General features: G+C 40.7%; 2 protein-coding genes across 12 annotated transcripts; one reads left to right on the top strand and one right to left on the bottom strand.

Moving 5' to 3' along the window:
* Positions 1–17,745: 17,745 nt before the first annotated feature.
* Positions 17,746–44,970, top strand: Plat (plasminogen activator, tissue type). 3 transcript variants are annotated; one of them, XM_078031268.1, is made up of 15 exons: positions 17,746–17,966; positions 31,727–31,824; positions 32,723–32,765; positions 34,855–34,992; positions 35,354–35,464; positions 35,800–35,974; positions 36,608–36,699; positions 38,163–38,337; positions 38,877–38,962; positions 40,285–40,480; positions 40,571–40,707; positions 40,885–41,025; positions 42,367–42,533; positions 42,767–42,844; positions 44,066–44,253. In XM_078031268.1, the coding sequence occupies exons 2-14, from the start codon at positions 31,732–31,734 to the stop codon at positions 42,809–42,811; spliced, it is 1,599 nt and encodes a 532-aa protein (XP_077887394.1). In that variant the 5' UTR covers positions 17,746–17,966; positions 31,727–31,731; the 3' UTR covers positions 42,812–42,844; positions 44,066–44,253. The 3 variants fall into 3 exon arrangements, with proteins under 3 accessions (XP_077887394.1, XP_040124337.2, XP_005340367.2); XM_005340310.5 differs by lacking the exon at positions 42,767–42,844 and having other exon boundaries at positions 17,751–17,966; positions 44,066–44,970; XM_040268403.2 differs by lacking the exons at positions 35,354–35,464; positions 42,767–42,844 and having other exon boundaries at positions 17,748–17,966; positions 44,066–44,970.
* Positions 44,971–45,214: 244 nt separating this feature from the next.
* Positions 45,215–67,000, bottom strand: Ap3m2 (adaptor related protein complex 3 subunit mu 2). 9 transcript variants are annotated; one of them, XR_013430450.1, is made up of 12 exons: positions 66,885–67,000; positions 66,296–66,497; positions 65,757–65,903; positions 64,734–65,078; positions 60,273–60,444; positions 57,591–57,728; positions 54,563–54,648; positions 54,154–54,287; positions 52,615–52,822; positions 52,163–52,307; positions 50,901–51,087; positions 45,215–45,383 (listed from the first exon to the last, which is right to left on the bottom strand). XR_013430450.1 is itself a non-coding variant. In XM_078031269.1 (11 exons), the coding sequence occupies exons 4-11, from the start codon at positions 65,004–65,006 to the stop codon at positions 50,987–50,989; spliced, it is 1,257 nt and encodes a 418-aa protein (XP_077887395.1). In that variant the 5' UTR covers positions 65,007–65,078; positions 65,757–65,903; positions 66,296–66,497; positions 66,885–67,000; the 3' UTR covers positions 48,772–50,986. The 9 variants fall into 9 exon arrangements, 7 of the variants coding, with proteins under 7 accessions (XP_077887395.1, XP_077887398.1, XP_077887399.1 ...); XR_013430451.1 differs by lacking the exon at positions 45,215–45,383 and adding an exon at positions 48,772–49,320; XM_078031269.1 differs by lacking the exon at positions 45,215–45,383 and having other exon boundaries at positions 48,772–51,087.
* Positions 67,001–71,560: the final 4,560 nt, after the last annotated feature.

Raw genomic sequence — 71,560 nt, 5'->3', positions numbered from 1 at the left:
TGAAAGATGAATCAAATTATAAAACAATCTAAGCAACCAATTTATTTGAGGTACTATTGGGGCCACCTGATTATTCTGAACTCACCTTAATCCTTTCCAAGTCTAATTAAACTGTTTAACACTTACTCAAACATTCATGTTCAATAATTGAAATGGAAAAATACTGGGGATTCAGAAAAAAATAGTACTATCAGAAAATAACCATCAAGCAATTGTAAAAATTAGCAAAAACTAACACATCTTTTGCATAAAAAGTTAACAAGAAGTTGGTGCAGTAGTGCACACCTGTCATCCCAGCTACTCGGGAGGCTGAGGCAGGAGAATCACAAATTCTAGGTCAACCTGGGCAACTTTGTGAGACCCTGTATCAAAATAGAAAAAAAAATTTTAGTTTTATTGATTTTATTTTTTTAAATACACAATAGCAGAATGCATTACAATTAAAATTTTTAAAAAATTAAAGGAGCTTGGAATATAGCTCAATGATAGAACACTTGCCTAAAAATGCATGAGGTCCTGAGTTTGTACGTGGGAGAGAAAAGAAGTTAACCAAAATTGTGTACTCAAAGTTTTATCAGTTTAGAATCTCATAAAAATGAACAACTCATGAACGATTAATAGGATGAAGTCATCTATGTTACAAAATAGCAAGGAGGGTTTATTTGTGGGATAGAGATAGTTATCTAAATGGAATTTAAGTTAAACTTTAGCAATAATAACTTTAAGGTCATTTTATGATTTTTTTTTGAACTATTGATTAAACTCAGAGCCTCATGTATGGTACACATGTGCACATCCCCAGTCTCCTTTAAGCTATTTAACAGGAAAGGAAGGAATGGCTGTATTGAAATAGGAAATACTTTTGTTAATGAATTAAAAACACCCAAGAGCTGGAGATGTGGCTCAAGTGGTAGCGCGCTCGCCTGGCATGCGTGAGGCACTGGGTTCAATCTTCAGCACCACATAAAAATAAAATAAAGATGTTGTGTTCACCTAAAACTAAAAAATAAATATAAAAAAAAACCCACTCAAATCCCTCGTGGACATGAGAGAAGGAAACAATTAAGTGGCTTAATTCCTATAATTAACCATCACTCTTAACAACCCATCAGACTAATCTATTAGCTAATCCATATATTTATAAAAGAAATAATATTTACATAAGCTAGAAATAAGCAAATCAGATTTCCTACCAAACTTTCATTCAAAGAAGAAGTAGACTGAGACTGTGATTTAGAGGAGTGCTAACCTAGCATGCAGGAGGCCTTGGGTTCCATCCTCAGCATCCCCTTCAAAAGAAGAGGAGATGGAGGAGGAAGGGGAGAGGACAAAGAAGAATGAAGGCTTATGAAAGGTGGGATTGGGAGCAAATGTGGGAGACTTTGAATTCTAAGGAATTTCACATTCTCAGCTGGGAGATGCACGCACGCCTGTAATCCCAGCAACAAGGGAGGTTAAGGTAGGAAGATCTCAAGTTTGAGAACAGCCTCAGTAATCTAGCAAGGCCCTAAGTAACTTAGTGAGAACCTGTCTCAAAAAAAAAAAAAAAAATTAAAAAGGTCTGAGGATGTAGCTCAGTGGTAGAAGACTCCTGGAGTGTTACTCCCACCTGATACTCCCACCGCCCCCCCGCCCCCCTCCAAAAAAATAAAATAAAATTCACATTCTCTCCTGGAAAGCAAAGGAAATGAATGCTTTGCAGCAAGGCAGCAATGTGAAGGCATTGTTTTGGAATCCAGGGCCTCACAGGTGCAAAGAATGTGCTCTTCCACTGACTCACTTCCCTATCCCCAAGAAAGTTGGGAGCAACTCGGAGTTCATTTTTCTCCTCCCTGCAGAGCTGGAGATAGAACCAGAGCCTTGTTCTTGCTAGGCAATCGCTGTACCACTAATCTACAATCCCCAGCTCTCTCTTAGTTTGGGTTTTGTTTGTTTGTTTGTTATTGTCAGTAGTGGTGGGTGGGTGGTTTGGAGTTTTTTGTTGTTGTTGTTGTTGTTGTCTTCGTTGTTTTGTTTTGCTTTGCTTTGTTTTTGAAGGTGCCAGGGAATCTAACTTAGGGCCCAACACATGCCCAGCAAGTGCTGTGGCACTAAACTATACCCATAACCTGGGAACAACTCTCTGAGAAACCAGAACTAGTAACCTGTGAGTATCTACTATGTACCAGACACTGTACAGGCCTAGTGCATACTCTCTTTCTCATTTTCAGAGTCATTCTGCAAGGTGGTTATTGCTCCTGTTTTACAAATAAGGAAGAGACTCAGAAAGCGTGTCTTTCACCAAAAGCCACACTATCAGTAAATCATGGGACTAAGATCCAAAGCAGATGTGTTCAGCTCTGAAGTTGGCCATCTTTCATCTACCCATGAAGAAAGCACCTGCCTCAAGCCTGGAAGTGTAGTACCTCTTCAAAGGAGAATGGGGGTCAAGCCAGTGCTGTCTGGTATGAATAGGGATGTGGGGGACCAGGGGGTTGAACTGTCTTTCCAGGGGCAGTGGCACGATGCAGGGATCCTCTAGGTTTAGATGTTCCTCTCCCTCACCCCCACTTTACTAGCTGTCCCTTTACCTTTACTCTAAATCTTGAAAGGCTTGGTAAAGGAATGAAGAAGTAGGGCATAGGGTACACATAATCTGCGTAAGATGGGGATTCCAAAGGTGAGGTACTTGGCTCCCACCCTCAATGTGTCATTGAACATTTTTCCACTCTCACTTCCTTCTAACCTATTCAACTATCATTGCACTGGAAAATCTACCTGTCTAACCATGACATTGCTGGTAAAAGCAGGAATGGGGGAGGTACACTCAAGGGAGTTGGAATAGAGAAGACACCTGCAAGTACTAAACATGTTTTCTGGGTTCATAATATAGCTGGATTCAGAATATGTAAAGAATATCACTTTAGAAATTATCTAAGGAATGGAATTAAGATTAGTGACCATTTCTGGGTAAAATTGCCAAATCACATCTCCAGTGTTTTTCAAAATTTAATTTGTGTATGAACCACCTAAGTATCTTACTATGGTAAAGATTCATATCTATTAAGTCTGGGGATGGGCCTGAGACTCTGCATTTTTTGTTTTTGTTTTCTTTGGGGTTTGTTGGTTGGTTGGTTTGGTGATGCTGGGGATGGAACCCAGGGCCTCACAGGTGCAAAGCATGTGCTCTGCCACTGACTCATTTCTCCATCCCTAAGACTCTGCATTTATTTCATTGTGTTGTTTTCTTCATTTGGGGGTGGGGGGATGGCACTGGGGATTGAACCCAGGGGGATTTTACCACTGAGCTACATTCCCAGCCCTCCTTTATTTTGAGACAGGATCTCACTAAGTTGCCCATACTAGGCTTGAACTTGCAATGCTGCTGGTCCAAGTCCTCCCTTTGCATAGTAAGGATCCAGATTTCCGAAAAGGACAAATCTCTGTAAAACGATTTCAGAAGGTCTTGATGTAGAGCAAATGCAAAAAAACTAAATAAAAGACATTCATATAGACGATGTCCTTCAACATTAGTTGTTTCATCCAACAAATATTTATTGAGAACTTGCCAAATGCATGGCATATGTGATGGGGGGAAAAGAGACCTATTCTTGCAAATTTGTGCCAATTTTCAGAAGGTGGAGTTAAAGAATCATAATGTTCTGATACTAAGCAACCAAGTAAACTTGGCATGGGGAAGAGATGAGCCAGGGCTGACTCCTCAGCAGGAATCTCTGGAATTCTTCACATTTATGACCTCAGGCATAGAGTGGCCACTGCCTCTTCTCTGGGTTCCAGGTGAGCCTCAGCGGAGGTGAGCGTAACAGGACAGATACTTTGCCATAAAGGCACTCCTTTCTTCCCCCAAGGGATCCAGGTTTCCTCCTGGGCCCCAGACAACACAGCAGTGCCCATGGGGGCTGGCTCCCTCTGGCCTAGGAGGGTGACCAGCCAACATCCTTCCTTCTGGAGATACCCTCTCTGCACCACCCAGGGTTCAACTTTCGTTCTCCTAACCACAAAAGGCCACCCATTATTCAACCCTGGGAAGTCATGAGGTTCTCTAAACCCTTCCCTCTGGCAGGGGCTGACCACTGGCCCAGAGCAAGGGAGAAGAAGGATCTGCAGGGCTTGAGCGAAGCATGGGGCAAGCAGGGTGTCTGGCCTGGAGCAGTTTGGGCTTGAGTCCTGATCCGCCATTTAGGGGAAGAAGTGAATTTTGAGCAAGTGTTGTCATTAACAAACGGGGCTGATAATGCCACCCTAATGGTATCCTGTGAGAACAGAAATGAGATCATTTATGTAGACTGTCTAGAAGAGTGACTGGAGCACAATGGCACCCATGTTTATTCCTCTCCCTCCCTCCACCCGACCCCTCAGAATGGCTCAAAGAACTTCCCTGAGCTGGCCACTGCCTACTTCCCTAGCCAGATCTGGCTGATCCTTTAAACCCACTCCTTAGTCACACTAGCTACCCAAACACCCATGTGATGCTGTGCTGCATGGTCTTTGCTCTGACCATGTGCCTCCCTGTCCAATAATGCTGACCCTTCCTTCCCCCAGCCCAGCTGGCAAATTCGTACTTCTCTACTTCATCCCAATGCCTCTTCCATAAAACCTGTTCATTCTTCTTCCCAGCCTTACCATACCAGGTACTTACTTCTGTCCTGCACACTTAGATTCTAGGACAGGGATTGGCAAGCTATAGTCATGGACTAGTCCAACGCATCACCTGATTGTGCAAAAGCCCTATCAGAATGCAGCCAGATTAATTTATTTACATGTTGGCTAAGGCTGCTTTCATGTTAATGGTATATTAGCTTTCTGTTGCTCTGACAAAACACCTGGGATTAAACAATGGAAAAGTTTATTTTAGCTAATGGTTTCAGTCATTCTCACTTGGCCACATGCTTTTGGGCCTGTGATAACACAGTGGGAATGTGCAGCAGAGGAGGCTGTTCACTCATAGGGTCCCGGAAACAAATAAAAAGGGTGGCGAGGACCAGGGTCCCAATAGCACCTTAGGAGCATGCTCCCAATGACCTCACTTTCTTCTCCTGGGCTCCCCTGGTAATGGTTGCACTACCTCCTAATAGTGCCGCATGCTGGTTAACAAATCTGTAGAATATGGGCCTTGGGGGACGTTATCCAAGCCATAACAGATGGCAGAAGTATGCAGTTATGACAGAGACTATACACCTGTAAAACCTGAACTATTTACCATGTGGCTCTTAACCAGAAAATTTGCCAACCATCACTCTATTATTTCCCCTCAAAAGACAGTTGGGTACTTAGGGGCAAGGAGTAAGGTGACTAGTCTCTGTTGCACACTGCCTGGCAAGTAGCAAGAATCCAATGAATAAGGAGTTACAAGACTACATTAAGTAATTGGGAGCACAGATATTTTTCCCCTAGCTGGAGTGAGGGCTCATGTGACTTGAATTTAGTGACATAGGATCTGTTTGAGATAAGGCTTTCTGGATCCCAGTAAGTACACCAGAATGAAATAGTGAAATAAAGCAGTTATCTGGGTCATGAAAAGCCCAACTGCATACAAGAGATTCACCTTTTTGCAAAATGCTCCTGAGGGTGGCACCTAGGACACCCGCCAAACTTCAGGAGAGTGGACAAGGGAAGAAAAGGGAACCTGGAAAAGTTGTGTGAACCTACTTCTATTTGGAGAAGAGTTATGTGGTCAGGTGTTGTAAAGAACATATTTTAACAAATGACCAAATAAGTTTGTTATGGAATGATAATGACATCAAATTGGATGAGAGTTTTTATACCTATGTTTGTGGAGGGTAATAACTTAACGTTTCTTTAGATGGTCAAGATCTCTGACCCTGTAGCTGCAATGAACTTCATCTGGTTTGATTTCCTTGAAGCAGTAATGTTTGTTTCACATTGTTCTAGAGAGAGCCTAGAATCTAGTCCTAGTTCCAACACTGTCTGGTAGAACTAGGGGTCTAGAGAAGTGGAAAGGTACAATAATAAGCTGGATCAGGTGAAAGCTTAGGTATCTTCTAGTTCTACAATTCTGCAAACCTGATTTCTTTTACTTTTGGCTTTGATAATATGATGTTTCCTCCTCTTCATGGGAATGAAGAACAAGGTTCTCAGGGCAGAGAGAAACTGCTTTGTATTTTCCTGAGGTGGCATTCTTTGTCAATTATTTGTCTTTATCCATCTTGCTATAGTTTGAATCTTAAATATCCCCCAAAGACCCATGTGCTAAAAATTTGGTCCCTGGGGTGGTACTATTGGAAGGTGGTAGAACCTATAGTAGGTGGGGCCAATTGGGAGATCTTTTAGGTCATTTGGAGCATGCTCTCAACGGAATTGGTGTTTCCTGGTCCCTTATGCTTTCTTCTTTGTTTCCCAGTTTGTGATATAAGCAGTTTTGTACACCATGCTCTCCTGCCATGATGTACTGCTTAGCCACAGGCCTAAAGGAATGGATCCAACCAACTGGAAGGTCTAAAACTAAACCTTTTCTCTTTATAGGTTGATTCTCTCAGGTATTTTGCTATAATATTGAAAAGTTGAGTAGTATACCTTTCCTGTGCCTTCTGAGAATGAACCTTGATCCTCAAATCATGACAGTAGACACATGACCCAGACTGGGCTGATCCTCAGGATATTTCAGCAGTCATAGGCTATAGAATTGGAGACTGGAGCTATACTGTATATGTCTCCATGGCGGAACACCAGACTGAGAGAGCAGCTGTCATGAAGAGAGAAGCAGAGAGATGGGGGAGAAAAGACTCAGAGTCTGCTACTCATTAGATCAGTTTACTGGTTTCTCATCCACTCTGCTCGAGGTAGCCCATGTGGCTTCCATCCTAGGCTTTTCCCAGCACATCAGGCAGCTGCCCACTTACAGCCTAGAGTCCTGCCCTTTCAATACCCTCTCAGTTCTCTCTGGGAGAATCTTCACTGCAAGCTCAGATCTGTACCAGGTGGTGTTGCATTAAGGTGACACAGGTAGTCTCTGGGGTCAGGCTGGATTAAAGCCTGGTTCCATTTAGTAGCTGTATAACATTGGGCAAGTGACTTCCCCTCTCGGTGCCTATTTTCTCATCTGCAAAATGGGGATAGTCATAGCACCTATCTTATAAGAATGAATGTATTTGAAGTGCCTGTGCATAGAAAGTTCTACATCAGAGGTGGCTATTAATACTCTCTAAGGTAGCCCAGTCCTTCTTTGAATAAAACTATAAAAAACACGTTTTCACTTAGAGTCAGGTCAAGGGAGCCCGCAGTGGGAAAAGGTGTGAAATTTTGGCAACAGGAGTGGCAGCACCACTCTGTTGGTTCCTGCAAGAAGCAAGACCCCAGAGGAAGCCCTCCTACTCTGGATCATCTTGTGGGGACACAGGGGAGCCACACAGGACCATAGAACTGTATGTTTGCCAGTGACAGCCACTCCCGGGAACACAGCCTCACCCATGGACCTGACACCTCTGGGAAATACAAGTGCAGTTCCTGGGTCCTCGAAATGTCCTCTCTTGTGGGGCGTGCCAGTGTGTGCTGATAGAGGGAGTCACAGTCCTTTGACGTCTCCTGTTGCAATTGAGGAAGTTTGGACCATTGATTGAAACGTTCTCCTTTCAGCACGGGAATGCAGCAACTTGAGCACATTGATAAACAATTGTCGTTCCTTTTTGGCCAACTTCTAGCCGGATAGAACAACTTCAGATATATTTTTGTTTATGGCTTTACCTTGAATCATTTATAGGAATTCAGTACTCAGGCCACCATTTCCTGTTTGGGGAGGCAGGAGTGCTTCAGGGAAATGGTGCAGTGTATCCTTTTAGCACTTTGTTCCCTGGACTGTCAATCCCCAGTACTGTTAAACCCCCCTAGGACAGCTGGGTGACCTCAGAGTGACCCAAACAAAATCTAATTAGTCTGGGTTGCCAGTGGAGTATTCAGAGGTAGCTAAACTTTTTTCCCCAACTTTTCTGCTCCCTACCCTCATTTCTGGTCTGTTCTCTTAATAGGGAATGCTAGTTACTGTTATTTTAATTATCTTTCTATCTATTTGGTTTGTTTGTTTGTTTGTTTTACATGGCTAGGGATTGAACCCAGGGTCTTGTGCATGCTAGGCAAAGGCCACATGCCCAACTAGGGAATAATAATTTGATGTATGCTTACATACCCATGTTACACAAATTATCATTTGATTCTTCAAAACCCCTCTGAAAATAGGTTACATTCTCATTTTAAAGATGAAGCTCTGAGAAGTGAGGTGGCTTGCTCAGTGGCCCTCAGCAAATGACCTCAGGCATGGTCTGACTTCTGGATCATGTCTCTATTAATAGAGGAAGTCAGAACCTTTGGGAAGATGTGTCCCAGAGGTGGGCCTGCTCCTCTCGCCAGCCTCCTCCTGCCTCTCTCAGCTGCAAAGCAGCTTCCCGCACCTGGCCCTGCAGCAGAAGGCAGGGCGGTTCTCCAGTGGACATAACTTCCTCCTTTTCTGACATTCTGACAGCTATATGCCAGCCAGCAGGACCGGCTACCACCACTGCAGGACTCCAGGTGCCTGCAGGGACAATTTTAAAGATTCTGACCATGGATGGCTTTTGGCATTTCTGGGGATGAAAATAGTGATCTATCCCAGGTCCCAAAGAGTAGAGCCTTCCCAAAGGCTCTAACTTTCTCTGTTAATTTGCTGAGGGCCACTGAGGTAAAGTGCCACTGCAGCTGCAGCTTCCCGTCGTCAGTGCCCTCTCCACAACAGGAGGCTGTGGCCACTGACGCCAATGGACCCTGTGGCTAGATGGGGGCTCCTGATTGGGGTGGGTGTGGGAGCAGAGAGATAGGGGCAGGAGGAGCCTTCTATTCCATCAGTGAGTGAAGTAAGCAAGAGGAAATACTACTCAAAGTCTCAAGAGCCCACTTGCCTGCTCTGCCTCAAGCGTGTGAAGCTGTGGACAGCACAGAGGTGGCGTGAGCTCCAGGAAGCCACTTGGCTTGCAAATCTACCACAACAGAATCCCTTTAGGCCAACACACCATCAGTATTTCTAATGTGGTGTGGGCTCTGTGGGTAGCAAGACAGACAAAACCATAACAAATTCAATTATTGGAGTTGTCTCCTAGGAGAGGCCGATATTGGTCTTTCTATGTGTTCACTGATGGGTGACCAGCAGAAGTGGAGCTCCTTTGCAATATGGTGTCCCAGAAGGAGCCCAGATCTGATTTAGGTTGATCTTTTGGGTTTCCTTTATATCCTGGCAAGTCTTAAGTACTTGGCCATTAACAAGTTAGCTGACCTCTCCAAGCCTCTGCTTCCTGTTCTGTAGATTGGGTATGACACTGTTAAAGCTTGGATGCTGAATGCCCCCAAAGATGCATGTGTAAAAGGTTTGATCCCCTGGATTGTGCTATTGGGGTTCCTGTGGACCTATAGGAAGTGAGACCGATTGGAAAGTTCTTAGGTCATTGAGGTCATACCCTTGAAGGGGATTGTGGGACCTCAACCCATCTTCTTTGCTCTTTGCTTCCTGGATCATAAGGTCAGTAGTTTGCTCTGTCACGTACTCCTGCTATAATGTGCTACTTTACCAGCAGCCCAAAGCCATGGAGCCACTCAGTCTTGGACTGGAATCTCCAAAACTGAGAGCTACAATAAACCTTTTTTTTTTTTAATTGTTGATGGACCTTTATTTTATTTATTAATTTATTTATATGTGGTGCTGAGAATCGAACCTAGTGCCTCACACTTGCTAGGCAAGTGCTCTACCACTGAGCCACAACTCCAGTCCTAAACCTTTTTTCTTTATAAGTTAGTTACCTTAGTGCTTTGATATAGTTACAGAAAGTTGACTAATACAGACATGTTCTCTGTACCTCTTCCAGCATATGAGATGTGAAGAACAGATAGGATAGTGTATATGAAAGAGCCTTCTGAAAAACAAAGCACTATAGAGTTTGTCATTAGCAACAACCATATGGAATCTGTAAAGCATTCAATGTGGGAAGGTTTTTGCTTCTCTTTGTTAGAAGTCTCCTTCCTGTCTCTCTCTTCTCTCCAAATAGTAATTAAAACCAAGCCTTTATGGATGGGTCACAATCATATACTGAGCATTTAATAAAGGAAGACCTTACAATATCTTTTATAGCTCAGAAGCCTCTCTCAAGGGCCTGAGAGCTATTCTCAAGAGTGTAATCATCAAAAGAAAAGGAAACCTGCCTCCAAGACTTCCTGGAAGGGTAGAAAGCTCACTTTAATAATTACCAGCCCACAAACACAGCTGGCCCAGTCTCATTCACACTAGCCAGTCCTTTGTACTTTTCACTTCTCTGACTTTGAGCCTTTGTGCTCCCCCTTAGTTACTTGCTTTTAGTTGACTTTAAACATCTCTGATTCTGGAAGTCACACAGCTTGAGCTATATATTATTACTCTCCCACTAGCTTTAATGTAGGTAAAACTGCTGATGTGTGGGGTTATGATGATTACTGTTGCCTTGGTTACCTTTCATGGACTTGAAGGCTGTTTTTGTTAAATGTACTGGCTCTTCATTTGGACCTGTGCAGGTGTCTGATGGGTGGCCTTTTGACATCAGGAGACTGAAAACTCCACTCTCAGCTCAGGCTGATGCTGCCATTTTCTGAATACACATCCCAAGAAGATCCATAAACATTAATGACCCGTGTACAGATAGATCACTGATTACTTCACCTCCAATCACCTTTCCCCATTCCTTAAATTGCCCACCTTCCTTACCCCATAGGTATCCTCAAACCCTATCCTTAGGGAGGTGGATTTGAGACTAGGGTCTTCCACCTCTAGGCTTGGCCACATTGCAAATATAGTCTCTCTTTTGCAAAACTCAACATTTCAGTTATCAGCATACCATAGGCCAGCAAAATTGGCTTGATTTAGTAATATCACCATCCTCTGGATGTCATAATTGTGGTATAGTGACCTACATCATCAAGAATTGTGGTATAGTGGCCCACATCATCAAGAATTAGGAAAGATTTTCATCTTCCTTGATAAACCCAGATACCTTTCACTTCCCCTCAGTTGCATCCTTTTCCATCTTCATGGTACCCAGCAGCCTTCCAAGTTCTCCTCTTCCTGTTTCTTGAATCTCCACTGATCTTCAAAGTACCTCCCACCTAAACCCTATCATGAAATCCTCTGCCAACATAAACTCATTGACCCTTTACCACAGTGGCCATGAACATGCTAGAAACCTTGACCTCCTAGTCTAACTCTAAGGCCCTATTGACACACTCCACTCAGAGCACTCACCTGCTCCCTTAGGTTCACATACTAATTCAGAGCAATCACATTTCAAATCTTCAGCCATAGCTTCTATGTTGTTAACTTTTCAAGGTAGTATGAATTTTGCTGGATTTTTGTTCTCACAACTAAAAGGCTCAGAGGTCACTCCAGGTAAACTGGGCTAACTGGGATGTGCAAAATAACCACACAAGAGACACAAATACCTTTTTCTTTGGAGTAGCTGTTACAGCTCCTCTGACCTTAAGGGTCCAGAGGAAAAGAGAGAGAGAGAGCACACACACAGGCACACGCGGACCCCTTTTTTTGAGGAGAAGCTATTCAAATGAGGCAAGGGGTCAGGTTTCAGGGGCTGAGTCTATCTTCATGATGTCCACTGTCAGCAGGTTGACTGACACCTGGGTAGGCCACACCCAAGGGCACAGTAAGAGGAGGGGACACACAAAGGCACTTCCATGAAAGAGTCTATCCTAAACAGGACAAGGGGTTATATTACAAAGGAACAGGTGAGCATAGCTTCACCCATGGGGCTGTAGCAAGACACACCCATGCACCAGACACCAACCCTGGAACCCAGAAGGGTGGGGAGAGCTCTGCCACATTTCTGTGACTAGCACCTCAGCACCCAGCTGGGGAGTATGACTCAATCACGTGCAAGTTTGGTCTCCCACACATTTTTTAAGGATTGGCATGAAAGTGTCTTATAACTGATTTATCTTTACACATCGCAAATGAGTTTCTATATAAGCCCCTGTTGCAGTTTGGATTTCCTAAAACCATTTGAATGTTTAGCCCCCAGCTAGTAGACTATGAGCAGGTGGTAGAAACTTCTTCAGGAGGTAGGCCCTACTAGGAAGAGGTGGGTCATGGGGGGCATGCCCCAGAAGGGTATGTTGTCCCTAGACATGTTCTCTCTCTTGCTGTACTTCTGGGCTGTCATGAACTCAGCAACTTTGTTCTACTATGCCCCTCTGCCATGGTGTTGTTACTCACCTCAGGCCCAAAGCAATGAAGTCAACCAACCATGGACTGAAATCTCTGAAACTGTGAACCAAAATAAATCTTTCCTCCTTCATGTTACTTTTCTCAGATATTTTGTACCAATGATGAAAAGCTGACTAATATAGTCCCGACACTTTAGTGTGAGTGGGTCTTGTGCTGGTCATGCCAGGTAAATGCTGACAAAACATCTTTTCTACATTATAGTTTAGCTAAGATTATTCAGATCCACAAGAGTTCATTCAGTGCTCTGAGCTCTAGTGGCTCCCTTAATAATAATAATAATTATTATTCTCCTCCTCCTCCTCCTCCTCCTCCTCCTCCTCCTCCTCCTCCTCCTCCTCCTCCTCCATCTTCATGCTAGGGATCAAATCCAGTGCATCACATGTTAGGCAAGCACTTTACAACTGAGCTATATCCCCAGCCTACTTTCCCTAATTCCTAATAAAAGCAGTGAACTGGCCACTCCTGCATACATAGTGAGATAGATTAAAGAACATTTGACATGTCATCAATCCAGTCTGGACTAAGATCAGACAGGAAGCCCTGTGGCCCACAGATAAAAGAAGACTGGAAGGAAAAATGAGCTCAGTTTTTTTTTGGATTAGGGCAAATCCTTCATAAGGGAAAAGTACAATTTAGCTAGAATGAGGCTTAAAAAAAAAAAAAAAGCATCTCTACAAATCATGCATCACTTCCCTGGGGTGGAGGAGAGGGAGGGTATGGAAAGGACACAAGCTGTATTCACAGGGCAAAAATGCTTGACTCAGGAAGAAGGGCAGAGCAGGGAGTTCTGTGATGCCGCACAGGGAAGGTGGATCCAGTGTAAACAGTAATGTTCCTGTCACCCTGAACATGTGCAGTCCCCCGGCTGGTGACCAGAACTGATGCAAGAGCCGCCCCTGCATAAGTCACCAAGGTCACTAGGACTCTGCCTTCCTCTGGAATGAGATGGGGATGATCTCATGGCTGAGGTGAGAAGGGCTTCGGAAATTCTCTCCATAATGCCTGTCCCAGACACAGCAGCCACGTGTGACACTTTGGGGTCACCATGGAGTCATGTGTTTGGGTTATCTGTGTCCACTTTGGTTTTGGTCGTTGCTATTATCAATCTTTAAAAGGAAGAAAGAGAAAGAAAGAGAAAGGGAGGGAGGGAAAGAAAAAGGAAAGAAAAGAAAAGACAAACCAGGAAGGAAACAAAGTACACCACGTCTCCACAGTAGACGACAAGTTCTGGCGGCACTAAGCCTAGGGCCTAGGTAAGCAGAGGAAACCAGCATCTGACAGTGACTCAAGGTGATCACTTCTCAATTTCCTCAAATTTAAAATCAAGGATTAGGGCTGGGGGTGTAGCTTGGTAAAGCTCAGTGGTAGAGTGCTTGTCTACCATGCAAGAGGGCCTAGGCCAGCACCAGAACAAAACCAAAAATAACTTGGATTAGAATACTTGATTTTCCTAAACTTATTGACCACAAACACCTTTAAAGTTATGAGGTAATGATAGAAAACCTATAAATATTCATTAGATACAATATGCTTGGAAATAAGTAGATGGCAGTGAATAGTCCCATTGACCAATTTATCTCAGCAAAATAATTAAATTCTACATATAATCTGTATACATAAGTATGACACTATAGGTACAAATTTATAATATCAGAAATGGTGATAGTTTGCATTTTCAAGTAAATTTTTTTAAATTAATAGACATTTTTTAATAGAGCAGTTTTAGGCTTACAAAAAAAACCTTGAGGGACTGGGGCTATAGCTCCGTGGCAGCATGCTTTGTCCAGCATGTGTTCAATATTTAGCACCAGATAAAAATTAAAAAAAAAAGGCATTCTGTCCATCTATAACTACAAATTTTTTTTTAAAAAAACCTGAGAAGAAAGTAGAGTTCTCATGTACCTTGCTCTTTCCCTCCAACCTCATTACCTTGCATTGAGTGAGGTAATATTGCTTTTTGCATTTTTTAAAAATATTTTTTTAGTTGTTGATAGACATGATAACTTTATTTATTTGTTTTTTTTTTTTTTATATGATGCTGAGGATGGAATCCAGTGCCTCATACATACTAGGCAAGTGCTCTAGGGATTGGGGCTGTAACTCAGCCCCACAATCCCAGTCCTGGTAATATATTTTTTTTTAATATTATGAGTCCTGAATTTTTGTTCACATGTGACACTAATAATGCTTAAAAGACAGTTGGAAGTAATTTGAGAGGCAGAAGCTCTTTAAATTCTCTTTCAGCATTTTTGAGAAATGAGTAAGGGGCTTTCCCTTGCAAAGGGCTTTCCACCTGAGGATAGATATAGGAAAGGGACAAAGGTGAAAAAATTTTCTTTCTTTCTTTCTTCCTTCCTCCCTCCCACTCTCCCACCCGCCCTCTCTCTCAGCACTGGGGATAGAACCCAGAGTCTCATGAATTCTAGGCAAACACTCTACTACTGAGCTATACCTCCAGCCCCCCAAAAATGTTTATAAGACAATTTATTAAATAGGTGAAAGCATACATTTGTCTCAAAGCATTTTCTTTCCCATGGTATACTATTGAGTCAAATAACAATTCTATGAGTGTATTGCTCTGATCTGAAACACAAGGAAGTGAAAGTTAAGCACAAGGCAAGCAGACTTTCCCGTAGTCATGCAATTAATGACTGAGAGAAAAAGAGCAAACTTCCTGATATGCAGTTCCAGTCTCTCTGGACCTCACAGCTCCACATGGGGGTTATGTCCAGGTAGAGTGTTTCTTTACTGAGTCCTGGAAGATTGAAACCAGCTCAAATGAGACTTAGGACTAGAGAAAGGAAGTTCTGTTCTAGAGATTCAGGAAAACAACCTAAGAAACTTAATTCCATCCACCAAGGAATTGATGGAAGAAGAGATATGTTCAAGAAGAGTTTGATTAAATTCGTGTAGAATTCCATAATAAGTTATTAAGGAAAATTCCTATCGTGGCAAGCTCTCATAGCCAACTGTGCCATTTTAGTGCTTTGTGGGGGAAGACCACTGGGCTGGACCCACCAGAACCTGCCTAGACCCAGAATGGAGTCCGTAAGTCTCTTTATCAATAAAGCAATGGAAAAGTATCACTGAAGGAATGAAAAAATTCACCAATAATTACAGCACCTAATTTTCCAACACTTAATTTTCTCTTTAAAATCTTTATCCATATATCCATATAGGTCTTCCATTGTTTATATTACAGTTTGTATACAAATTTGTTTTCTATTTCTTGTGGGCAAGATAATTTTTCATTGATTTTATCTGTTTACATAATTATGTTATTAATCATCATAATGGCTACACAGTAGTGCACTATACTGACGTATCGTTTTGTACTATTCCTCTATTTTTGGACATTGAAATTATTTTTGGTTTTCAGATCATCAAAACAATGTTTTGGACCTATCATTACCTTGTATGGGAATTTTAAAAATTTTATTTAATGGAGCTGAATAGTCAAAGGAATTACAGCTCTAAGAGAATAACCCAATTTTCAATATTTTAGAATAATTTTTTTCAAATTGTTGGAATAATTTCAGACTTACCAGAGAGTTACAAGAATAGTACAAAGACCTTCCCTACAGTCTGGTGAACAATGTTTTGGGAGTGTGCTGGGGACTGAATCCAGGGCCTCTCACTTGCTAGGCCAGCCCTCTATTGCCACATCCCCAGCCCCATGGTGAGCACTTCTTAACAGGAATAACAATTCCTAAGTGCTCCTCCTATGCCTTCAGCTTGTCCTATTTGTAATTTCTCAGTGTATGTGTGTAATTCACACAACCATACTAGCAGCGTGTGTCTGGTTTAGATGAAGGCTACAGCAACACTGATTTCAAATCCACTGTCACATTTATCCCATTCCTGAAAAACTAGATGACTTCCAAAATCAAAAACTCTTAGTTTAAGCAGAATTTCCATCTTTAGGTTCAGAACTACATTGTCATAAGCTCCCTGTCCACTTCTCTTTTCTCTGGGTTTCCGCAGACATCACATCATTTCTTAATCAGCCTTTTTGGGGTCTCAGTATGGTCTTTGTTCTGGTGTCCCATCCTGCCACCCACTGCTGTGTTAAGGGGTCCAAGAAGCCCCTGTTCTCGGCCCCCGCAGGTGACGCACACATTCTGCGGGGGTGGTGCCCCACTGCACAAAGTAGTGCCTGCCGGGGAAAGGCTCTGGGGAATTCTTCCTTCAGTTTCTCTGTGCCACTTTGTCTTGGTGTTATCTGGGCCTGGATTTTATTTCTTTTTCTTGAAAGCAAAGGGCTTTGATGCAAGTTTCCCAGGATGTGATGTCACCAAGATTTATTTTCATTTTTCTCCCCCCCAACCCTGCCCAGCTCCCTGCAGCGATTTCTTGATTAAAATCAAAGTGCCCATTGTCACCATATCAGCCTCCCCACACCCACCTCCTCGAATTCTCAGGCTTCCCTGGAGCCTGCCAGAAGGAAAACAATCTTATTTATAATGGGAACACAAAAGCCCCAGTTTCTAGATCTACAGGTATTAGCTGGTCTGAATCATTGGGGTATATTTCAGCAAAGCACAGGGGTCACTCTGCCCCACAAACTCTCATCTCAGCTACACATCAATCAAGAATAATAGACGCCAACGCTTGAACCCCTCTCATGTACTTAATATGCATGTTGTCCCCTTCTAAGCCTCACATGACCTACTGATGAAAAGTTCCAGTGCAGCACAGTTAAAAAGCCTGACTGAGATCATATCCCTAATGACTGGTGCAGTCATGTTCAAAACTAAGACTTTCTCCTGTACTAGGCTACATCTCTTTGTTAGTCATCTGAAAAGGCATCAACCCATCAAACAGGTTGTCTTTCTCCAGGAGAATTTCCATTTGCTTGCAAATTCTAGAACACTGAAAGTCTTCTTTCAGCTGCCCAAGGTTTTAGGCAGAGCACCTGCTCAAAGCCCTGCCTTTATTCCACAGCCCTGCTCAGGGACTGCTGGAGCTGAAAACACTTCTGAGACCACCTAGTCCTGATCCTTCACTTTACAAAGAAGTGAAATAACTCTCCAGAAAATTCTAGAGCTGGGGAGTGGTAGGGCAGAAACTCAAACCCAGGACCTAAGGAAGCCAGATTCCAGGCTGGGGCACTTTCCACTGCAGGTAAGTGGGAGAGGATTGCCCTGCTCTTTCACTTTTATTGCTGAGTTTCCCACCGTGGCGCTTCCTATGCCTTGAAACAGCTGGTCCATCTGTCCTTGAAACAGCAGTTATTGTTTGGATTCTAAAAGACACCCCCACTCTCAGCCCCCTGCTAGTGTGTTTGTTTAGAATTGTAAATACTTCTTGCTGGGACACAGGAGCTGAGAACCTCATCTTGAGAGTTTCTTTAAGGCCTTTGAGACCAGGATTCTAAAGGAAGATGATTCTTAAGGTCCTGTCCAACTCCCAAATTCCTGTGATTCGATGACATCAAGACTGTGAATAATCAGGCAGGCATCGAGCCAGGACTGACTGCTGCTTCCACAGCGAACTTCCTCCCCTGCCTTATAAACACAGTCCCGCCCTGTTTGGCTCCCGCACAGCCCTGTCCACTGGGCATCCTCCACCACGGAGAAATCCACCCACCCAGTCCACTGACCCCACCCACTGCCCTGAACCTTAAAGGAGGCTGGAGCTGTTCATCGAGATTGGAGCTGAGATCCTGCAAGAGCCCAGAGCCAAAAAAGAAGGCCTGTGAGGAGAAAAGTCGCAAGAAGTCGTGGTAAGTTGAACTGCTGTGCCCAGCTCCTCCTCTTCTGTCTCCCTGAAGTCTTTCAGGCAAACTGAGCCAGTGAAGGCATGCTTCATTGAAGGGGCTGACTTCTAATTCAGGCATAAAGAGAATCGCTCCAAAGGGAAATCTTCTTTCTGCATCTGCAATTGCTCGAGAAAGGCTGGAGTGATTTGGAGGAAGGTGGGGGGTCACAGGAAGGGAGAGAATAGGCAAGATACATTTCTTGCAGAAATGTCTGCTTTTGCACAGTAAAGGAGAAAATGGAAAGAATTACATAGAAAAATCTTAGAATAGACAATGAGCCGACCACATGAGTAATGGGCAGTAAAAGTAAAATCAGCTGCACTCAGGACACGTGGCTGGGAGAGCCGGGAGGGCTGGGGAATGTCCAGAAGTGTTGTCTGTCTGGCTGCCTCCCTCCCTCAAGGAGCCCATGAAGAAACTGACGTTGGTTTGCAGCAGACTCCTGAGCATGATTATTAGGTGAGAAGTGCTGGGAAAGAGAAGCAGGTGACTTCTAGGGATCTCTGACGTTTTCACTTGGGAGTTAGGGTAGAAAAAAATGCCTTTGATCTCCTCTCTCCCATCACCCTGCTATAATCCCCACCAGTTTTGTCCCCCAGCTTTTTTCCAAGTATGCATTAATCAAATGTGCAGTCCTCTTAAAGGACCTTTCAATTACAGAGGGGGAAAATAACAATATTTTTTATTCCTAACACTCTCTTCAGGAAGCATAGTAAGTCTCTTTAGGTTCTTCCTATTATTATCTTTATTTTCTTAACCTCAAAGCTGAGGGAGGGAGGGTGGGAAGGAGGGAAGTGGGAAGATATGCTAAGCTCCCAAGTAACTAAAGGCAAACTCAAGCACAAAGAAGTGTCGTAGCAATGACTTATTTGGTGGCCAATATGGAATAATATAGAGATCTCCTGCAGTTGATTGATGACAGGAGCCAGTGGGGTGGTGGGATATGTGTGTGCAACCCCTGTGAAGAAATCCTCCAAATACGACTCTAAGTGGAATTTCCTGAAAGGTGACTTCCTAGCAATTCTGTGTGGGGGCAGGAAGGCTCAAACTGAGATCTAAACCCTGGCTTGTCCAGAATCAATATATGCTGACAGGCAGGAGTGCGGGGTACGTTCCTCATGGCAGGATGAAGGAGTCAGACTGCGGGCACCAGCAGGGGCGCCGTAAATATTGAAACATAAATAGCTCCATCCTACCCATCAATTTATTCTGTCTAAAATGTTCTCAGAGACGCCAGCCTTGAGACTCTGAGTCTTGTCAGGATCGATGATAGCTGCCCCTTTCCCCAAAGGGCTCAGTCTCTGCCCAGACTTCCCAGAACCATCTCAGTTTATTTTGTGATGCCACCTATCATATTCTCCCAGTGTCTGCACTGTTCTCTGCTGTTTCATCAAGGGCCCAGGAGAGTTCATCAGCCAGGGAGGAGCTTAGGAATAGCCATGACCCTGCGGTTCATTTGAAAGCTTATTAAGACAGGGCTCTGGCCTTTGTTTTCCCAGGGCTAAAGAGTTGACAAGCAGAGCTGGAAAACCAGTGAATTTCCCACTCTTAGAATAGGCAACCCAGGCACACTTCTATACTTTAATTTGAAGTGACCATAGCCATCTATCAATTTTGGGGGTGAGTGAGTAGGAGGATCACAGCACAACTGGGAAAGTTTCCTGTTCAGAGGAGGCCTGTTATTCATCTGCCAACAGGAATTTTTTCAGTCATGGGGTTTTATAGCAGCTTACAGAGGTCTTGGCTGGATTCATCAATTTGGAAGGACTAATGCTAGTTTTAGGACTTCTAAAGCTTCTAGAGTGTATGTAGGTTATTTTCATTTTGACAGCTGAGGAAACAACCTGGGTCATAGGCAAGAGCAGCAGACTTAACTCCATTCAAAATACAAAATCAGCATGCTTTTCTGGAATACTGAGTATCTGGTAATGAGGAAGATTTTGAGTCTTTTGTGAAATTATTCAGTTGTCATTTGATTATTTGGCACTGCACATCTTCAGTCTTAGAATAAAATTTTTCTGGGAGTGATTTTCAGCTCTGTTTTGCTAAGATGATTAAGATAGGCAATGAGGTACTGGAATATTCTTTTCATCCCATCTTTGGGACATTTGTTTTGTATATTCAGGAGAAAAGTTCTGTCCACAGTTTCAGACTATAAGCCTCAGCCTAATCAAGTAGCTCACAAAACTCATGTAGCAGGTCTCAAACAAAACCTGGTGTTTTAGTCAGCTTTTTGTTTCTGTGACTAAAAGACCTGACAAAAAACAATTTTAAACAGGAAAAGTTTATCTGAGAGCTAATGGTTTCATGGCTCTCAATCCATAGACGGCCAGCTCCATCCCTCTGGGCTCAGGTGAGGCTGAACACCATAGCAGAAGAGTGTAGTGGAGGGAAGAGGCTCACCTGAGGATCATAAAGCAGAGTGAGAAACTAAGCTCAGCTCACCAAATATATACCTCAAATATATACCTAATGACCCACCTCTTCCAGCCACATCCTACCCTTCAGTTACTACTCAGTTAATCCCTGATAGGGATTAATTCACTGATTGGGGTAAGGCTCTCATAACCCAATCATTTCACCTCTGAATGTTCTTATATTGTTTGACATATGAGATTTTGGGGTATACCTCACATCCTCAACAGTTCAAGATTGCCCAGAATTTCAAGTCCAAAGTCTCCTCTGAGACTCAGGGCAAGCTCACATTGTAAGCTCTTGTAAAAATCAAAAGCGATTTCCAAGTATTCAATACATAGAGGTACAGAGTAAACATTTTCATTCAGAAAAATAGGGACCAAAGCAAGACTGAAATCCAGCTGGACAAACAAGTCCTGTGGCTCCATGTCCAGCATCTGGAGCACATGGCATGATGTTCTCTTCAAAGGGCCTGGGTAGCTCTGCCTCTCTGGCCTTGTTGGTGGCAGCGCAAGTGGCCTTTCTGTTAACTTGTCTCAGCTTTCCTGCAACTTTCCTTGGCAGACCATGGAACTGGCATTTCTTAATCTTGGGGTTTTCCACTGTAGCTTCAGCTTCCCCCTCACATATATATTCATGGCCCTCTTAGGGGCTGCCCACAGGGATCCTTCCTGAGGGCACTTTGCCTGGCCTCCCAGACCTTCCTTTGAAATCTTGGTGGAAGCCTTCATGACTTTATTACTCCAGCATCCTGCAATCCTGCAAATTCAGCACCATGTGGTTGACGCCAAGGTCTATCACCATCTTGAGCAGTAACCAAGTCTCCAGGAACCCTGGCTGTAGGAGCCTCTGAGTGCCTGGGTAGCTAGGGCCCCTTGTGCAAGAAGTGTGCCCACTGGTCTCTTCTCAAAGGAAGTTTTATTTTCACTCCCTTGATCCTGAAATGGGTATGGTCTTGTCAACTCCTTGAGATGCCTTCAAGCCATCTTTCTTTTTGTCTCTGGACAAAATCTTTAGCGTTTCTTTTGTGGCAATTGAATCTTCCTTAGCCCTCATTTTACTCCCACCCTTCAAGTCCAAAGTTTTTCAGATCTTTCTGCTCTGCTTTCTGTGCCTAATTATAACAATAAAATTGTCTAAAAGTCACCAGCAATATCCAGGCCACTGCCTGAATGCCATATTGCTAGAAATTTCTTCTACCAGATTAAGATCCCTGTGGGCACACTTAAGAGAGGGCAATGAGTATATTTGTGAGGGGGAAGCTAAAGCTACAGTGGAAAGCCCCAAGATTAAGAAATGCCAGTGCCATGGAACATCTGCCATTGCTTTTAAAATTAGCCTCACAGAAGTTCTCAGGACGTGGGCAAAATGCAGACAATTTCGCAGCCAGACCATAACACAAATGGCCTCTAGTCCAATTTCCAATAAAATCCTCCTTCTCTGAACTCTCTTGAACCCTGACTTCATTGTCCACTGTCCTGTTGACATTCTGGACTTCTGAGCTCTCATCAGAATTACCCATTAATCTCCATTTACAACAATCTAAAGCATTCCCAGTTTGCACTACGAAGTATCTCAAAATTCCTCCCACCAATTCTAAAATGTTTCAAAGCTTATGAACCACATGGGCAGGTTAGTCACAGCAATGAACTCCCTTCTTGGTAACAATTTCTGTTTTAGTTAGTCTTTTCACTGCTGTAACTAAAAGACCCGATAAAGACAATTTTAAGCAGGAAAAGTTTATCTGAGGGTTAATGGTTTCAGAGGTCTCAGTCCATAGACAGCCAGCTCATCCCTCTGGGGTCAGGTGAGGCTGAACACCATGGCAGAAGAGTGTGGTAGAGGGAAGAGGCTCACAAAATGATCAGAAAGCAGAGAAACTAAGCTCAGATCACCAAATATATACCCCAAAGGCACACCTTCAATGACCTACCTCTTCCAGCCATACTCTACCCACCTTCAGTTACTACTCAGTTAATTCCTGATAGGGATTAATTCACTGATTGGGTTAAGGCTCTCATAACCCAATCATTTAACTTCTGAATATTCTTGCTTTGGGGGACACCTCTTATCCAAACTGGTAAGAGTGAGGAGGTCTTAGATTTATAGAAAATCAGCTCTAGGAGGAGTTTAAAGATAATCCACCTTGATCCAACCCCAATCAAGCCACATGGTCTTCTGATACCAGTTCCTACCTGAGAAACAGACTTCAGTAGAAGGATACAGAAGGAAAAATAAACTCAATTTTTAATTACCCAAAATAGCTCCAGGGTCGGAAGGGAAAATAAAACCAGTGCTGGGTACACAGCATGAATTTCACAAACATATCTGAAGGGACAGCTCAGGAGAGCTCTGGTTCTGATCATGATTGCCCAGGGAATGCTAGCCTGATGCACGCCTCCTGCATGGTTGGAGCTCTATAGACATTTGATAGTGAATATATATTGTGAGTAAATCATCACCTGTGAATGCCAGGAAAGTGGAATCTTATCTGAGCTAGGGCTTGAGGTCTCAGTGTATGGTGAGGGGTCCCATAGGCACTGGGTAGATGGGACCCTGGGAGGTTCTTAGGCCCCTTTGTTCCAGCTCTTTAATAAGCAGTTTGATGTCAGCTGGGTTTCATGAAGGCTGAGGACAGAGGGCTGAGTGAGGAAGCTGAGTCCAGTAACCCAGTGCACGTAATCTAAAAGAAAGTCTACCAGTCAACTCCATCTCCTCTGGCTATTCACATTGTGTTATGCTCACAGCAAAGAGAAACTTGTTTTATTCTGCCCAGTTGTAGCAAGAGCCAGTCTATACCACAAGGGCTGTAAAGAGAAAGAAGGGTGTGTGTGTGTGTGTGTGTGTGTGTGTGTGTGTGTGTGTGTGTTCTGGGAAGCTCCAGTGTCCTTATTTTTCCTCACAAAATATACCTGGCTTTCAGACATCCATACCCTCTACATCAGGCAGGAATTATCAATAGAGACACCTGATATCCCATAGGTCTCAGTTGCTAATTCTGACTTCCTTCAAAAGTCCACAGAGTCCCTGGCATGTGTGATGTAAATGGGCTTGGGAAAGACAAATAAAAAAAACAGATTAAAAATAGGATGTAAGACACCACCCTGTCTGTATTCAGGAAATAATGGTTCCCATTCAAACCTTTCTGTGACCATAAAAACAAAGCATGAAATTTTTTTTCAATTGTAGAGAATTCAAACACAGATTATCAAGAGATATCCAGATGAGTTAGGAAATAGGATTTGATATTAACACTTGAACACATTGAGGACCCTAGAGCTTGGTATCTCTTCTACGTCTCTAGTTTCAAGCAGTTGTTCCAGGAAGACCCTGTTGATATTGGTGCTCCTATTGCTGAAGGGAGTATAGCTCATGATATTAAATACAGCTAATACCTGTGCATAAGGCATTGAGCAGGGCCTTCACCTGCTGCTTCTCTAGTTATCAGAATAATTAAGCAAAATGAAAAATGAGGAGCCTATTGGAAAGACCCAGGAAACAGGCTCAGAGAGCCTGTAAGTGGTAGTTGGGGTTCTAGGTTGAAGGTCTAGAGTCCTTCTCCATACCTGATGACGTGCTGCTCTAATATCAACTTTGAACTCGTTAAGAATGTCACAAGATGGCAGTATAACTTAGCAGGAGAGCATTTGCCTAGCATGATCAAGATCCTGTGTTCAAATCCCTAGCACCACCAAAAAGAAAAAAGAAAAAAAATTTTACAAGTGAGGGTGGGAGGAGTGTGGCTCAGTGGTAAAGCACATGGTTAGCATCCAAAAAACCCTGAGTTTGACTCCTTGCACCAAAAAGAAAGACTGTCACAAGCGAGTGTCATGGAGACAAGTGAAAAGTATCAGGTTTGGGCTAGAGAAACTCAGTATCCTGGGTTTGAAATTTGATGCCGCCTCTTACAAGGCTTGTCATCTTAGGGTAAGTCCCTTATGCTTTCTTTGAAGTTCAGTTCTCTTATTGGTAGAAATGAGTTAAAATTGTCTTAAGTGATTTAGTAGATATAAAGGAGTTTTGTAAACTCAAATACCTGCTAAGCATTAATCCACACATATTTCTCAAACACTATAATGTTAGTTTCACAAAATGCCAGTAAAATTTGGATAAATTGATATAATGATACAATGAAAGCTTCTGGTCATTATTTTCTGATTCAAGTCTGATAAGATACGGAGATAGATGGAAGAAGCATATTACTGCATCTCTAATTACTGTGTAGTGCCATTTGCTTTAAGAAGCAGAAGGAACCTGAGAAAGCACCTTCATCGCTTACTTAACAACACATTCTTTTTGCTTATCATTGAATTTCAGGGTTTGTTTAGATTCGGGGGTTAATATTTTATTGCACTAATTGAGTTAGCTCTTGCCAGTTGAACTGTGTCTTTATTACTTTTTTTTTTTTTTTTTAAATATGTGTGGTGCTGGGGATTGAACCCAGGCCCTTGTGCATGCAGGGCAAGCACTCTATAAGCTGAGCTATATCCCCGGCCCACAAGAAAGTATTGCTTTTGCTTTTATCATGAGAAGAGGCAAGGAGAGACATCTCTTTTCCTAGACTCACAATTTATACTTTCTTAGCTCCTGCAAATAACCATATTACCTGGCTGAAGGTAAAAGTGGAGGAGATAACACCCAAAGTAATGGGTATAGATTTTTCTGAGGTTAATTTCATGTAGCTTAGGCATAGGACATACCTATATTTTGAAGATGCTTTGGAGAGAATTCTTCCCTGATGGGTTGGGGTGGGAGATGCCAGGAGAGAATTCTGCTCTACTCATCCCATTACAATTGATCAAATTATATTAAAAAGCAGACTCTTCTTCTCTTCTCCCTTCTTGTAAAAGACTTCATGTTCAAGAAGAGAGAAAAATGAACATTTGGCCTACAGAAAATTACCTATTTGAAAAGTTAAGAATTGATTATATGATGGTAGTTTCTAAAAGTAGTTTATGTTCTGAGAGCACGGCCTCTAAAGTGAACAGGACTTGTAGAGGTAGAATTAGAACTGCCAGGCTAAAAGCCTCTGACCTTTAGAAGAGCTGTTGTGGGAAACTTCTACCATTTCTGAGGCCCAGCCTTCCTCCCAGCCTCTCACCACACCTCTCTCTTTTGCTATTCCAAGGAGTTCTGACCATTTCTTTTCTAATTTGTTGGCACCTGTTCTGAGCTGTAGTGGTTGGAGTGGGTGAAGAGTGTGTGTTATTTCAAAACTAGGAATCATTTTAGGGCACTGGTATTCTTAAAGACTGACTCCCTCTCTCTCACTCCGATTTCCAGAGAAAACTTTTGCAAGGCAATAATAACATAAGGCTCTCCTTTACCAACGAAAAAATAGACCAAATATTGTACATGTTGCAAAACTTGATAACAGTATCCACTCATTTTTATGTTACCTAGCTATTTCCATCCTCCTTTAGCTTGCTCACATTTCTGTCTTCTCTTGATGGCAAGAGTACAAACTAGAAATCCTCCAGTTCAATATCATCTCACGAAATTGCAATGTTTCCACCTAGACTTTGACTGACTGGTTGACTGCTGTTGTATAGTTCCTTTATTGCAAATAATTTTCCTATATAATTGCAGACAGCAGATTGAGTGTTTAAATAAAAGTACTTATCCCCATTTATAAGAGTTTCATTATTTACACAGCATGTGAACACTCAGTTTCGATACAATGTAGAAATCACAGTTCTGGAGGAAGACTTAGAGCGTCCAGCTTGCTTGGTTTTATATTGCTAGGAGCACATTTTATGTTTCAAATTATAAAAGCTTCTTGGAGGGGCAGGACATTGACTTTAGTTAATGTTCAGTAATGTTCAATAATTTCTACCTTGTGTGAGTGAGTGTATCAGTTCCTTTCCTGAAAGATTTTTATGAAGAAGTAGGAGGAAAATAGAGGGGAGACAGGCAATGCAAAGTCACTGAGGACAACACTTGGCCTACTTCTTCTCAGGTCCCTCTGTTATCTAACTGCCATTTGGCAGTGAGTAAGCTATGCCATTAACATAGACCAAACATGTGTGTGCCTTTCCATAATGTCAGAATTTATTGAATAAAAATAAATTTGAGGATATACCACTTTCATTGATGGCATTTCTTCGAATACTTGTGGGTCACCTGATAGTCATAGGCTGAGCAAATATAAGTTCTTTTATTCCAATCTTAATTTCTAATATCTACAACACTCATGTCACATATCACACTTGACACAAAAATGTTTGTGTGTGTGTGTGTTATAGAAAGGTTAAGAAAGGGTTAAGGCAGCCACAGGAGTTCACCAGTTAATGATTGATTGATTCTGGATTGGCCAAAGTCATTGAAATATATGGAGAGGACATCATACCCTGATCAAGTTACTCCATAAACCTGAGTTACTCTATTTTGTAACAGCAGTTTCTTAATTTCTAGTATCTACAACATTCCTGTCACATATCACACTTGACACAAAAATGTGTGTGTGTGTGTGTGTGTGTGTTATAGAAAGGTTAAGAAAAGATTCAGGCAGCCACAGGAGTTTACCATGTGCTTCTGATTAATTTGATAAGTCCACAGAAGTGATTTTTATTAGTATAGAAGAGAGCAAAGACAGAGAGCAGATAGAAAGCAGAGTCACTACAGGTGGTCAGATAAGATCAAGAACCAGTTGAAGGGAACAGAGCTGTCAAAGACCAGGAACTTATTCTAGGCCAAGGTCCAGACAGTCAGTAGTTTCAGAGTGTCAGCTCGGAGTGAGCCATGGCTACATGATCATCAAGGGCAGGAGAAACTGTACCCTGCTGAAGCCTGAGGCAAGAAATTCTAAAGTTTGTCACTGTGGTGATTTTCCTGGGCAAGCCTGGTGATCAGGAGTGACAAGGATGGGGTCAGGGTGCCACTGTGTCCAGTCTCAGGTGTTCTTTCTTTTATGAGTCTTGAGTGAGGGGTAGCTTCATTTGGTGGTCTGGTGTGTTCCATAAGCTCATGGGCCTGGTTTTCCCAATGAGTTTGATAACACCAATGCATCCATGTGCTTCTGATTAATTTGACAAGTCCACAGATGCCACAGTCTGGCTGGGCACAAAATCATGAGCCACTCAAACAGGAACAAACTTTATTTTTGAAACTCCCGCCAATGCCCTGTATGCTCCCGGGAAATATGCCGACCCACACACGTGGCGTTCTCCCGGACACACAACCCAACAGGAAATCTCTCCCCCGGAATTTCCTCCTACCGCACTTTCCCAACCAATGGGAACTCTTTGGGAGTCCGGCTAGAGCTCCAAAGTAGCAGGCCCAGGTGGACAGCAGGGGTCTAATATCCATTTGAATGCAGATCTTAACATAATCATATCATCTCAATGGCTTGTTGGTAGCACCTTACAACCAAAAATGCCATGCATCATTTTTACTTGGCTATGGCTCTCAGCACACAGAAGTGATTTTATTAGTATAATTAACTGATTTCTCAATTTGTGCTTTATAGTTGTGCCTGGCAGATAGTGGCTGTTTACTTGTACAAAGAAGGTGTACAGTCATTCCACCTCAGCACTTAAACTTAAAATGGAGTAACTTATGAAAAACTACTGTTACAAAATAGAGTAACTCAGGTTTATGGAGTAACTCTGATCAGGGCAAGATGTCCTCTCCATATATTTCAATGACTTTGGCCAATCCAGAATCAATCAATTATTAACTAGTGCCCATTAATCGTTATTCTGCCATGTTACTACTGCACAAATGAATATGTTTCCGGCATTTCTCAAAATGATACCCATCTTTGGACCTGGGAAACAGTACCTCTCCCAGGAGAATTAGCTTCTAGCCAGCTTTCCTGTCCCTGGTTACTAGACTATCATTCCCTTTCCCCTAGAGTGGTCATCATTTGCAAGTTACTCCAAGGGTCAAGTGAACAGTCACTGTTGCTGCAGCCAAGAGGATGGCATACAGCTTCCAGGCAGGAAGGTCAGAGTTGCTCTGGAGACACACATGCATGTGGGAAGCAGACAAGGCCAGCTGAATGCAGATGTGCCTGCTCACACATCAGTGAAATCCAGGCTGTGGTCTATTTCCTGCACCATGTGACCCGCATTTTCTAATTTACAGAGTGTTAACTTGCTTAACTCCTCCCACTAGAGAGGATGCCTCTTGCAAATGTATAAAAATCAACTTTGTGTGTAGGTTAGGCCTGCTGGGTCTGGGGCTTTGCAACCTTGGAGACCACAGGCCTTACAGCCATTCTACCACTCCTCTCATGCAGTACTCAGGGATTCCAGACTGACTAAAGTCAGGCGTCCTCCTGGTTGACCAGTCTGCCTTCCTCCTTCCCTCTCTTTTTCTCCTTTCCTCCTTTCCTGCAGTCCTTCTTCCTGTTACCTGCTTGCTTGCTTTTTTTCCTTTTAAGTTCATTAATAATACTGGGAAACTCTTAAATACAGCGAAAGGAAAAAAACCAGGAAAAAAATAACAATTTTCTTTGAATTCATAAAACGAGTTTCTGAAAGACTTCTTAGACTTCTCCATCTTGCACCCTGGCCTCCCTAGCACTACTTGTGAATCTCCCTTTGGTGGGAGCAGAGTCATAGTCTGGCCTGGCCTAACCTGTTCCCATGGGTGCTGAGTAAGTCCACATTTCTGGTGTTCACTTTGTTCTTTGTTCAGGCACTGCCCCTCAGATCTCTACACCCACATCTGCACCAAAGGAGAAATAAGGACACATTTTTCTTCCGTCTCTCCTTTCTTCCTAGTCTTCAGACTGCACTTTTTTTCTGATGGCAGGATGACTAATTCCTTTGTCATGTTCTTATTCCATACAGCCTATCCAGCTGCTCTGATTGCCTCTGTCTAGTGTGAGGGAGCTGCTGTGTTGCTAATATGAGACATCTACACTGGGCCTGAGGCCAAGGAAGGCCAAAAGCAGCCAAAGAAGATAAGAAACAAGACTAATTTTCCCAAGAGCACAAGACACAAACATTCTCCTATCCCCTTATGTTGATTCTCTAGTTGTTAAAGGGCTTAACATGATGCAGCTGTTGGGAGTCTTCACATCCAGCCCAGTCATGCTTCTCCTCCCTACTTGGTGTTCCCAGCCACCCCCACTTGTCCAAGAAGAGAGCAGATCCCTTAAAGAGGGGCAGGGAGTGCAAATATGTTGTTACTCCACTTTTGGTTTTGTAAGTGTTCAACATCTAGAATTGGGTTCCATTTTGAAGGATCTTAAATTCTTGAAATAAAATAGTACCTTGGTTGGCAGGGAAAATAAATAGATAGATAGATAGTCAGCCAATCCCTTGGGACTTAGTTGAATGAGTGAATTGAAATGGCTGGTCAGTTTGATCTGCAAGATATAGAAAAGAGGTTTCTTCTGTTGGTGGTTCATTTACTCAGTCATCTAATTCTGGACTTCATTTAGGATTCTTTAAAAAGTTCTGAGTGTGTAGAGCTCTCCCTATCCTCTAAGCTAGTGTAGCATCATAAAAGATAGGACAACCCAGAGGACCATCAGGAAGAAAGAAGGGGAATCAGTTTAGGAAGATCTGTTTTCCAAAGCCTATAAGTAATGGGATAAAAATTAAGAAACAAAATTTAAGTGAAATTTTGGGAAAAGATTGAGAAAGTGGAAATTCAAGGAAAAGAAAAGCTGAGAAAGATAATCTTGAAAAATGCAAGATTTCACCCTCAACTGCATGGTTCCTTTCTTCTGGAACTGTCTGAAACCAATGGATTAGTAGCTCAGCTGAGCCCTCTGAATAAGAAAAGGACCTCCAGAGTACTCAGTCTACTTTGCCTAGGAGGCTTTGGGTGTGCCAAAGGAGAACAAAGGCCCAGAGAGAGCCCTTCTGTTCCCTCACATTGGGGAATGGGCAGAGGAGGGGAAGCCAGAGACAAGATTCCTTGGGAGCCTACATTTTTCTCCTTGGAACCACTGTTGCTCAGCTCCTCCTGCCAGGCTTTCTCACCCTCTCCAGCAGCTCTGTGCTCCCTCCTCTGCCTGTCCCCAGCAGCCCAGGGAGAATCAGTCAGGCGTGAAGAGACTTCCACCTTATCCTCCCTTTCTATTTTCATCCTGACCCTGTAGGGAACTTATGGCCATGTGAGGAGGCTGGATGGCACTTTCATAGAGGAGTTCTTTTCAAAGAAAGAAAGAGCCAGAGCCACAGACAGGCAAAATGTAAATCCCAGAAGGCTCTGAATTAATAGACCTTGGGGTCCTGAGGAAGGGGGGAAGGGTGGGAAGAAAAGTTGTTGTGACTGAAGGGAAATGAGTCAGGGGAACAAAGGTCGGTTTTAATTCTTGTGGATAAAGGAGAGGGCTTGCCAGACCACAAAATAACACCCGACCAACTAACCTACTTTCAGTCACTAAGGGAAAGAAAGATCAGTGGGGAAAGGCAAATGGAAACTGGGAATTGGGGGTTCAGGAAGATCTGAGTCTAATGACCATAAACCAGATGTCTCTTCTGTTTTTGCAAATCTGCATTTTGCCAGATCTGTCATCGTCTATAAAAACGGAGACAGACATTCCAATGGAGCAGTGGGGCATAGAGGGAGCCTTCTTTTTGGTGAGCTAGACCATGGAACATGGAAGCAGCTCTGTCCATTTTAAGTGTAAGAGCAGAGGCAATCTGAGATGGGTAGACTGGCTCTGAGATGTGTCAGCAATAAAATCCCTACATATTCCTCTGGAAAAAATCAGAGAGGAGGGCTGGGGATATAGCTGAATTGTTAGTGCTTTCCCAGCATTGTTTAAGACCCTGAGAGACCCTGAGTTTAATCCTTAGCACCAAAAAAAAAAAAAAAAAACAAAAACAAAAACAAAAACCCAAAGAGGACATTACTGTGGCTTCATTTAGTCAACCCCAAGTCAGGAATTCCCCTCCAGGAAACCAAGTAGGGCACTATAGTCTCCTGGAGTCCACTGGCTACCAAGAAGTGCCAGAGATTGTTTTGCCCTTCAACCCTTGGAAATCTCTGGGCAAGATCATCTTCCAGCCACTGAAGTGTCTATCAAAGATGAATGGATAAATGAAATATGGTATCCAACAATGGAACATCATTTGGCCTTAAAAAGAGAGAAAATTCTGACAGATGCTACAATATGGATAAACTTTTGTGGTGTGTGCAAAGTAGTCAGATTCAGAGAGAGAGAGAGAGAGAGAGAGAGAGAGAGAGAGAGAGAGAGAGAGAGAGAGAAATCATCTTCCAGACACTTGTCCATGGGAGCTGTAGCTCGAGGAAGAATCCAGCTATAATACTCAAGTTCTTGAACTTTACTGTACTTTGCCCTCCTGTATCACATGTTTAAGATCTTTTTCCTCTTCTTTCAGAATTTATGGGACACTCTGAAGAAATGATGAATACAATGAAAAAAGGGCTTCTGTGTGTACTGCTGCTTTGTGAATTAGTCTTCACTTTGCCCCGCCAGGTGAGTGTCCAATCCATCTTGGCATGCCCCTCCTGGAGGCTGCTATACTTGCAGATGCTCCTCAGTACAATCAAGAGTCTGCATCCTCCCAAGGATCCCAAGGGTGAGAAAAATGCCCAAGAATAGGAAGGCTAAGGGACAAAATGTCAGTAAAGCCACAGACATGCATGTGCCCTTTCTTTCTGGATCAGATACTTGGGATTTAAGTCTCTGAAGTGGAACGTAGACATTTATTCCAACTTGAGCCAACAGTTCTTAATTTTGCTCCTCGGCCTCTGCCTGCCTTCTTTGGAGTTACATTAACGAATGTGTTTGAATTAATCCACAAAGTATTTATAGAAGACAACACAAGTTCTTTGAGCCATAGAATCAGGTAAATTGCCCTTATGCTGTTCATTACCTGATCAGGATGGAAGCTAAACACACACTCTTTGAAAATGATTGGCAACAAAAAATAACAGTAATACTCTGTAGCAGGATCTCAAAGAACAGAGTGCCCCAGACAGCTACTTGGAGGACACAGGGAGCTATGACTCCACTGTTCAGTATTGTAACCACTAACTACATGGAGCTATTTATATTTAAAATTAAAATTAAATGAGATTGAAAATTCAGTTTATGAATCATGCTAGCCACATTTCAAGCTCTCCCTGGCTACAAGGGATCAGTGACTACCATTTTGGACCACATAAATAGGAAACATTTCCATTGTACATAAAGTTATTTTGGCTAGTATAAAAGGAGAGGAAGGATTAGACAAGGCAGCCAGAAATGGATGTTCCACCTGGGCCAGTTACCCAAGGGAGAGCTTCTGAGTAGATGGCTTCTAATTGGCAGACTCATGTGTGGTCATCTCCCAGCTTGTGCTGATCTTTACCTACTCATGGTCTCTTTGCAGGAAATCTACACCCGATTTAGAAGAGGAGCCAGATCCTACAGAGGTGAGAAGGAGCTGAGATGGAAGAGGGTCAGTGGAGACAGGGTCAAGGCTTAGGGTAGTAGGACATTAGGGTACCTTAGACTTGCTGGAGATTCACTTCTACCCATGACCTGCTTACTATGCTAAGGTGAATTTTTCAGGGGGATTCTAAAAGATGCTGTTAATTCATCCTTCACCCAATCTGCTGATGCCAGACAGACAGGTTCTGAGAGGAACAGAGTCAGGATGTCAGGGGATTACAAAGCTGGTGAGAGCCTACCAGTTCAAATTCCTTGTTATACAGATGAGAGAACAGAGCCCTGGAGAGACTGAGTTTCTTGCCTGAGGCCACCTAAATGCTAACAGCAGAACAAGGACAGCCATTGCTGTCCAGGTCCTCTGGGGTCTTTCCTGGGCTGTGAACCTTCCAGAGTCCACTCAGCACCTTTGTTAGCATCTCTGTTTCCGTTTCTTCCTGTTAATCATATCAGAATAATAACCTGGGCTACTTCACAGAAGTAGTGAGGAAATAATTTTTTTCATAAGTCCATGTCTAGAGTTGACTTTAGAAAGCAGAGAAACACTTCCATCAGGATTTCAAAAAAGAATAAAAAATGCTAACAGCCTCTTGTCTTTGATTTGAAGAACTCTAGGCCCCACTTCAGGTTGAGAACTACCAACCTAGAGCCCTCATCTTTCCTCCTTCATGACCTGGTTTTTTTCAGTACTCCATTTTAAAGTGGAAGTCTCCTCAGACCAAATCACACTTAACTCTTAATAATTTTGTTGTTGGATAGCAAAGTATTTCCTACAAGGATATTCTAGCCTTGACAGAATTTTGAAAGAAACAAGAACATTATCTTCAGTGAGCATATGTTACTTCTTTAATTAACTAAAAATACAATAGGGATTTTGTTGCTTTTTTGTTTTTGTGGTGCTGGGGATGAAACTTGGTGCTTTGCACATGCTAGGCAAGTGCTCTACAACTGAGCTGTAGTCTCAGCCCCATGTTTTCTTTTTATTTTTTAAAGTTGGCATTCTAGTTTGAAAACAGAAAAAGATGAAAAGAAAACATTAGTGGGAGTACTTCAACTATTTTAATTATATAAAAAATACTAATGGAGCCAGGTGTGGTGGAGTACACACATAATCCCAGCTACTCAGGAGGCTGATGCAGGAGGATCGAAAGTTTGAACGAGCCTAGGAAACTTAGTGAGACCCTGTCTTAAAATAAAATAAAAAGGGTTGGGAGTTTAGCTCATTGTTACAGCTGCTTGTCTAGCCTAGCATGCTTGAGGCCCTTGATTCAATCCCCAGAACCACACAGAAAGGAAGGGAAGGAGGGAGGGAAAAATTCATGGAAACAGCACTTTCCTACGCAGCCTAAAATGCCAATTTTCTTTGTATTGGTCCAAAAGTGCATCATTTTCTGTGTGGTAGTACTCATATAGATAAAAAACGGTAGGCAATTATACAATATATTTTTTTGGTGAATTAAAATGAAAAATTGAATATTACTTAATAAGTGTATTTTGATAGATAAATTATTTCAAAAAAAGGACTCATCAGAGGAAAAACAATAACAGGAATGTTATCTTTAGTGACAAAATATTAGGTATTTGTATTTGTTTTCCACTTGTATTCCTAAGGAATTTACAATAGATTATAGTCATCCCTCTGAGGGGCATTGATTTGTTCAAGTACCTCTCACAAGATACCAAAATCTACACATGCTCAAATACTTTATATAAAAATGACATATTTGCATAGAACCTATGAATGTCTTTAAATATATACTTAAATAATCTCAGGAGTCCCTATTATATGTAATAAAGCATTAATTATATATTCCATAACATGAATGTAAATACTTGTTTTACAGTATTATTTAGGAAATAACAAAAAAGATCTGTACATGTTCAATACAGATACAAGCTTTGTAGGCCTAACTGTATTTTCAACCCTCAGTGAGTGAATCAGTGGATGTAGAACCAGCAGTTATAGTGGGCTGATATTTCTCAGTAGGTCCACAGGTGATAAATCTTTGTTGTTGTTGTTGTTTTGTTTTATTTGAATCTTATTCTAAGAAGCCAGCCTGTCTTTTCTTATAGTGATGTGCAGGGATGAAAAAACACAGATGATTTACCAGCAACATGAGTCCTGGCTGCGCCCCATGCTCAGAAGCAACCGAGTGGAGTACTGCTGGTGCAATAGCGGCAGGTCACAGTGCCACTCGGTGCCCATCAAAAGTAAGTATGAACTTCATGTTGAGGCTTCAATTCAGAGGTTCAATCTTATGGGCCCAAACCCCGTCTTTCATGGTTCCCAGCATGTTCAAATCTTCAAAAGGAGATTTTAGGCATGTTCTGTGTTAGGAAAAGTAAAGATACACAACAAAAAGGAGCAATACTATGTAGCAAATGCCTTCACTTACTGATCCTTAGTTTCCTCATATGTAAATTGGGAGAATACCAATATATACTTACTTTATGGTTGTGGGGTTTAGATTTTGTGAACAGCAGCTGGCATATAGGAACACTCTTGAATTTTTAATTCATGTTATTCTTGAAGCTGAAGGTAATTAGGGGTTTCCTTGTTTACGCTTGACAGGTTGCAGTGAGTCGAGGTGCTTCAATGGGGGGACATGTTGGCAGGCTATATATTTCTCAGATTTTGTCTGCCAGTGCCCTGAAGGATTTGCTGGGAAACGCTGTGAAATAGGTGAGTGTGTGTGTATGTTGTAAAAGAGAGAGGCACAAAAATCCCAGTTCCCAAATCAAAAACCAGGAAAGGAAAGGAAATGTGTGGTAGAAGGATGAAGGTAGAATCCAGTATCAGCTGAGGGTGGCTGAGGAAACCAAAGTGTTGTGTCCAATGGGCAGAGCCTTGAGTCCAGCTCAGCCATCATCTGCTGGGTTACCTAGCTCCCAGCTTACTCTGGCAATTCCAGCAGTAGCCTGCCCCAGTGATGAAGGTGACTGCAGAAACCCATGTGAGAGTCTTTTGAACAAAGGGAGATTCACATGTGAAGGGTCACATATCCTGCTCTCAATCAGATACCAGTGCCACATGCTACAAGGATCAGGGCATCACCTACAGGGGCACGTGGAGCACTGTGGAAAGCGGAGCTGAATGTGTCAACTGGAACAGCAGTGTGTTGGCCCTGAAGTCCTACAATGGGCGGAGACCAGATGCCATCAAGCTGGGCCTTGGGAATCACAACTACTGCAGGTGAGGCGGCCATCTTCCTCAGTAGGTTCTTCTCTGGTGAAAAGCACTATGGTTGGGGAAAAGAACCTGCTAGGCCCTAGTACTATCTATACAGAAATAGAAATAAATTGATTTTAGGGAACTGGCTCACAGCTCTGTGGGGGCTAGTGAGTCTGAAATCTATAGGCAACTCATCAGGCTGGAACCTTAAGAGTTGATGTTGTAGTCTTCTCATATTTTGTTCTTGAGGCTGTCAACGGATTGGATGAGGCCCACCCACAACATCTAGGATAAGGTACTTAAGATCAAGTGATTACAAGTGCTAATGACATACCTTTGCAGCAATGCCCGGATTAATATTTGATTAAATACCTGGGGACTTTAACCTAGCCATATTGACACATTAAGACTAACAATTATTGCCCATCCCTTGTCAACTTGGCAACCATATGCATTTCCTTAAACTATACTTAATTTCCAAATAAAAACAATATTATTAAGTCATGTTTCTGCCTAACATAATACAACTATCCAGTATTCAACTATGCAAAAAATACACTCACCCTTTCCCCAGAAGAGTATGCCAAGTCCTTGGGTATGAGAGGAAAGTTTGCACTTTTAACCTTCCCTGGTCCTCCCTGGATGATTTTTCAGGAACCCCGACCGAGACTCAAAGCCCTGGTGCTATGTCTTTAAGGCAGGGAAGTATACCTCAGAGTTTTGCAGCACACCAGCCTGCTCCAAGGGTAAGTGACAGTCACCACACCTTCTCAGTGTCACTAGGGGAGAAACATCTGAAAGAATAGGGCTGATAGTACCACAACTGAGGAGAGAAAAGAGTGGGTGGAGAGTTAGTGATGGCCACAGAGGGAAGAGTCCTGCCCAGACATTGCCTCCAGCTGTCTGACCATCGGTCTCCCTATCTATAGAGGAAAGAATGGGGATGAATCAGTAGTTTCTAGTCCTTTTTGAGTGAATAGAAATTCTCCCTTTTTGAATTCATGGTCTCTCTTTCTCAAAACTTTTAATATAAAATAATTCCCCAGAAAGGAAAAAAAACTGTTACAAAAAAGGCACTATGAATTCAGTGGTGTTTTCAAAAATAATTATATTAGTAACCACAATAGTATGAAAGATACTTTTAAAGTTCTAAATATATACATGGAAAAACAATGAGCATTTGGTTCACAGGTCTACAGGTAATGCTGGTTTACCTGTGAATGTGAAAACTCCTTTTACAATAATTCTGAAGTTATCCTCTCTATCCCAAGGATTTTGTCTAAATTAATATTCACAAATATAAATGATCTTACAGATGTCTTCTAATTACAGTATTTATATGAAGAGGTATACTTCATCAGTTTTAAATGGGGAGAAAAGAGGGTAGGGTGGCGCAAATTGATGAAAATAGGTAGCACTCTTGGGCTCATATGTTCTCTTCTAAGCCTAGCAAAGCCCTCAGAGAACTGGTGGACAAAGTAGGACCTAACATCACAACCCCTGTTGAAGCACATTGGTTCAATGCAACCATCAAGTAGAAACAAGGAAATCCCTAAATACTTTCAAAGCAGCTCTAAGAATAATCACCACTAAGGGAACACAGCACTCTTTTTCACTAAACCTGAACAGACCCTCAGAATCAGCTTCCACACAGCAATCTAGGAGATCACATCCAGTTGATGAAAGTGGAACATGAGATGAAATCTGTGTTAGTCAGTTCCATATAACTATAACAAATACCTGAGAAATTCAACTTATAAAGAAAAAGGTCTATTTTGGTTCACAGCTCGAGAGATTTCAGTCCATGATCTATTGGCCCTGTTGCTTTGGGCCTGTGGTGACACATGGTGGGAGCATGTGGTGGAACAAGACTGCTCCCTGCATGGCCAGGAAGTGAAAGAGAAAGAGACTGACCTGAAGACCGCCCACCAGGCCCCACCTCTTAAGGATTTCACCACTTCCAACAGTGTCATGCTGCAGATTAAGCTTTTAACATATGGGCCCTTGGGAGACATTCCCAGTCCAAACTACAGTGAAACCCACTTGCCATTTCTATGTAAAAGGCCTTAAAGAAAAAATGAAAAGTTGGAGATACCACACTCTTCTCCATGCTAGACTAGCTCTCACCTCCACTTCAAACCCCAATTTGCCTGCCTCACCATTTAATTGGTTTTGTTTCAGCTTGGGATTTTTTTTGTTGTTGTTCCAGGAAAAAATGAGGACTGCTACTTTGGAAAAGGGTTAGCATACCGTGGCACCCAAAGCCTCACCACATCTGGTGCCTCCTGCCTTCCGTGGAATTCCATGATCCTGATAGGCAAGAGTTATACAGCGTGGAAGACCAACTCCCAGGCTCTTGGACTGGGAAAACATAATTATTGCCGGTAAGTAGATCAGAACCCAAGGGATTCAGGTTTTGGCAGAGAAGAGTCAAGAGTGTGGGATGGGAGAAGAATTAATGCCAAAAGTTATATGAAAGATCCAAAGTGTGGGAAGGAACTCTGGATATGATCTAGTACAACCTATTCACTTGATAGAACAATGCTTATTTCTGAAACTCAAGGTATAACAGTTTTCCAACCCAAAACCCAAGTTAGCGGTCCTGTCCCCTCACCTAATTTAAGCCTTATTCATTCCGTTCTCAATGCACTTTTATTATAATACTTTTGTAAGAGTTTCTTCTCAAAACATCTCCCAGTTCCTTCCAACATCCCTGTGAGATTAGAATATTATATTACTGAGAGTAAAAAAATTAAAGGGAAAATTTTCCACTATCATTGGGCCTGCCACTTTGGCAAGTTGAACTTGAGCTCTTCCTTTCTAGCTCAGTGTTTTTACCACTGATTTACCTCTTTCCACTCTTATGTGGCCTTTGATATAATTGAAAATGTGACTTAAAACCTTAAACTCCCTTATCATTCAGGAATCCAGATGGAGATGCCAAGCCCTGGTGCCATGTGCTGAAGGACCGCAAGTTGACGTGGGAATACTGTGACATGCCCCAATGCTGTAAGGGCTGGCCCTCTACTACCTGCTTTTGCCTACTTTCACTTCCCCACTATTTCCTTTGCTTCCCTGTGTGTCCTCACAGCTGCTGGTTCAGACTTCTAGAAGGGCTAGGCCTTGGTGGGTAGGAGGCTTGTGTAACTGAAGCAATGGTCTTGGCAGGTGTGCACTTCCCATGCATGGGAGTGATGGGGAGGAACCAAAAGAAAGCAAAGACCACTCTGGTTTCTCTTAGAATTCAGAGGGCTCTAATTTTTCTCTCTGGATGCCTCTATTAATAGTGGTGTTGATAGTAGTGGTGAGTATAAGGAAGAAGAGAGGAGCTCACGTTTGTGACTCCTCAGAAAGTAAGGTGCTTCCATTGTGCTCTCCCAACAGTGGTGTTGGGAGAGTCTTCCTCTTGGATGGAGTCTTCCTCTTCCCATTACTGAGGAGGAAACACTCTCAGAAGTCCTATGGCCTGCTCTAATTCCCTGGGCTCCCAGTAGTAAAAATAGGGCTCGCTCCCATGTCCTCTGACTCTAAGGCTTATACTGTGAACTCTTCCACGTTATCCACAGAACCCATTTAACATGGGGAAGCTGCATTAATGATAAGGGATGAGAGGCAGAGAAAATTCAAATTGGCACATGTTGCTAAGAAAATAAAACTTTATTTTGGAAATAGTCTGAGAATATATTATAACTCGGCTCCTGTGAATACACAGTTGTACCAGAATGTTCTTCAAGTAATATAGAGTCTAACTAGGAAGGTAAGACATAAACTCTCAGTTAACTCATGACCGAGGGCATTTATGGTGGGTCCTCTGTCAGCCACAGAGCCTTGTCAGCTGGGGTGTTGACAAAAGCTCTGAGAGGTCAGCTTTCACTTACCTTGAAGAATGGCTATGGTTGAGTAAAGGAAAGAAATGGGTAGACAGTCCTCAGAAGGAAACTTACAATACACTACTTCTTAAGCCAGGAAATGGATACAATTAGAAGGAATGAAGCATAGCAGAAACATCCCCAGTTTTGGAGTCAAACAGATATGGGTTCTAATCTAGATACCATTGTGAACTTGGGCCAAAATTTTTTAGCCTCCCTGAAACTTAGGAAGGGATAAAGACACTGTACACATAATATTTAGCATGTTGGGAATGCACTCAACAGAGGAAAGTTGTGGTTCTTATCACGGTGGGAAAAGTTACATCACCCTCAACCCACCTTTCAAAGAGCAGTCAGCCTATAGCACTCAGAGATCCAAGAGAAGAAACCTAGATGGGTGCTCCCGGGTCTTGCCCCAGCAACTCAGATCTCATCTCCCTTCTCTCTCCTTTCTTCTCCCAGCCACCTGTGGCCTGAGACAGTACAAGCAGCCTCAGTTTCGCATTAAAGGAGGACTCTTCGCAGACATCACATCTCATCCTTGGCAGGCTGCCATATTTGCCAAGAATAGGAGGTCACCAGGAGAGAGGTTTTTGTGTGGGGGAGTGCTGATCAGTTCCTGCTGGGTCCTATCTGCTGCTCACTGCTTCCTAGAGAGGTAGGGGCTTTTCTACTAAGGTCTTAAAACCAGAATCAATGGAGTAAAGTTTACAGTAAAAATAGCATTCTAAAGCTGTTTTTCCATTAGGTTTCCTCCCCACCACCTTAAGGTGGTCTTGGGCAGAACATACCGGGTGGTCCCTGGTGAAGAGGAACAGAAATTTGAAGTAGAAAAATACATCGTCCATAACGAATTTGATGATGACACTTACGACAATGATATTGGTAAGATGTTATTATTCTCTGCTACAGTTGACAGTCTGGAACAGACAGCATACCCCCACATGAATATGTTTATACACACACACTTCCTCCTTCCTAAGCCTGGCTCCCTCCTGCTAGTTCCTCCCCTAAAACTGGAAGTGGCTCTCTTTCACACAGGTCTTATTCTCTCTTTTTCAGCATTGCTGCAGCTGAAATCAGACTCATTACAGTGTGCCCAGGACAGCAACTCTGTCCGCACTGTCTGCCTCCCTGACGCCAACCTGCAGCTGGCTGACTGGACGGAATGTGAACTGTCTGGCTATGGCAAGCACGAGGCATGTAAGTGGAAGGAAGTCTTGGCCCCATCCTGTCTGTCTGCAGGACAGCAGGGGATGTGGTAGTTGAGCAGATGGAGGAAAAAGTGGTCAGTAAAGCAGCAGGGTCTAGCCCCAGTTCTGGTACTGCTGCTGACTATATGTGAGAGAGGCCCCTGCCTCCCTGAGTGGTGAGACCCATCATCTGATTTCCCTACCTCACAGGGTCACTGTATAGGTGAGGGAAAGTCTGAATAGTGCAAATACTTTGAAGAACTTAAGATTCTAAGAAGGTGCTATGTAGGAAGTCAACGAAGGAAGTAGGTTCTCGGATGCTGGAGTTGTGTAGGCCTGATTTAAAATCTCAGTTCTACATCTTGCTTAGCTTTAGGACCTTTGATGTCTTAGTTTTCCATTAACGTAGCAAATACTTGGAATCAAGTCAACTTAAAAAGAGGAATGGTTTCTCTTGACTCACAATTTCAAAGGTTTTAGTCTATAGTCATGTGGCACATTGCCTGTGGTAAGTAGCACTTTGTGGTGGGACTCACAGCAGAGGCAGCTGCTTGCCTCACGGTGGCCAGGAAACAAAGGGAAAGGAGAGGCTGGGGTCTCAATATCCCCTTCTAGGTCTTGCGCCCAATGGCCTAACTTCCTCCACTAGGCCCTACCTCTTAAACGTTCTACCTCCCAACAGCACCACTGGCTGAGGACCAAGCCATGGGCCTTCGGGTGACAATCAAGATCTAATCTATAGCACTGGACATAATTTTTTGTTTTGCTTTGAGATGGGGTCTTACCAAATTGTCCAACCTGGCCTTGAACTCACAATAATCTTCCCTTAACCTCCCAGGCAGCTGGGATTACAGGCTTGTGCCACCATGTCTGGCTACTCCAAATCTGTTTCCTCATGCTAAAGTGGACCTAGATCTAATTCTCTAGTTGGATTAAAAATATTAAATATTATTCAAGTTAATCTTGATGGTTCTCAACTGGAGTGAGTCTGCCACCCTGGAAACATTTTTCAATGTTTGGAGACATTTCAAGGTCTCAAGCTGAAGGTTGATATTGACAGTGAGTAGAAAGAGAGATGCTACTAAACATCCGTAGTGCACAGGACAGTCCTCTCAGCAGATCTCATCCAAAATGTTAGTAGGGTCACTATCAAGAAATCCTAGATCAAACCCTATAAAACTGCTGCTTTTGTAAGTCAAAATGATAAAATGTTAGTGATATTATAGAATTCAACCTAACAGATGTATTAATACTTGAGAGATGTTAATTATTGAAAAATTTGGCTTTCTCCTTCCAAAAGGCTTACAAATAAGTTTTCCTAGAATTACAAGACATTTCCTCCCTCTTTCAGCTTCTCCTTTCTATTCTGAACGGCTGAAGGAGGCTCATGTCAGATTGTACCCATCCAGCCGCTGTACATCACAACATATGTTTAATAAAACTGTCACAAACAACATGCTGTGTGCTGGAGATACTCGAAGTGGAGGGAACCAAGCAAACCTGCATGATGCTTGCCAGGTAAATATGAATATTGCTCTACTCTTGAGGCCCACCCAAGGACAAAAATGCTCCTTGGGCAACAAGTTCTTAACTAAGGGGAAAAGTTATAGCCAGAATGGAGTGGTTTCATCTCTGTGAGGCCCTAGGGATTCTAGATAGGGGCCTCCAAGAATAAAGCAATTGGAGAAAAATCAAAGTTACCTAAACTTAAGAAATCGAAAACTGTAGGAAATTTCCCCATGTTTTCACAGAAAACTCCACCTGGTACAAGATTTCCTGTAAGCCAAGGCAATTAATTGACTATTGAAGTGATGGGTAAAGCAACATAAGTAAGAAATCCTTAATTTCTATGGGTGCTAGAGAACCAGAATCTATTTTGTAGAAGGGCCAGGAGGAAAGGAAATAGGATGAATTGTGAGAAAGAAGTTTTAAAAATTCATATTCAGCCCTAATATCCTAGAATACAGGCTAATTTAGGTTCTGTGTTAGAATCCTTATCAGAATATTTATATTTCATGATTAACAAGATACTGGGGCATGGGGGACAGACAAACTGTTGGTATTAAGACTAAAATATAGCCAAGGAATTGTTTTTGCTCAGACATTTCAGTTGTCTACAGTATACCAGGCTCTCCATTAGGGGATGGAAGTTAGGACCCAAAAATTCAAATGAGGTTTTTGTGTTGAAGACTTTGCAGACATTGTTCTTTTAATCATAAAAGCAGTTCCCAGGCCTGAGCATTTGGTCTCTTTCTGAATGGTTTCTTCAGAAAGCTCATATGTACCCACCTAGTCACAGTCAAAACAAGGGTGTATACAAAGTGAAACTATGATCTATCTATATGCTTAAAGTTATGCTTAAAAAACATTATTTTGATCCAATACGACAATAATTAGTACTGAGTTTTACTAAATGCCATATTGTTCTCAGCTGCTTTTTGTGTATCCTCCCAATCAATTTCCATAACAACCTCATGAGATACACAGCATCTTCTCTATTTTATAGTTAAGAAAACTAAAGGGGCCAGCATTGTGGCTCAGTAGTAGAGTGCTTGCCTAGCATGCGTGAGGCACTGGGTTCAATCCCCAGCACCACATAAAAATAAAAACAAATAAAATAAAGGTATTGTGTCCATCTACATTAAAAAATTAAAAAGAAAAAAATAACAACAACTAAAGGACAGTTATCCTGAATCCACAAAGCTAGTAAGTGGTTGAGTTCAAACCAGGTGTTTTTGGAGGCCTGAAATGGCTAAGCAATTATCTTTGTCTGTCTGTGTCTGTATGTTTGTGTATGTGGTGTGGTGTTGGGGATAGAGGCCAGGCCTTGACAAGTGCTCCACCACTGAGCTACCATAATCCTGAGCAATTGTATCAATTCACTTTATCAGAATAGATACAACCTAATCATCTAGAGGATCAAGAAAATTGAGATAATTTGCCCTCTCTGAACTAAGTACTTTAAAGAATATATCATAATACTATAGCAATTCTAATTTTCTCCCAGAAATTGTGCCATGTTTGCAAACAACCTGTTCTGTCTTTTCCAGGGTGACTCAGGAGGCCCTCTGGTGTGTGTTAAGGACAAACGCATGACTTTGGTTGGCATCATCAGTTGGGGTCTTGGTTGTGGGAAGAAGGACGTTCCAGGTATATATACCAAGGTCACTAATTACCTAGACTGGATTCAAAAAAATATGCAACCATGACCAAGAAAACTCAGCTCCTTAAAATCAAAGGAGATCCTGACTTCTTCCTCTTCAGAAGACATACTGTCAAGTCCATGTGATTCTCTACGCCGATTTCTCCATGAGCCACCTCATGGTAGCAGGGGAGAAGAATCAGTAGGAGAGGACAAAGTGTTTTAGTCGGGTACTTTACATTTTGGACATTTTACAGGAGTTAAAGGCTGCTTTCAGAATGTATTCTGTCAGATAAGAAGACAGCTAAATAAATGCCAACCCCTCCTGGAATTCTACTGTCTAGAGCAGAAGAGATGTAGAATGAAAGTCCAGACTCCTAATCACTGGTTGTGAGAAAATCTGGAAATGAGAACACAAAGATAAAAGTATGTCTCCATAACAAACAATAACTAGATCCTGAAAGAGAAAAGTATTGCATTAGAAAAAGAATGTGTATTTATAGTCACAAGAGCCCAACAGGGCCTCCAAATAAGGGATGGGCTAGCTGGACAGGTCATTTTTCCCAAAATGATCCCTTAAATCAAGTATTCTTCTTCTGCCTTTCCACTCCACTTGGAAAATATTCCTTTTGTGTACAGTGTAAATCTTTTTTCTTTATAAACTTTTTAGTTAACTGAGAGATTATATCATTTTCATAATAGATGAGCTAGGATTTAGACTATTTATATCAATCCACTGTAATTTTCATGTTCTGTTGCCATAACCCTGTATTATATTGTCTTTAAATAATAAATTCAGATATATTTTTCACATTTTTCTCAAGAGTAGAATGGTTTTGTTACATATGCAGTATCCCACAGCTTACTCAGTTATTCATAATTCACATTTTTTTAATCATTTGAAATATTTCCTTTCATTCATTCAACATAAACAGAATACCCAGTGCCCACAAATAAATATGCTAGGTGCTGTGGACAGTAAAAGGGGGAAGAAAGGACAGCTTGGTATGACAGGAACAGAAGATATTTAGAAATAAGGTAGAATGGAGACGGGCCATAGAAGGGCAAAAACTTTTATTGGAATTCAGCTGCAGGAAGGATTAGGGAATCTGAAGGAAATAAAATTAGGGAGGGTTTTCTCAGATTGGGTGAGATCTGGATTGGTACACAGGTGCAGTAAAAGCAATCTTGAGATGAAAAAATTCAGTACCTGAAAATACGAAGATCTGGAGGCAAAAGAGACAGAGAAGTATAAAAAGAAATTAGTAGTTTGTCTACGGTGAACTTTATGAAGGGGACTGTAGATTGGAATTCAGATTATGGGGGCTGTGAATGCCAAACCGAGTTTAGATTTAATTCAATAAGGAGCTGTTTTGAGTATTTTGCTCAGGCAAGTGGGAGTATGTCAGGAAAATGAACTATGTGGTAATGGGAGAGTAAGAAGACAGGTAGTGAGACTCTTTTGACAGTAACTACAGTTACATAAAAAACAAATGAACTAATCATGACTTTGCTAACATAGCAACATCTCAATTGTTGGTTCAGACTAGAAGCTAGTATTTAGGTCACTTTTCCCCATCCCATTTTGCTTTTCTGCTCATCAGAATTACCTCTAGATTAGTTCACAAAGTATGTTACTTGAATACTGCTGCTTTCTGCTTCTCTTAGACTACTTTCTTATCACTCTTGAGATGAGACCCATATTCCTAGCTGCTGCCTCAGTTTTTATCATTGACACTCTAGTTTCAAGAATACATCCAATGAAGCTTACTTTTGGGCATATGCTGACAGTTTCTTAAGGGAGGAGAAAGGTCTTTATCTCTTGAGGAGTTGTACAAATTACCCAGTTTGAGGTTCTTGGAAGAAAAGTAGTTTACACTCACAAAAGAAATTATCTGCAGACCAAGAATTTGATTGGTTGGATGGGGGAGGGGGGTCAGGAGGAGGGACAGAGATGGGGGTCTCCCCTGAAACGCTAATATCCCTAGGCCAGTTAAATCAATGCAAACTCTGGACACTTAGGTTGCAGATTTGGTGACTTCACACAACTTGTTTATAAGTTCTAAGATTTTAGACAGATATTCATCTGTTTGTGAACTGCAATGAGCAAGAATCCCTGGCTTCTGCATCTCTGGCTGAAACACAGCAGTTCCATCCCCTCCCCCTTGCGTGACAAGCTTTTCTTTAGAGAGTGGGGTTAATGAAATGAAATGAAGCAGTACGGCCTCCTGGGATGGAAATACAAAGTCAAAAGGCTCCAGCATTCCTCTGAGTGGAGTCTTGGAAACCGCAGATCAAATGAAGACAATTGCTTAGACGAGGCCACTGAGTTACAGGGTAGAGACCCAACCCAGCAATACAGATTCATTTGAGTTATACTAAAACATCAGAGCAACACATCATTACCCAGGATAGGTTAGGAAATTCAGGATAAAATGGCTGGATCTTGTCAGGTGAAGGAAATGAGTACAATAGGAAATTCAATATTATTTCCTCAATATCCCTGGCTGATTAATAAAACAAATAGATGCTAACAGATCCAAAGAACGAGAAAGATTCCCAAGTAATTGTAAAGTTAGTTTTAGTGGGTATAAAGACCTAGAGGAATTCAGATGGTTAAAACTATTGTCCTCCTAGAATTTCATTTGTGCATATCAAAATGTTATCATCAACTTTTGGCTCAACATTTAACTTCAAAATCCAAGCTCATTCAATCCCCAATACTTAGGATCTTGAAGAAAGTTTGAGTTTCAAATTAAATGCCCTTAAAAAAAAAAAAAAAACTAACAATTTGTATTGATGGCACTAAGTCACCACCTACAGGCCATAGAGGAAAGTGCAAGTAGATAACAAAATTTCACATCACATCACAATGCTACCAAAACATCCTGAGGGAAGAGTTGCAGGTGTCCCTGATCCATGGGAGACACATTCTAAAATCCCCAGTGGGTGCTTGGAAGTATAGAACATTATATATCCAGTTTGCCTGTACATAAGTGCCTGTGATAAAGTTTAATTTATAAAATTAGGCACAGAGATAAACAATAACAATTATCAATGTACTATTGTATAAAAGATATGTAAATGTGTTCTCTTTCCCTTTTTTACCCTTTACTTGCAATAAATGGCTTAGTATCACCTGTTACAAGGGCTTCCTTGCTGAAGTCTCCACATAGGCTCAATGCTTTTTGGTGTAATACACAATCAGCAATTGGAACATGTTTTTTGTTCATGTCTTCTGCCCATGAATTCAATACCTCTTGCATCTTAATTAAGCACTTATAAAATGCACTGTGGCAGTAATTTTGTGTTGCTACATCAAAATGAGTAAAAATTTATTTTACAACTTCAGATATAAATCTTAGCAACCTCAGTGTAGGATTTTTTTTCCTTTATTAAACAGAGAACTTTCACCTTTTCACTTTAGGCTTTTCTAAACCCTTAACCCAAACTCCAAGTGTTCCTACTCTTGTGCTTTGAGGCCACTAGGTAAAATAAGAGTTACTTGAACCTAACCACTGAAATACTGTGATAGTCAATCTGATAACCAAGATGGCCAGGCCACTAAGTGACTAACAGGTAGTATACACAGTGTAGGAATGCTGGACAAGAAGATGATTCATATCCACGGCAGTATGGTGCAGGACATTTCAGTACAAGATAGAGTAGAATAACAGAGGAGAGAAAAAGATTTCATCAAGCTATTCAGAATTGTGCATAATTTAAAATATATGAGCTGGTTTTTTTCTGGAATTTTCCTTAATATTTTCAGCCTGTAGTTTATCTCAGACATCTAAAACTTGGAAAAGTAAAACTGCAGATAAGGAACAGGGGGACTACTATACTAAAAAGTGGTGAAGAGAAGAAGCTGAATATTAAAAAACCCTAAACACTGTGGCTATTAAACAGGAGTTTTCAGAAGAATATCAGTATAGACAGGGAATATCAGCATCCACATTTTCCAGACTCCTAAGGTCTTAACCTTCCATAAAACCTTGACTACAATAAGGATGTCTAGTACCTTGCAGTCCTGCTCTATGCCTAAATTAATCAACTCGAGAAGCCAGTCAAAAGGGAAAAAATAGGGAAAGAGCTGGGCACAGTAGCACACTGCCTGTAATCACAGTGGCTTAGGAGGCTGAGACTGGAGGATTGTGAGTTCAAAGGCAGTCTCAGCAATGGTAAGGCGCTAAGCAACTCAGTGAGACCTGTCTCTAATAAAATATAAAAAAAGACTAGGGATGTGGTCCAGTGGTTGAGTGCCCCTGAGTTAAATCCCCGGTACCAAAAAGAAAAAAGAAAAAGAAAGAAAGGGATAGGGAAAGCACTAGAATAAACACCAGTGGTTTCTAATGGTTTTGTCTCTTACCCTGGGGGAAAACAGTTTGATTGATAGGGACCTCAGTTGTCATAACTTAAAAGTGACATTAACACCAACATCCCCTATTTCCCAGCAGTGACCAGAGAATCAAATATGGTTTTATAACATCTGGCTAAAGAGAACAAAAATTAGCAAGATCCTCCTGAAAAGATAAATTGCTTATTGCTTCTACTGACAAATGCATGGCATAGCATTATTATTAGTCCTAGTAACAAAACACTTCAGCCACAGAGGACTGGTAAAATTCAACTTTATTAAGATTTAAACAGAGAAGCTACGTCTGCACATGTTAACCACACATAGAACTGAACAGCTCAACTAAGGCACCCTGAACTATTCATGCCACCTGACACATTGTGGGAAGCTGGCAGTGATGCTTGATTGTACTCCAGTGGTCTGCTACACCCATATGTGATGGTTATTTCACATGCTTAGGCCCACAGGTCCCATAGTCTAGACTTTAATTCTTCTTAGTTATGTCCCTTGCAATAAGATAAGCTGCCCTAGAAGACATAAAACAGCTGCAAAATCTTCAGGGACCAAGATTAGTTGATTCCTGTGACTTAGGAACCTTTCAGAGCCCTCAGAAGAGGTGATTCTGAACATTCCTGGGATTCACAGGCAGAAAAGTTTCCTCTACCATGGTGGGTGTGTACAGGCTGCAGTGTGGAGTGATGGAGTATGAAGCACATCTGGTTGTATGTAGCAGTTTATCCCAGAGAAAAACCACAAAGCAACATTACTCTGCAGCACAAATAAGTCCTGGAAGCAGCAAGATAAAACTAGCAAAAAGAAAAAAAAAACCAAGTTGCACAAGTATTTGGAAACAGGATTTTAGAGAACTAGAGTTGGAGAGCGAAGGTTTCCTTTTTCTCCATGCACAATGCAGAGCACACCATTGTTCTCTACTCTATACTTTGAAGATAGCAAAACCAAAACCAAAAACAAAACCTGTCTTTTACTTAGATATTTGAATAAGTAATGGACACATGAAATAGAACAAAAATTACCCACTTGGAAAACCTTAAGTACTTCTTAAGTTGTTTCTTAAACTGGGTTGGTTACATATGACCAAATGGTCCAGCTTCCTACAACATTAATTTTATTCAAAGATTTAAGGGAAATTTTTGCCTATCTATTGTTAATAAATATATTATAGAGTACAACAAAAGACTGAAGAAATGACAACTTTACCAAGCAGCTTCAAGGATCTATCATGTCCTCAATGCTAGGCATTATTTTTACCAAGTTCTACCTATGGAAAAGTTTCATACAGGAAGGCTCAGGATCTAGTACCAGTCTAGCACAGATAAATGTAGACATGGGATCACTCAGTTATAGCTGTGATCCACCTTAATGGGAAATGAGCTGCCATTGCTACTCCAATAACTCTGACTCATAAAATCTGGCTGCACTGAAACTCCTGCTATTTAGAAAATCCTGTGGAAGGATCAGGTAACCAGAAAGGCAGTGAATTTTGTAAAAGAGTAGAATTATTTTGGGAAGAAAGTGGGTCACCTTCTCACAGACCAAGTGCTAAAGGCAAGCAAAAGAATATGAAAGCTAGCTCAATATCATCGGTCTTTAAGGAAAATTCTGATTCTATTGGGTTTTCTGTGTCAATAGTGGACTTGAATTTAAGAAGTTCCCAGTTCATTTTTAGAAGTATAAACAATATTATGTATCAGAGGGATCAGAAAGAAATCAACTCTTTTCTTTACAACCCTCCTTAATGTAAAGGTTGATCACTTTCCTTGCCAATCTTTCACTTTAATATATCTCCTCAAAACTCTTCTTTAGTACTATTTCCTCTTTTTTTCTCAAAGATCAGACCTTTTTTCTTTGTTTAAAATTTTTGCAGTGTTGGGGATCAAACCTAGGGCCTCGTGCATGCTAGGCAAGCATTCTACCACTAAGATACATCCCCAGGCCTAGATCAGATCATTTTTCATGTTGTGTGTGGTGCTGGGGCTTGAACCCAGGGCCTTGCACACCATTAAGCAAGATCGGAGATCTATAACTGGCTTTCTTTAACTAAGATTCATTTTTCTTATAATTTCCCTTCTTTCTAATCTTTCTACTTTAAAAAAAAAATCTATAAAGTCTTTCAGTGGCTTTAGATAATTAAAGCCAAGCAAGCAACAAATGCTGGTCTTTTTCTGTGGTAATCATGTTAAGAATAGTTAAATAAGATGTCAAGTACTGCTACCCTCCATTATACATCTCTTCTTGAGAACTGAGTTGGTGCTGACTGTGTTTCAGTTCCATGCCGTTCTCCCTGGTGACTCTTTTCTCCCTTGATTAGTTCCATGGCACTGAAGGCTAAGGAAAAAGGGAGCAGATGGGTCCTGGAGGGACTTACCTAAGAGACAGGCTGATATTTTTTACTTTTAGACAAGTAAGAAATGAAAAAGTGTTCATGAGTGTTCCAGCTACAAAACTTTCCCTTCAGGTTCGAACTTGAAACTTTCCAGCTTTTGTCATGTATTTTATGCCTTTAAAGGGTTTGTACTTTTCTCCATACATATCCAGACGATTCACTTTGAGTCCTGGAAAGGAGGAAGGGAAGGAGGAGAGAAAATAAGATATGAGTATTCAAAAGATGCAGGTAGCACAATTGTTTGCATGAATTTCAGTTCAAAGAGATCAGCAGGATGGAGACTGCAGTGACAATGAATCCTTCTGTGAAGCTAATGGACTCTTCACACGCAGTACATACACCGACAGTAAAAAAAAAAAAAAAAAAAAAAAAAAAATGCTTCATCAAAAAAAATTATTCTATAAGAAGACCTCCTCATGTCGGAAAGATAGAAAGTTGCAGACCACAATGATGGCAAGAGCAAAAAAGATCACTGTACTTTTTGTTCAAGTTATTGGACTGAACAAATGAACAAATGATAACTAATAAATAATGAAAAATAATGAACTCATCAGTGACTGCTTTGTAAGTATTCCCACTGTAATAAAAATATATTATATACAGCTTACAATTTATTAAGTGTTTTAAGGTGAAATAGCTTATAGCTTAACTGAATTCTAACCATTTAAATTAAATAAGGTCTTTTAGTAAAGAAAAACAGGAATATACATATAACACTAAATTCATTTTCTTTCCATCTCATAGGGTTGTTCTAAGGACATATATAAAAAGAGCTTACAAGAGCACCTAGCACATAATAAATACCCAATAGATGATAACTACTTATTACTATCTTCCTATGGTTGGTACAGACTGGACTGGCCTGGATAGGTTCAATGGTCCCAAAGACTCAAATATGAGTCTTTCGAAATTGGGAGAAAGGAGAGGAAATTATTCTTTTCCATTACCAGCTAAGAAAGCAGAAGTATTCATATACTAAAAATCTTAGGAACCTCAAATTATTATTTCTTATCATTTGTGACTTAAACACTTTTATTAAGGTCATTTAGGCCAACTTCAAAGTAAGGATTGTAAACTTCCTCCAGAAATGTACTGGCAAAGATGTACCTAAAGATTATAAACCAGGTAACAAAACCAGATCTTATATAAATAGAGAGCCTTGGGAAGGCTTTTTGCTGTGTGTACTTTTTAGAAGAAAGCAACTTATGTTTGTTTCAAAGCTGCCTGAGCTTTGGGTCACTTACCAGAAATGGCCAGCTGCTGGATTTTAAACTGCAGGTTGATTGTGGGGTTTTCATCTGGTTTGGAAGCTCCAGCCTGAAGACTCATGGTCCCCTTCAAACTTGGTAGCTTTTGAGGATTTATTTTTCCTACATCCCAAGACAACATCTTCAAAGAAAATTTAAAAAGAGAAGTGATCTTTATAATAAAGTAATTAAGTATACTAGAACCCCACATTTGAGATGGTTAGACTCTAACCTCAGGGCATCGGTTCACAATATCACAAGTTGCCTCTGGAGTGTTTTTTCAATAGAGAATCCTATTTGTCACCACAAGTAAACTCAAAAAAGAAAACAAGATCCCTTTGGTTAATCTCATCTTCCAAACAAGGCATAATGTCTGTATGGAGAGCACTTGAAGTTTACTTCTGCTTAACATCAACAATTCAAAACGCCCACGCCCTGTTTTCCCCTACCTTTGTCACTGGGTCAAATGTGTGTGTCCCTTGGGATGGAGTGAGGCTCATATTCAGCACTCCTTTGGGCATCTGACTGATGACAATCACTCCTTCTATAGTCTTCCCCATAGTCTGCTTAGGTCCCACTGTTATTTCAAAGCGTCCAAGTGAACTACTGTCCCGGAAACTGATATTATGTTTGACATACACTGGAATTGCAACGAGACTGGAAAAGAGAAATAAAGAGCTCATATTATTCATGTACTGGAAAATGGTATTATTTTTCATTTCACATTATGGGGTTTTTTTTGCCCCTTTGGCAGCTTTTTCCTCCCTCACTTATATTCTTACTCCTTATTTTTAAAAATATAGAAAAAAAACAATTATTTTTTTCTTTTTGAAAAGCTAAGGTGTTGTCTAGTAAACTGTCTTCTGATGAATTCCTGAATAACATAAATAAAATCAAAGTGCACATTAAGCCTACCATGAGAAAAATATTGAACAATACTGAAGTCCCTATATTTCTGTTTTAATTTGTGACCTGTGACTATTATTTGTACTGGAGAGAGAGGCCTTTCATAATTTCTTGAGGGTTTTTTATTTTACCTCATCTGATCCTCAAAAAAACACTCAGAGGTAGAATAGGCTATAATGATTTGATAGGACAGGAAGTTGACCCAGAGAAGTCACAGAATAATCCCATAGTAACCCTAACCCTAACCCTAACGGTTCCTGTCATTGAGTACTTCCTGCGTACCAGTCACTATTCTCAATGCTTACCATTCATTTAATTCTCACCTTATTTCATTTTCCTAATAACAATGAAATATTACTGCCACTATGTGCTACTTCATAAGTGTGAAGTCTACTGATTTTAGAGATGAATACTGGTGTCCTTGAACTTAACTGAAATTAAGTAACTTGTGAAGGTCATATACTATAAGCACTGAAGGTGCTGGTTAAATCCAGGCAATCAGATTCCAAAGCCTTTGACCTTAAGCATTCAGATGTTTCCCTAAACAACTGACTTCAAATCACACCTGAAGGTGTTGGTGGCTCTGAGGTCTCTTGGCTCTTGTGTCTGCACACCTTTGCCCATGCAATACTGCTTGTATCCAAAAGCCTGTAGGCTTCAAACTGAAGTGAACGTACGAGATCAAAAAAAATCATTAAATTTTATGCTTTTTCATAGCACAATTTAATCTTTTTGGGGGTCAAGTGGATTGAATATAGGCTTGCTCAGATTTTAATTTGAGAAAAAAAATGTTCTTGTTTAGACACAAAACAAAAATGATAGTAATAAATTTGATGAGCACGTCCTTCACATTAAGCACTATTTAGACTCACTCAATCCTGATAAAAAGGTACTTTTATTATTTTCAGATAAGAAAACACACAGCAGGGAAACAACTAACCTGAGAAGGCACACTTAGTAACTATAGGAGCTGGAACTTGATCCCAGGTAACTTTAGAGCCCAAGTTCTTAATCACTACAGATACTATCTCCACATACACAGACAGACACAGATTCCACTCTCAGTGGGAGGAGCCGCTTACTTCTGTGCACTGACATGATAAGAGAGCAGACGGAAGTTTCCATCAGGTGGGATGAAAGATAGAATACGCTCTGACTCCCAGCGCTTGAAACGAACACAAGGATGGAAGCTGACGTCATCCAACAGCCGGGGGTTCTACAGTTACCAAGCAAGGAAAAGCAAGTAGGAATTAAACACCCACTTTTCTTTCAGGAAAGTAATTCAGTTGCTATTTTTACTAAAAGACACACACACACACACACACACACACACACACTCTCTCTCTCTAATTACTTATAGAAAATTCAAGGCTGATATAAGCTTTGTGGCTGCCCTAATCATTTCTAGTTCTATTCTGTTCTTACCACTCTGGTTTTATAGAAACTTTTAATTTCCCACCCCAAGAACAGGAACTCTAGTCCAGGATTTACCATAAAGGAAAGTGTAAGGTCTGGCATTCCAGTGAGTTTTACACAGGCATCAACCACGCCCTGGATCTCAGCAGTAACTGTGGAACCTGAGACAGGAAGAGACAAATAGAGTGTAAAGATTTACTGAACACCTCTCTGTCCTTCCCAGCTAACTTACTTCCTCCCTCTTGCTCCTCTCTCTTCTTCTTTGCCTTCCCTGCCTCCTTTCTTCCCTTCTTCTTTCCTTCTGTCCAGCTGTCCAATTCATTTATCCAACCCATTCACCCATCCTTCCAAACATGTATCAACTACATATCAAGGCTGAGACACTATGTTGGGAATGAAAAGATTAATGAGATAGTTATTAGCCTAAAGGAGTTTTCAATCTAGTGTCACAATCACACAGAGCACCATTATCTTAACCAATGGTTCAGAAAATTTCCTATTAGAAACTGCTCTCCCAAAGGTCACCAATGAGCTTTGCTGCTAAATAAGACACCCATGGTCTCTATCCTATAGGATCTGTGCAGCATTTGCTATTGTTGATCACTTCTTCCTTTTCAAAATGCTTTTCTGTCCTAACCTCTCCTAATTTTCTCCTTTTATTCCCAGCTCTTCTTCTTCAGTGTCTTCTGCAGATTTCTTTACATGCCCTTAAATATCTAAGCTTTTCCACAGTTCTGAACCTCTTTTACTATATATTCTCTCCTTAGTAGTGTTACCTACTTCCCAAGATTTCCATTTTCATTTACAACCAACTATTTCCTACTGTTTTTAAGTTAGCCTCACTTCTAATGGACATTCCACTGGAATGTCACTGTGGTGCTTCAAACTCCACATGTGAAAGAGAAATTTATCATCTTGCTCCCTGGACCACTCCTCTTGTTTTCCACATTGCTATGATGATACCACCTATCCTACTGCATAAAGTTAGAAACACAGATGCATCTTTGACTATTTTTACCTCCTTGGTCCCCATATCCAGTCAATTACCAATTCTTCTCTTTTCTAAGACTTAACAGCTCTCAAATTTATTCATTCCTCTCCATCCTGACTACCATTATAGACAGTGATATTTTGTGTGTGAACTTCAGCAACGACTTCCTGCTTTCAATGCTTACAATCTTACCCCACTTCAACTCATTATTCCACAACAAGCCTGATGAAATTATTCCCCAACTTAAAACTCTCCAAATGCTCTCAACTTTCTTCCTTAAAATGGCATACAAGGTTCTTCATGATCTGGCCATCATTTTTTTTTTTAAGTTTTCACTGATATTCTATAGTAAAATACAAAAACCATACAGTTCAGTAAATATCGTTACATCTCTGGAAGTACCATGCACATCAAAATGTAGAGCCTTTTCAGCAACCTGGTATGCTCCTTCTTATCCATTCCAGTTAAAGACATTCCCCAAATTCTGACTTCTATTACCTTAGATTGTGCTTATTTTCAAATTTCACATAAATGTAACCACATTATTTATACAATCTTATGCACCTAACGTTTCTGTTAAATATTGTTAGGATTTACTTATATTGCTGGATGTATCAGTGGTTCATTCTTTTTCTCTACCACACAGTGTTCTACTGTATGGCCATATTAAAGTTTATTTATCCTTTCTATTGCTGAATATTTGGGTTATCTCCCATTTAAACTAATACGAAAAGATGCTTTGGCCTTAGTTTTTTTTAATTAATTTTTTTGTTTATATAGGATAGCAGAATGTATTACAATTCTTATTACACAAATAGAGCACATTTTTTCATATCTCTGGTTGTATACAAAGTATATTCACAGCAATTTATATCTTCATACATGTACTTTGGATAATAATGACCATCTCATTCCACCATCATTTCTAACCCCATGCCCCCTCCCTTCCCCTCCAACCCCTCTGCTCTATCTAGAGTTCGTCTATCCCTCCCATGCTCCCCCTCCCTACCTCACTGTGAATCAGTCTCCTTATGTCAGAGAAAACATTTGGCATTTGGTTTTTTGGATTGGTTAACTTCACTTAGCATTATCTTCTCTAACTCCATCCATTTACATGCAAATGCTATGATTTTATTCTCTTTTATTGCTGAGTAATATTCCATTATGTGTGTGTGTGTGTGTGTGTGTGTGTGTGTGTGTGTGTGTGTATGCCACATTGCCTTAGTTTTAAGGCCTCATCAGTTCTTTTTTTATGCTTCTCAACCCAGTCATACTGAACTACTTTATTTTCCAATAATATTTTGGGAGACACTGTTGGAGTGGTTGCTCCAAAATGAATGCAAATCTTAACTTCTATTTATTTTGCTGCTAAAGCAAAAACTATCTTCTCTACATACTTTTCTGGATGGGTATGGTCCCATTCATGCTCCACCTTTTTTACTTTCTCTCACTAGACTTTAATTAAGCCTTCCAGACACAGACTATGCCTTCAGAAATGACCACCAAACACCCACTATATAGCACTGTGCTATAATACTAGTTTTCAATAAACATGTGTTGAATGGATAAGTTCACTAATGTGAGGAGAACTTTCTGTAGACCTCTAAGCTTTAGAACTTTTAGTTATATTTATCTAATTTAGAATAGGCAGACAGGAAGGCTTCCTGAATCAGTAATTACAATTTTAGTTCCACCATCACAAATGGGAATTAAACACTTTTATAAAGGAAATCTAATCAATAAAATATTAGTTTGTTACTTTTTTTTATTATTATTGAAGAGGATAACACCTACGAAACAATTAATCCACATCAAAATAAAATCCACTGTGGCTCAGTGGTAGAGAACTTGTCTAGCATGTGTGAGGCACTGGGTTCAATTCTCACCACCACATATGAATAAATGAATAAAATAAAGATCCATCAACAACTAAAAAAGATATTGAAAAGAAAAAAGTCCATCCCTTAACCAGCACAGTGCCTGATAGAGTGGGTACAAAATTAAAATGAATGGTTCTGAATAAGGAATAATTCTGATACTAACATGTATTATATAAAAGGGACCTTCTAATTTCAAATCTCAGATGGTTCAAAACATCTTAAGAGCACCTACCTGATTTGTCAATAATGGCATCAATCTCTTCAATCACATCAAAATAGGCTTCATTGTTGGTATATTTTACCCCAGTCCGTCGCCAAGGCACCACTGACAGCTGCCCAGTTGGAAGTTGGTCACCCACATTGGTACTTCCTAGATAATTAATATTGATACTTTTAGAATCAAACAGGTATTTTAATGTCAATTTGATTCTAACAGTGTACATTTCCCCAGAAGTTTCTATGCTCCCACTATTCATGCATTATCAAACAGAAGATGAGTGTTTCCAAACTTCTATATAGGGCAACCCGGTCTATTTTTAAAACTCATTGTCTCCATCTGGTCTGTCTCCTTGATCAGAATAAAGGTTTTTTAAAAAAGTTACCTGAGAGACAGATATCATATTTTGGATTTGAAAGTAACTTGAACTTAGTGTCTCAAATTCCATAATAGCTTGCAGCCTAAATAATGTATTGGGTTTCAGAACATGTTGGTAATCTACATATTGACATAAAATTTTCATTGGTAAAAAAAAGTATTGTAGCATAAGTAGGTTCTTAGGTACATTCGTGGTAGTATTAAAATGTATACATCAACATGGGCTGTTTCATACTAATGTTAAAACTTAAAAACACAAATTAGATCCTTTCCTGTCATTAAGAGCTCTAGATGAATTCTACATTTTTGCATCAAAAAGTTTTTTAATTCAAAGATTTTTTACTGAAATAACAAAATGCTATAAATAATTTAAATTGTTTCCTACTTCATTTCCTGGATAGTTTTACTCTAAAGAAAGAAACACTATATACACTATATATTCAGCATGTTTATTAAACATTTCAGCTTTTATTCTTTTCTTCAGATTGAAGTGAGATACAGGCTTAAATAACTTAATAATATCCATAAATGATTCAAGCACTAACAAAGCTTTTAAGGCTTAAAATGAACTCAGAATATTGAAAAAACGCCATACTTATTACCATATTATTAAAGTTGTTAAAACTTCATACTATATCCCATACTTGGTGAGGCAAACTTTCTTTTATTTTTTAAAAATTTATTTGCAAAACTGTCTTGGATCTTCTAGTATTACTACTCGAAGAATTTTGGTCTGCCTGACTTAATCCACCTTGACATATTTAACAGGCCAAATTCTTATAATTCTTTTTCAAAACGCCATACCTATTTTTTATATTAACACTTTTTAAAATGCATTTTTCCACTAGTTTTCAAATTCCATAAAATCCTTGTTTATTCATTAAACAAGTCCCAAAATAGAGAACATTAATGAAGCACAATGATTAATCTGACTAAATCAAAACATTTTATTTATTTAGTTAGTTATGCTGGAGCTGAACCCAGGGGTACCCTATTACTGAGCTACATCCCCATCCCTTTTTACTTTTTAAGACAGGGTCTCTCTAAGTTGCCTAGGGCCTTGCTGGGTTGCTGAGGTTGGTCTCAAACTTGGGATCCTCCTGCCTCAACCTCCTGAGTCACTGGGATTACAGGCATATGTCACTACACCCAGCAAATCAACATTCAATATGTATCTAAACAAACACCATGAACAATGTTAAATGACAAGCAACAGATTGTAAGAAAATATCTGCAATGCAGTATTCAAAATATATAAAGAACTCCTACAAAGTACCCTGTATATTAGAAATATATCCCTAAATAAAAGAAATTCTTTTAAATCAGTATGAGAAAAGAAAAACATTTCAACAACAAAAAATTGGGCAAAGAACATGAAAAGGTAATTCTCAATAGAGGAAAAGCAATCAAGAAACTTGAGCAGGTTTTAATCTCACTAGCAACAAAAAAATAAACAAAAACGGAGTTCATAACTAACAAGATGCCAACAAACCATCTATCAAATTGCCAAAGTCTCGGAAAAAAATAATACTAAGGTTGACTAGCTTCCACAGAAATTGCTACTGAAAACACAAATTCATGTTTAATTTTCTAGAGGGAAACTTGGCACAGCACAAAAGTCCCTAAAATATACACACCCCTTGACCTAGCGCTTCCATTTCTAGTATTGAAAATAAATCATCCCTGATGTACACAAAGATTTAAGAATATTAACCCCTCATTATTTAAAAGAAGAAATGTCAGAAATATCATAAACAGGGATTCAGTAAATAACTTGCATCTATTTAATATGAAAAAATTACAAAATCATTAATAATGATATAGAAACAAGGTGTGTTCATAAAATGTTGATAAAAGTGAAGCTTAAAAAATATACAAGAGTTTTTGCTTTAAAAAGTTTCATTTACCATTTACCTATTTAGAAATATACACCCCAGTATGTTAAGTGTGGTGGTGGGATTAAGAGGAATTTTTGTGTTCCTCCTTGTGTTTTTCTATATTTCTGAAGTTTCTATAACCATCAAGTTTTTCTTTAGACCTTTTTTTTGAGAGGCTAGGGATGGAACCAAGAGCCTTGCACATGCTAGGCAAGTGCTTACCACTGAGCTATACCCCCAGCCCATAAAATACTTCATTTTGTCATTGAAATCAGGGTATTTTCTATGTAACAAAAATATTATTTCAGGTTAGATTCAAAGACCATAAAGAGCAACATTAAAGTATCTGAACACTCAAGATTCCCAAACATTCAAAAATAATTCACACACCAAACTAAGCTACACCCAGGATGATAGTAACTTTTTGTCATAACTCCCATACCTGTTATGGTGTTGACAACTGTCCGAAGGATAGTGGGAGGCTTTATCAGTTCTTTGAGAATGTTCGACTCAGTAGCCAAGGGAAACCCATTATCAAGCATCTCTTCTAAAACCTCATAAACCACAACCACATTGTCTTTGATCACCGGCTCTGAACAGACTCCAAAATAATCCTGATGAAGATATAACATGCACATTTATTGTCCAGAGACTGTAAAAAAGTAAATAAATAAAAGAAGGTTTTCAAAGAGTAAGAATTTGGTTTATCCACATGTGTTTTACACAGTGTTTCTGTGGTACTCTTCTACAATGTTGGAATGGGGTACAGCCACAGTTCTCTTAGGCAGCCTGGTTGGACAGAGGTAATACTAGCATATGGTACTACTATCATTAGTAGCTGCTTCTATAAACTAGATGAAGTCAATTTAACTCTTTGGGTTAATTTCTTCCACTTAATAAAATATGCAGAATACAAAATTGAAGCCAGATTATTTTATGTGCTTAGGAATAAGAATATGAATTATGCAAAATTATAATATGACAGAATTATACATGAAAATCTTTTTAACCTTAACTGTGCTATTTCTTTATATTTGTGCATTGAGTAAGAGTTGAGAAACAACAACAAAAAAATTAGAATGAGGTGGATGAGCTAGCACAGTAGAAAATCTCTTAGGCAGCCCTAATGTTAGAATTCTAAGAATTCTTTTTCCTTTTATTAAAAAGACTAAACATGATGGTGGAATGTGATGGACATTATTATCCAAAGTACATGTATGAAGACATGAATGGGTGTGAATATACTTTGTATACAATCAGGGATATGGAAAAAAAAAAAAGGTTAAACTAGTTGGGCAAGGGTGGCATGTGCCCCTAGTCCCCAGTTACCTGGGAGGCTGAGGCAAAACAACTGCTTAAGCCCAGGAGTTTGAGGCAAGTCAGGAAACACTGAAAAACCCTGTCTCAATGACAACAATAAAGTTAAATATTGTATCGTCTGGGGTCTAGAAAAATCACTGGAAGACCTGGATTATAATCTTGTCACTTATTAGATCAAACTGTTCTCTGTGTTCGTCAGCTTTCCAACACTGTGAAAAAAAATACCTGATAAGAACAACTTAGAGGAAGAAAAGTTTATTTTGGCTCACAGTTTCAGAGGTCCCAGTGCACAGAAAGCCAACCCCACAGATTTGGGCCCAAGGTAAGGGAGAACATCATGGTGGAAGGGCGTAGCAGATGAGTACTGCTTAGCTCACAGCAGCCAGGAAGCACAGAGAAAGGGGAAGGATCTTGAAGGGAAGATGAACCCTTCCAGGGAATGAACCCATCCAAGACATGTCCCCAGTGACCCATTTCTTCCAGGCACAGCCTACCTGCCTGATGTTACCATCCAATCCATTCAAACTAGGATAGATTTATTAGATTACAGCTCTCATAATTCAATCAATTCACCTCTGAATATCTCTACATTAAAAAAGGAACTTTGGAGGGATACCTCATATCCAAACCATAAACATGTTACTAAGTTAGGTCTTGATTTCTGTTGTGGTAATAATCAGGATAATGCCATTTGAATATACAAGAATATTGAAAGTACTACGAATAAATGATTAAATGATAAGGTCCATGAAAGTACTTTATACATTTAAAGTACTATGTGAAATGGAATAAATGTCTATAGTCATTTAGTGTATCCTTCTAAAATTGTCGTCTCATCTTTTACAGGGCCTCTGAGACAGGCATGCAACCCTTCTTGAATTCATCCACCAAAGGGAAATTTACCCCTCCTAAGGATCATACTAGCTCCTTTGCACAGTTCTACTCATGGACAGCTCTGGTTATTAAGAATTCTTTCTTTTGCTAAATTCAAATCTGCCTCGTCCTAGCTGCCTTACACAGCAAGCTTACATAATAGCACTGCCATTATCTGAAGACAACAACAAACTTTCACTCATTTTCACAGAACCAAACTTCTAAGATCACTCTACTGTTCATGCTATGGTATGATTTCCAGATTGTTTCACCATCTTGCCATATCTTTGACATCCAATATTGAATGCATTATACTAGATGAAGGCTAAATTACAATAGATAATCTCCATTGTCAGATCCCAAGATTTAAGGGGAAAAACTGTCACAAATTTCCTTCCCAAAGTGATTATATTTTTAAAAATTAAATTAAATTTTAAAAAACGACTTCACTTGATTTTATAAACCAAATAATGTGATATGAACATTTGGAAAGGAGACTTGACATGACAAAGTACCATAGCAAAAGTGCAGTACAGCTGGAACTCTATCTTAGTACTAGAAAAGTTATGGTGTCAAGAAAAGATAAACATCAAAAAAAAAAAAAAAAGGCATTGAGCTGGGTATGATTGTGCACACCTGGAATCCCAGCTATTCCAGAGGCTGAGGCAGGAATACTACAATTACAAAGTCAGCCTTGGCACCATAGCAAGGCCCAAAGCAACTTAGCAAGACCCTGTCTCAAAAAATAAAAAGGGCCAGGGATGTAGCTCAGTTCCTGGGTTAAATCCCTGGTAACAAAACAACAACAACAACAAAACAAACAACAAAAAAAACCCCACTGAAATCAGGATATGTATTTACTTTTAACAACTGCTAAAAAAATGACAAACTCACCAGGCATAGGGGTGCATGCCTGTAATCCTAGCAGCTCAAGAGGCTGAGACTGGAAGATCTTGAGTTCAAAGCCAGTCTCAGCAATGGCAAGATGCTAAGCAGCTCAGTGAGACCCTATCTCTAAATAAAATATAAAATAGGTCTGGGATGTGGCTCAGAGGTTGAGTGCCCCTGAGTTCAATCTCCAGTAAACAGCCCCCCTCAAAAAAATTACAAGATCTGAAGTTCTAGACTTCTAAATCAGCAATTTTACCCTGCTTTCTCAAATTCCTCTGTGATTTCAAAGAGATTACACAACTTTCCCACTAACTGTCTTGCAATGAGTTACATAATAATTGTATATGGCAATAACAACAACTGTTGAGTTTCACTAATTGAACTGTTAATCTTAGAAAGAATGAAGTATCATATGTGGAAATCATAGCAAGGCACAGTTAGAAAGGTTTAAGATCATAACTATTGGAATTACTTCTAGTCCTTTCACATACTGGGGCTTATAATTCTTAGGGGTTTGTTGTTGTTTTTGTTTTGCAGTACTGGGAGCTGAATCCAGAATCTCACACAAACTACACAGTTGCTCTATTAGTGAGTTACATCCCCAAACCTATTAATTCTTAGGTTTTTACTGTGCAAAGGAGCTAGTATGCTGAATAATTGGAATCCCAGATTAACAGTACTATCAGAGGGCTGGGATTGTGGCTCAGTGGCAGAGCACTTGCCCTCACATGTGAGACACTGGGTTCAACCCTCAGCACCACATAAAAATAAACAAAATAAAGATACTGTGTCCATAAATATTAAAAAAATATTTATAAAAATAGTACTATCAGAGAGTGTTTGGAGAAAAAATCTTATAAAATATATTTTAATTTTCTTGGGAATAAGAATAGCTCTAGACATAGAATATAGATATGAGTGCAAATGAATGGACTTTTTGATTTGCTTTTTAATTTTTATCATAATGTCTGGATTCTCATTCTCTTCTCCAGCTCCACAATTCCCATATTCATGAGACTAATTCCAGACCTCACATGACACAGAAGTTAAACCAAAGGACCTTTGCTTCTAATTTATCATCTGAATTATACAAATAACTACAACAATTAGAAGTTAAGTGATTTTGTTAGGAAGAGGATTCCACTGTATAAATCTAAAGCCTGGATACTCTAAAATCACATGCTATAAATTATGCTCTCCTACCCTGGTAAACTTACCTCCCTTACCCTGCATGCCAGGACCCCCAAGATCTTCAAATCAAAATGATAACTGTATCTTGTAAAATGGGTTACAAATTCTTACAGATACAGAAGATTTCCCAACCTTATGTTTGTAACAAGAGTTTATCACTCAGCAGTTATATGCTACAAATAACCACCTCAAACCAAAAATGAAGCATGGGTTCACAAATTACCTCTGCCAGGGACAATTAAGATAAGCATTACTTGGCTTTTTCTGTATTTTCTTTTATAAAAGTTTAAACATTTATCACTTTCTGAAGCAACTCAAAGCAATACTATAATAATGGTTAGCATCAAGTCCACTATATTAAAAAAAATATATAAACTCTTACTTTGTAAACAAAATGTAGGATGGGAACTAAACACACCACACACAAGTTCAAAAGTATTCAATTTGTCATTTTAAATGCAGCTAATGCAATAATTAGAAAAAAGAATCTTAATTAGATAAGAGAAAAGTGAGCAATAGCAGAGTTTTGATTTCTCAGACTTATTTTAACTGAAGCTGAATACAATGGAAACAGGACTGTAAAGACACTTTATAACTTACATATATGAATCCTCTCATATTCACTAACCTGAAATGTGTCCACTACTCGGTGAAGGAACTCAATGACAAACAGAGGTGGGACCTCAGTCTGAATCACGGCCACAAAAAAGATCTTGTGGCGGTAAACACTTAAGAGATAATGGTGAGGGGTAGGGATAACTGGAGGCACATTTTCTGCCTCAGTTGCTCTTTCCTGTGCCTCAAAAAAGTAATCGCAAACAGAACGACTGACCACACTTTTCCAATGTTTCTCCAGGAAAATATCTCCAGAGGAGTTGATCAAGAAAAGACTATGAATCATGGTGGGAAATTGTCAGTGAAGAGGAAAGTCTTTTTCAGTGGGAAAGTCTCAGGATTCTGCAAACTTTCAAACCTAAAAACAAAAGAAGCTATATTCAGTGCCATTCTCTCCCCATCTTTTCCAGCAGTCCAAGACTTACCAATTTTTTCAAGATCAGGCTCAAGTCTTCCTTTACTGCATGAGCTTGAAGTATCCTTCTCTTGAATTCCTAAGAATAATTATCAGCCATCTCTTTTGTCAATCATATACTCCTAGTTATCTCTCCCACTTACTCTTTCTCTGGTGCTGAGGACTGAACCTAGAGCCTCTCAAATGCTAAGCACATGCTCTATCATTAAGCTACAGTCCCAGCCTTACTCCCAGTTATCTTTACTATTGCCTGAAATATACCCACTTAAAATACTACTTAATCTTTGGGTATCTATTTTCTCTTCAACTAAGCTCTTGAAAGGAGTTTTGGGGCTTTTTGTTGTTGTTGCCTTATTGCACAGTACCACTTTGCATACAGGAGAAATGGAAGGTTTCAAAGAACATTTGTGACTTTGATATCAGGTTTTGGTCACAATGCACACATACACGTCTCAGTTTAATCTGGTAGCCACCAGGAACTGAGTGAGGGTGAAGCTCAGTATGTGAGACCCTGAGATCGATCCCCAGGACCTTCCAAAATAAATAAATATGGTAGGGCCAATGAGCACTTGAAATGTGGCTGGTTAGAACTGAGATATGCTGGTCACCCCTGGTGCATACCTGTAATCCCAGTTGCTTGGGAGGCCAAGGCAAGTGGATCACCGTTTAAAGCCAGCCTCAGCAAATTAGGGAGGCTCTCTCGCTAAATAAAATACAAAACAGAGCTGGGGATGTGGCTCAGTGGTTAAGTGCCCTTGAGTTCAATCCCTGGTACCAAAAGAAAAAAGAAAAGAACTGAGACATGCTGAAATATCTAAAACAGATTTGGAAGATTTTGTACAAAAAAAAAAAAAAAGATTTCAAATGTTACCATTAATTTACTGATTATATGCTATACTGTTTTGCATATATTAGGTAATAGAAAATATATTTAAATTAATTTAACCTGTTTTATTACTTTAATATAGTTACTAGAAAAATGTAAAAATTACATTTTAATTTGCTCATATTTCTATTAGAGTTGTGCTGGGAGCTAATCCAGAACGGAAAGCTGCCATTGTGGTCTTTATTCATTCAATGAGACCCATTCGCTGAGCACTTCTTATACACAGGCTCTTCGTTGGGTGCCTTTAAAAATTATCTCTCTGGGGAACAGGTACCTCTGACGGCGGAATCTCCACGGCTCCAGTCGCCAGAATGAGGCAGCCGCGAGGGACCCCAACTATGGCTATTAGCCCAGGTGATCGCACCGCAAAGGCCTGCTGTACCGATTACGCCAGGGCAAGCTTAATCCCTCTGCCGGCGGACTCGACTGCAGGAGGGAGGGAGGGAGTGAGGGAGGGAGGGTGGAGAATGGCGAGGCTGCGGAGAAGGAGGCCAAAGTGGGTTATTTCTGCGATGGTCCCAGCCTAGGACCCCGCGAGCCACGGTGAGGAAGGCACGGGGTAGATTTAAGGTAAACGCACATTCCGGGGGTAAACAGGGTTCAGGAACCGGGGCCTTCCACTTTGCACCCATGTGTTGCCATGGTAACAGGGTCCCCTCCTCCCTCCACCATCCGACCAGAGCGGACCACCTCCCGGAGCCCGCTACTCTGTCTCTCACCTCACCCCACTGCTGGCCGAAGCTCTAAGGGTCAGTCCGTCCGGCGCCACCCCGCGCCTCTGCCCGCCCCCTCGCGCGCCCCCTCTCTGACCCTCGCGCGCCCCAGTCCCCTCCCCGCCGGTGCCTGAGGCCGCCGACTCTCACCCAGCCTCGCTCTTCGCAGCGCCGACCACTCGGCTGTGCCAACAAGCTCCACCCCCACGCGCGCACTGGCCGCCGCTCGCACGCTGATTGGTCGGCCCCCGGGGCTCGCGCCGGCACCGCCCGCTACTGAGGCCTGAAGGCCGCTGATTGGGCGCCAGTGCACCGCTCTTCTCTGATTGATCGCTGTCCGCGGCCTTCCCAGTTCTCGGGCTCGAACCCCTAATTGGCCCTCGTTGAGGGCCGGGTAATCTCTGATTGGTGCAGCTCAGTGGTTCTGAGCCCAGATTGGAAGGCAAGGACAGTCTGAGGGCCGTTTGGTCTGCAATCGTCCAGTCACAAAGGGCCCAAGAGGCCGCTGCTGCAACCTGCATAATTGCGGATGTGCCTTGAAAGAGATGCTTAAAAAGTATGTGTTGGGCAGGGGAGGAGGTGATTTCCAGGGCACAATTTATCTAATAGTACACCATGGATAAGAAGTCATGAGTAGCAATAACTACCCTTCGCTATTAAGTGCATTTAAAAAGAGTCAAACCTTTTCATTTATGTGCTATGTCTTGGGTAAAATAAACGTGATTGATTGTACAGCTTATCATCCAGAGTTCTGGAAAAGAATTCCAGAAGCCTCTTCCAAGCCCAGCAAGGCCACCACTTGCTTGACTTTGTATGACTTTTGGCACTTCACTTTCCAAAATCTCGATTCCCATATTTGAAAATGAAGGGGTTGGGCAGTTCTCCTTACAAACTGCTTTTGAACATTAATAACTTTGACACTACTTTAGGTGGTTTCAGTCATTGTGATCCATAGAAATGTGCAGTAAAAGTCAGAAGACAAGGTTCAACAGCACATTAAAACTAAGAATAAGGCATTAAATACGATGAGGCATGCAAAGAGTGTGCCTGGGTGCCTGGCACATGGTAAGTGTTTGGCAGATGAAATGGTAAGTTATGGTGGTGATAGTAATAACATCAACCTAAATGATAAGGGTTTCACTCACCCTGGGTTTTAATTTTCATTTGGTAAAATGGAGCATAGGTGGCATCTCCTCCATATACCTTTGTTGAAGATGGTATGAATTGCTCTTTGCCACACATGTGAAGTATAGGTGGTTGATTAATTTTGAAGTAAAAGAGAAAACTGAAATGCAAAATGACTGAATAATGTAGTATTGTGTAAGTGTTGGTGTTCTGGTGTCAGAGTGCCTAGGTTTTAACCCTGTTCCAACACATTCCACCCATGTAACCTTGATAAAGTACCTTCTATTCTCCAAATATCACTTCTTCACTTCTCAAGTGTGGTCACTAATTGCACCTACTTCAATAGACTTGAGAAGATTGCATTGGAAAGATGTTAGCAATTGTTATTACCTAAGAGACAAGATACAATAACGTGGTTACTAAAAAACATGTGCCTAACGCCCAGAAACAAATCACTGCTGTGGGCAGTTCTTGTTCAGGCATAGAATTAACATTAACTGAGGGTCTCCCATGTATCAAGCCTTATAGTGGGTGCTGAAGATGCTGCAGTGATTACTATCACAGGCACAACCCTGTGCTCATATAATCTAGCTAGGAAAACATATTTGTTGAATTGAATTAAATAACAGAACTTGGAAATCTAACAGTCTTATGATCTTGAGAACAGGAAATCATTAACAAATATCTATTTATAAAACTCTCTAGAAAAAAAACATTTTAAAGCTGCCAATGATAAATTATTCTAGTGTTTTATAAATTATCCTAGTGTTTAGCTCTCACAGCTAAGAAATTTTTCTGTCATGGGGCTGGGGTTGTGGCTCAGTGATAAAGTGCTTGCCTAGCACGTGTGAGCCACTGGGTTTGATCCTCAGCACCATATAAAAATAAAATAAAGGCATTGTGTCCGTTTACAAGTATAAAAATATTTTTTAAAAAGAATTTTTTTCTCTCATAAAAACCCAGTCACTGGGAAAATTTGTTTATAATTTCTTTTTTTTTTTTTAAAGAGAGAGTGAGAGAGGGGAGAGAGAGAGAGAGAGAGAGGATTTTTAATATTTATTTTTTAGTTCTCGGCGGACACAACATCTTTGTTGGTATGTGGTGCTGAGGATCATCGAACCCTGGCTCGCATGCCAGGCGAGCGCGCTACCGCTTGAGCCACATCCCCAGCCCCTGTTTATAGTTTCTTAAATTTAAATTTATCTATGTATTTATTTACTGGAGCTGGAGATTGAAACCAGGACCTTATGCAGTCTAGGCAAACACTACCAGCGAACTACACCCCCAGCCCTTGTTCATATTTAAAAATTTTGTCTGGGACAAGAGAGGCCTCACTCACTGAGAAAGAAATTTTTCAGGACTCTACAGCTGGGTGCCAGTACACTTCTCTGGCTTTGATGCTTTCTCATTCTCTCCATGTATGCTATCCCTGGGCAAGGGCTATGGAGGCAGGGGGTGCTCATTAATCTCACAAATGGGCATCTCCCTTCCTTGACTTTGCTTTCAGAGTTCCTTCTCCCTGGCAGGTATTCCTTTCTTGCATTTTCTTTTTTTCTTCTTGTGTTGGGGGATTGAACCCAAGGCTTTGTGCATGCTAAGTACATGCTTTACCACTGAGCTACACTCCCAGCCTACAGTCTTTCCTTATTTGTGGAAATTCTCTTCCAGCTGTAGAGGCCCAGCCTTCTGTTTCCTTCTCCATGAAGTCCATCCCAAGCTTGGTGCCTCCATGCTGGAAGTAATTTCTCCTTCCTCAATGATTAAATAACATTTCAAAGCCCTTTCTTGCAACCTCCAGTGCTTCTGACACTCTGCTATGCATTCATGTATGCATCTGATCACTATGTGACTAGATGATAAAGTCTTTATGGAACACAACAATGTCTAGTACACATTTAGTCATCTCCTAATCTAGCAATTATGGAGTTCCCACTATCTCCTGGACACTGAGGGCACAAAGACAAAAACCTTATTCAAAAACCTTATTTCAAGGAGTATATGATCAAATGGGGTGGGGGTGCTGTAAAGAAAAGATCAGTTCCATTTAGGCAAGCAGAGCACTTGCCTAGCATGTGTGAGGCACTGAGTTCAATTTTCAGCACCATATATAAATAAATAAAATAAAGGTCCATCAACAACAAAAAATATATATTTTTTTAAATAAATAAATAAAACCAGCTTCTTCAGAGTTGGCCACAGAAGGAAATTGTTCATGTAGAAAGTAGAGACTGAATTGGTGCTGCAGCTCTCATAAAAGGGATCCGATCCTTCTCCCTCTTAGGAGCCTCTTAGCACTGGCTGCTGTTCCCACCATGCTGTACTTGGCAGACTCAATATTTCTTTAAACTTTCAATGCCATGTAGTCATACTTTGCTATTATTGTCATTGTTTACCATCATAGAGCAGACATAAATGTGCACAATTCTGCAAAAATTATCTAAAAACTTGAAGATATTAAAAGGGAAATGAACAGAGAGAGTAATATGCAACTAATAATGTAGCTCACAAAATATGACATAATCAGAGTAACTTGGATATCTCTAAGGCAAAGGTATTCTGTGACTCCTTTTACCCAGGACCCATATCCTTTCTGAAAGGGAGACAGCAACATCTCTCTCTACTGACAGTCTCCTGAATAAATAGTTGATATATCAAATGGCCCCTTCCCGAGATGATTAACCACAGGAACCTCCAACAGTGAGGCCCGACTCTCACCTCAGTGGCATTGCAACTTATCACCAGATGCTCTTTCATCCATCTCTACCCTCTTGGCCTAGATGATCCTGTGAGTGTGATTACTGTTAATGATCATATGATGCCTCTTGATTTTATATCTTCACTTAGATGCCTCATAGAATCTTAATACATCCCAAAGAAACTTAAATTTCCTTCTCAAAACTTCTTCCCACCCTACCTCACCTCTAGTTTTCTGTGTCTTATTGCCAACACCATCATCCATCCAGTTACTCAAACCAGTAACTATCATCCTTAAGTCCTCCATTACTCTCAACACAGAAGCAAACCTGTTGACTCCACTTCTGAGACCTGTCATGAATCCAACTTCTCTCCAACTCCATTGTCATCACAAAATGATGGCCACCATCACCTCTGGCCTAAAAAACTATAACCACCTCTTTTTCCTCCTGTGGTCCTGGGAATCTAACCAAGGGTGCTCTACCACTGAGCTACAACTTAGCTACAGCTAAGTTGGTGAGGCTGGCCTCAATTTGCCTCACCTTCCCAAGTTGTGGGGATTACAGGTATGTGCCGCCACTCCCAGCTCAACACATTTTGTTTTGTTTTGTAATTTTTTATGGTTTATTTATTATTTTTTAAATACACGACAGCATTGGAATGTGTTACAATTCTTATTACACATATAGAGCACCATTTTTTGTATCTTGTATATGAAGTATGTTCACGCCTATTTATGCCTTTATACATGTACTTTGCTTTTTTGCATTACAATTCTTTTTTTAAATAAATTCCATGTATTATTTAATCTAGAATGAGTCAGGTTTTTTTAAATATATATTTTTTTAATTTTAGATGGACACAATGTCTTTATTTTTATGTGGTGCTGAGAATCAAACCCAGTGCCTCACGCATGCTAGGCAAGTGCGCTACCACTTGAGCCACATCCCCAGCCCCATACAATTCTTAATACACATATATACCACAATTTTTCATATCTCCCTTTG

Source organism: Ictidomys tridecemlineatus, chromosome 14, assembly GCF_052094955.1.
Source record: "Ictidomys tridecemlineatus isolate mIctTri1 chromosome 14, mIctTri1.hap1, whole genome shotgun sequence".
Classification (NCBI taxonomy): Eukaryota; Metazoa; Chordata; class Mammalia; order Rodentia; family Sciuridae; genus Ictidomys; species Ictidomys tridecemlineatus.
The sequence above is the reverse complement of the archived record's forward strand: the minus strand, read 5'-3'. Positions and strand labels throughout refer to the sequence as shown.

What these genes read in the sequence shown, in the direction of transcription:
- Plat (XM_005340310.5), top strand. Translation starts at nt 31,732, where the DNA reads ATGGGACACTCTGAAGAAATGATGAATACAATGAAAAAAGGGCTTCTG. An exon ending in GGGAATCACAACTACTGCAG is followed by an intron (nt 35,975 to 36,607) that starts GTGAGGCGGCCA and finishes ATGATTTTTCAG; the next exon opens with GAACCCCGACCGAGACTCAA. An exon ending in CACTTACGACAATGATATTG is followed by an intron (nt 40,708 to 40,884) that starts GTAAGATGTTAT and finishes TCTCTTTTTCAG; the next exon opens with CATTGCTGCAGCTGAAATCA.
- Ap3m2 (XM_078031269.1), bottom strand. Translation starts at nt 65,006, where the DNA reads ATGATTCATAGTCTTTTCTTGATCAACTCCTCTGGAGATATTTTCCTG. An exon ending in TGCCATTATTGACAAATCAG is followed by an intron (nt 54,649 to 57,590) that starts GTAGGTGCTCTT and finishes TTCCTGTCTCAG; the next exon opens with GTTCCACAGTTACTGCTGAG. An exon ending in CCAGCAGCTGGCCATTTCTG is followed by an intron (nt 51,088 to 52,162) that starts GTAAGTGACCCA and finishes CCTCCTTTCCAG; the next exon opens with GACTCAAAGTGAATCGTCTG.